At 49.8% G+C, this 70,855-nt stretch overlaps 2 protein-coding genes across 2 annotated transcripts; one reads left to right on the top strand and one right to left on the bottom strand.

The window, feature by feature from the left end:
• Positions 1 to 33,758: 33,758 nt before the first annotated feature.
• On the bottom strand, positions 33,759 to 34,691 carry LOC131096345 (olfactory receptor 14A16-like). Its single transcript, XM_058044684.1, has one exon. The coding sequence runs from the start codon at positions 34,689 to 34,691 to the stop codon at positions 33,759 to 33,761; it is 933 nt and encodes a 310-aa protein (XP_057900667.1).
• A 16,205-nt stretch (positions 34,692 to 50,896) lies between these two features.
• LOC131096344 (olfactory receptor 14A16-like) lies at positions 50,897 to 51,829 on the top strand. Its single transcript, XM_058044683.1, has one exon. The coding sequence runs from the start codon at positions 50,897 to 50,899 to the stop codon at positions 51,827 to 51,829; it is 933 nt and encodes a 310-aa protein (XP_057900666.1).
• Positions 51,830 to 70,855: the final 19,026 nt, after the last annotated feature.

Here is a 70,855-nt window from a genome sequence, read left to right as displayed (position 1 = left end):
GCGGGGCGGCACCTGAGGGGGCAGCAGCAAGAGCTCCAGCTGATCTGCAGTGGTGAGTGAGTGAGGGCAGCGGGCTGACCGCGGGGCCTGGCGGGGGCAGCTGCAAGCCCTGCCCCGGCTGCGGAGGGCTCTGCTCCCGTGAGATTTCAGAGCCACGTGTGCCATTCGTGGCCAGCACCTTCAGACTGATCCCCTTGCTCCCTGCTCCCTGCGGGCCATGGCAAGAGATGGCCGGGATGGCCCTGGCAGGGGGCTCTCCTCGTCTTTCTGCACATGTGGGATCTGACCTTGCCTCTGTTCCTCTCTCTTGCAGCCCTTGAAGAAATGGCATATGACAGCAGTCCTGCCATCAGAGATGCTGCAGTTGAATTTTGTTTAGTTCTCCGGGCTGTACAGAGAGCTCCCTACTCCCCATGGCGCAGGCTGCGAGATCGATTCCGTAGTGCATGGAGGAAATGGCCTCGTCTGTGCGGCACTGCCTTGCTGTTCTGCTGGAGCTCCCCGGAGAGGTGATCTGCAAAACTGTCTGCTGGGGCCATTTGAGCCAGCAGAAATTTTCTATTTCTTCTTCAAGATTTTTGTATTTTTATTTTTGTTGGTTTTGAGTATGTCAATATAGAATATCTTTCAATACACAGAGTCCCAGGATCTTTCTTTTCCTGCACCGGGTCTAGAAGGCATAGGGGAAGAGGGGGAAAATGGTGCTTGTGCACAGCCAGCGGCCCAGGCGTGCAGTGTCGCAGGGAAAATGGCCAGAAGCCCCTTGGCCTTTGGTGGTTCTGCTGAAGCCTTTGTGCTGCCCACAGAGCGGCTGGGCAGGGGCCAGAGCTGCAGGGATCCCTGCCAGAGCGGTGCCTGGAGATGGCCACAAGCCCTGTGCCAGGCGGGAAGGGCCATCATGTCCTCCTGCCCGGGAGCTGCTGGCTGCTTTGCTGAGAGCTCCCAGGCGCCTCTGGATGGAGCTCCTCTGGAGCTGCTGTGGGGCTGCGGCACTGCTGCCTGCAAGCTTGGCCAGGCTGGGGGAGACCCTGAGGGGCTGAGGCACTGCTAAGCCTTGAGCAATTGGCTGTCAGAGGCCATAGGCAGCCCCCTGGGATCAGGCGTGGAACCCTGGTCCTGGCCTTTAAGGGCTGTGAGGCCAGCTGTTGTGGGGCTGGGCGTGTGCCTTCCCTGTGCTCCAGACTGCAGCCTCCCACCCCTCAGCCTTAGGCATTGAGCTCCACTGCCTGATTGCCAAGTCTTGTTCCTGTTGCTGTGGGGGAGGCCGAGCTCTGTGGCTTTAGGCCCCATTGAGCCAGAAGAGCAGCAGCTTTGAGCCCACAGGGGCCACAGAAAGGCCCTCTTGGACCACGAGCGTTCCTGTCCTTGCCAGGCCAGGGACACATGAGAGTGCAGCGGGCACCTTCAGAGTGCCACGCTGGCTTTGCACTGGGCCACCTCCCTGTGCTGTGCACGGCTGACTCTTTGCTTTGCCGCTCTCGGCCTTGTGTCGTCGTACTCCTTTGGCTGCCTGCAGCCAGGGGTAGCCCTATCAGGAGGCTGAAAGGCCCCGTCTCCAACATCTCAACGGGGGAAATGGAGCTCTCCCAGCCCTCAGCCTATGCTGTAAGCAGAGCAGAGCCTTTTCCCCAGCCCCGATGGCTTTCTGCCTGCTTCTGGCCCCTGGCCACCATGACCCACTGCACTCTCTCTGAGTCACCTACAGCATGCCTGGTGCCTCTTGATTTGCTGACCCTGGGATGTGAGGCTCACTGAGGGAAAGGTGGCTGTCCCAGTGCTGAGGGCACACGTGGCTCACTGAGCAGACTTGAGGCTTCCCCAGCAGCTTGCAGGTGCCTTAGGTGTCATGTTACAGTGCTTGTGCTCCTGCCTCCTCCTGTCCCTCTTCTCACCCTCACCCAACCTGCACCCTCTGACCTACCTTCAATAAATCCTGTTGCATCAGACACGGTGTCAAGAGCCCTCCCTCGGCTGCCGGTCGAGCGCACATTACAACCTCCGGGCATGAGAGCAAGGTGGGCTGGGGGAGCTGCTCTCTCAGACCAAGAGGGAACGGCTCTCCACAGCACCTGCCCATGGACCTTCCCCGCACCAAATAAAATCATCTCCAAGTTTAGCTAGTGAGCTAGGAAGGTAGAACTCATTCATTGCCTGGAAATCTGGCACTAGTCTCTAAGTTCCATTAGGTTTCTTTATTGCTAACCTACCAGTATTAAATTTTGACTCCCATTCTTCCAATTGTCCTGATGTCAGAAATTTATTGGTTGTTGGCTCTGTTCCTTTCCTAGCTTCTAATCTTCAAGGGTATTGCTTTCTGACTACTGGCCTAACTCTTGTCTGTAGCTCAATTTTCATAGGGTCTGCTCGTTTGGATGTTCCTGGGCTATGAGTATCCCATACTCTTGGATACACCTGATTCAATACTTGCTCTAAATAGTTCGTCTTCTTTGTTGCTCTTGTGTCAATTGTCAGTCCTACTGCTAAAAGTGCTCATTTGTCTTCAGGTACCGTCCATTTAAGTTTTCTTTTTCTAAACAGAACTGTTGCTTCCAAATTTTCAAGCAAATCTGTGGAGAGCATTATTAATAATTGGTTAGCTGAGAAAGGCCACACTGATATAATGCCACTGGTCAAGCTGAAGGAGAAAAGTCAGCAGTCAGCAAGCTGAAAAGAAGAGTCAGCAGCGACCTTGCTGCAACATGAGGATAGGGAGTTGAGATTAGTCCTGAATATATCCTAAGAATATGTAGAAAGTATCAAAAGTAGAACCATAGGAATGTAGAAGTAGGCGTAGGTGCTGATATGTAAGCTGACCAATCCTGAGCTCAACTTTTGCAATATGTATGAAGCTCATTATTAACTGTATTTAACCCGCCGTACTGATCAATAAAATTGAGCCTGTGATGATCAAACTGATGTCCTGGTTCCCTTCCGTCGACAAAACCCTTTATCTCCACAAACGGTGGTGGTTAGAGCGGAATCTCCTTTTTTCAAAATCGTTCTTAAAATTGCAAGATCAGTAATTGTGCTACCCTGTCATGGGGTTGAATAATCCAATCCTGGTCACTATAGTTTGACAGAATTACTGTAATTTCTCCTTGATATTCTGCATCAATTCCTCCTGCCATGACAGGAACACTTTGCAAGGCCAAGCTCCAAGGGAGCAGTTACCAAAGCAAAGTGTCCTGGAGGAATCTGAATTCCTGTTTCAGTACTGATAGCTCTCATTTGCTTTGAATTTCTCCTCATTAATTCCAATGCATGAAGGCCCAGCCCTGCAGCCTCTGGGCTGGCCCTGCCAGGGGCCATCACAGCCAGAACAATTTCCCAGGCAGCCCAAGTCTCACTGCCCATGGCTGGATTTGCAAACTGGGGGCAGCCATGCACAGCCAGGGGGTTTCATTTCCCCAGTGGGCCATTGTGAAGGGCATGGAGCACATCTGGGAGATGGGTTCTCCATGGACAAAGGTTCTCATCTCCTCATTTTTCCAACTGTTCTTTTAACAACCCCTTCACCCTTTCAACCAATCCTGCAGCTTGTGCATAATCTGGTACATGAAAAACCCTGCAGGCTTAATCACTGTATTTTTCATAGGAACAGACAAAGCACTCTGCATCACAGTATCAGCGAACCCTGTAAAAATAGCCAATTTCATCTTTTCCTCCTTTTTCATTGTATACAATCTCACAAAGTTGGCCACTGACATTAAGGTCCTGGCCAATCCTGTTCTGTAGGGTATTTAGTGTTACATCCCTGAGCAGCCAAAGATACCAAATTAGTAGTGTCAGCACTACTTCACATTATGATAATTTTATATGTAGACAGTGATAGAGAAATATAGATATAGATTGATATGGACATATATAAAAGATAAATATATATATTAAGGTCTTATTATCCTATAAATATATATATAGTTATTTATTATATTAATATTTCACTTGCACAAATGCATCTGAGCTCAAGATTAGAACCTTCTTCTGTTGCTCCATGTGGGAGCATTCCAACAATAATTGTTTGTCGACGGAAGGGAACCAGGACATCAGTTTGATCATCACAGGCTCCATTTTATTGATCAGTACGGCGGGTTAAATACAGTTAATAATGAGCTTCATACATATTGCAAAAGTTGAGCTCAGGATTGGTCAGCTTGCATATCAGCACCTACGCCTACTTCTACATTCCTATGGTTCTACTTTTGATACTTTCTACATATTCTTAGGATGTATTCAGGACTAATCTCAACTCCCTATCCTCATGTTGCAGCAAGGTCGCTGCTGACTCTTCCTTTCAGCTTGCTGACTGCTGACTTTTCTCCTTCAGCTTAACCAGTGGCATTATATCAGTGTGGCCTTTCTCAGCTAACCAATTATTAATAATGCTCTCCACATTTCCCCCGTTTTCTTCTTGTGCAAGGAGATTAGTTTGCCATGTTTTTGCTATTGTCTGGCTGACTATGTTTTGGATACAGTTAAAGATACAAGGCAAAATAAGCAAAAACAGTAAAATTACACCCAGCAATCCTATAGCATAGATCACAAGGTTCCTCAGCCACGGTCCGAGTCCCAGGCCTTTAAGCCATTCGTCAATTCCTAAACCGTCTTCTTCCTTAAGTTTGTGAAGTCCCTGTTGTAATTCTTTTATCTTAGTGTGAATGGACACCGAATGATCAGACAGATTCATGCAACACATTCCCTCGAACTCTTCACATCCATGCCCTTGTGCTAAGAGCAAAAAATCTACAGCAGCTCTATTTTGCAAAACAGCATGGTTAACACTTTGCACATCTGCAGTTAACATATCTAGAATTTGTGATGTCTTGTTCAGCTCATTCTTTGCCCAGCATCCTAATTGTTTTGCTAAATTCATGGCTTTATTGGCAGATCCTCCTGGTAAGATAGTTGAAACCACCACCTGTTTGAATGTGCCCCAAAACTGTGGATCTGCTATCTTGCTGCAGTCTAAGTCATGTATGCTACGTTTTCTCCTGTTTGAATTTTGACTCAGCTGCATTAGCAAGGACACATTAGGATGAAACAGTGACAATTTTCCCAAAAAACAGGGTCCACCTTGTGGTTTAGCTGGTATACCATTCCATGCCCTGTCTCCACAAATCAAAAATATTCCTGTGGGTAATTTCATTGGTGCTGTGATATTTGTGCCATTACATTGACTGTAATGCTGCTGAGAGAATTTACTCACATTCAGGGATGAATCTAGGGTGGCCCATGTTTCTTTAGGTTGGTTTAAATTCTGAGCACCCGAAAGTTTGAAGCTAAACCATCCACCAGCGGTAGTGTTAGATATGCTGGCATTTCTACTTCCAAAAAGATCCAATTCTTCAGGAGGAGAATGCAAAGAGGTGTTAAGTGATTGGATTAATAAGCATTGACGATAGCCATCACTCTGACCTGCAGTATACCCTTGTTGCACCGGCAATGTGATGTTTGACATGTTAGACATACATAAGGTTTGATTGTTTATCAAACTGCAAAATTCTCCAGGAGACCACACCGGAAGTCCCACCAGGCATGTTCGAAATGGGTTAGTGACTCCTCCAAGACTAAGACAGAGTGATGATTGGTTAGTTTGATTAGCAAGTGTTACCCATAAATTTTCCCTTGGTTGACTAAAGTGTGTTACTCCTACTGCTTCACTTGCTACAGCATTGAGCAGTATTACAGAAACAAACCTCATTTTTCTTTCTGCTTACTTTGCTTCTCCTTTTCTTCCTTCTGCTTACGTTGTTTTTTCTTTCTTCGCTGTCTTTTCCCTGGTTTGCTAGATTGTCTATTGTAAGGCTGAGTCAATTCTTGAATATACTGATCTAATTCTAAATCAGCATCCTTGCTCACAAGTATAGCACGAGGTAAGTTTGAAGGCAAATCAGCTTTGCAGCGAGCTGCTATGATACGTGAGGCTCTAGTAATTTCAAATATTCTAAGGTTTTCCTGTAACTTCCACCTAAGATATGCTATAACTACTTGTTCTGCACTCTCAAAGAGCTGTAATCCTGTCCGTCCTGGCAGGCCAGTACTTTGTTCAAGAGCTCTAACCCAGATATGATTTCGAATCCACTTTCCAAAACAAGATGTACACCATAAATATCCCAATGACTTCTGTGAATACCAATAAACCTGATTACAATCTGCACAATGCAAAGCTACCCATGCATAGCATTTATCTTTATCCTTTTTGCAAACATAACAAGGAAGCGAATGTAAGTAAGGACCAGTATAAAATTCTGTATCTTCAACCCAATGCAACCAATTCAATGGTGGTGATCGCAAAGCCTCTTCAGCCTTTTTACTATATGAGGCTAACAGCTCAAGGTCCTTCTTTAACACAAGGTGTATCTTATTTCGTAATCGTAGTTCTTGTTCGTTATCCTCCTCAACAACTATATCCTCCCGACGGTCCCACAACGGTAAAATTGTTCTAATCATAGAAAATTAATTAGCAATCACTGATACCCCTATTCAAATGAGACCGTTCCCTTTTTTGCCTTCTTTTTCTTATCTGTCTTCAATCTTGCTGCTCCTAATTTCACTGGTCCTGCCACTTTCAAACTTAATTTTTTCAATTTATCAATGCAGCAATCTAATGCTCTATCAGGATCCCCTTGGAAGGGTCCTACAACTGAATGCTGTGTTAAAGGCACTAATTTCCTACACCTTATAGAAACTATACGTGATTTACTTTGAACTCTAATTCTATTTACAATACATTGTATTTCCCATCGATAATAAGCAAGAACCTTCTGTTCAGGAGACTCATAAAGATTTAAAGCTATATATGCGTTTTGCCCCGTTTGTCTCCTTAATTCATCTTGCCAGCTTTTTCCCCACGTATGCTCGTGTTCACAAGTATGACACCACAAATCCCGTAATAATGATTGTTCTATCCAAAAAGTTCTTTTACAACCCCCACAACGTAGAGCTATCCAGGCAGCACAATGTGGATTGTGACAGTCAAGGCAATGTAGTTTCACTGGATCTGTTAAATGAAAAGTTGATAATGAGTCAATGAAACCAATCAACTCCTGGACCGTCCGATAGTGACGTGTCAGTGCTCTGTCCACCGCTTCCGAGTACCCCTTCAATTGTAACAGTAGTGGTTGTAGGACTAGAAGCAGTTTCTTCCCCAGTTGCTCCCTGTCCTCCTCCGTAAGGCGATCCACCAGAGGCTGCATCAAAAACAGGTTTAGTCCACTTAGCAGGCACCCACAAAGGCCCTGTAGGTGAGGAAACACAAAGATACCCCCGACCCCAATATAATACTTTTGCAGGTTTTTCCCATAATCCTGTACTTGGGTTCTTATACTTAACCCAGACCTCTGTTTCCTTAGTATTTTCCTGACCTGACCTTGGATGATGTTTCATTGCAGGGGGGGTATCATCTTCCCCAAAAATGCATAAATGATTAATCACATATAAAACCTTAGCCAAACATGCTTGTGGATCTGTCAAATCTTGATGTTTTTCAATATACTGCTTAAGGGTACCGTTTGCTCTTTCCCGTAAAGCCTTCCTTAACTGTATCAGTAACTCATACAATCATTTATTATTCACTTCCTTAATTGCTGCTTCCTCTATTCGTTTGACTACTCCTTCAACATACATAGAGTCTGTGACCACATTTAAAGGCTCCTGTAAGTTGGACACCGCCCATACTACTGCTAACAATTCCAAAGTTTGTAAGCTATCTGCAGGGTCTGCTGTGAGGAGTTGATGCTTCCATTGTCCTTTTTCTTGCCAGGTAACAGCAGCACGCCTTGATTTCTTTCCTGCATCTGTAAAAACTGTAAAAGCTCCTTCTATGGAGTGTTCTTCTCTCAAAGGTCGAGTGATCCAGTTCCATTCTGTCATCCATTGCAAAACTCTAGGCACTAATTTACTAGTCTCTACTTTAGCAGGTGACATCAATAATGCTTCTTGTAAATTCTTTGAATGTATCAAGTACCAGTCCAAGGTTTCTTTTTCCATAGGTAATCTAATAGTAGCAGGTTCTCTACCATCCACTTCAAGAATTCTGAGACGCCCCTTTTTGATTAATGCAGCCAATTGTTCAATTTTTGAAGATATTGTTTTCTTATGCTGTAGTGGTGGTGATAACCATTCCAACACCCGTATCTCCCCCGTTTTCTTTTGCAACTGAGAGAGAGCACCAAGCAAGTGGCAAGGGCTATTCCAAATAGTAAGGTCAATGGGGTGGTCGAGTTGTCGACGAGACACATACCCTTGCTGTACACAGTTACTAATTTGCTGCAAGGCAAGATGATGCTCCTTTGTCAGGTGTACAGGAGTAGTAGGGTCCACACCTTTTAACAAAGGCCGTAGGGCTTCTAATAAGTGATTTGGTATTCCCACAATAGGCTTCAGCCACTGTAAGTCTCCCAGCAACTTCTGTGCGTCATGTAGAGTTTTAATGTCCAATTGTAATTCCAATTTTTGTGGTATCACTATTTGATCCGTCAAAGTCCATCCCAAATATTTCCAGGGCTTTGTAGTCTGAATTTTCTCTGCAGCAATAACAAGTGAATATGCAGCAAGAGTATTTATAATGGTGTTAATCTGTAAAGAGGAGAATGGCTGTTGCTGTGCAAACAAAATATCGTCCATGTAATGATATATTATAGTTGCTGGCCATTTACAACGTAGTGGCTGTAATGCTGCATCAACATAAAGCTGACATAAAGTGGGAGAGTTGCGCATGCCCTGCGGAAGAGATGTCCATTCAAATCTTTTATCTGGTTCCCCACGATTTATTGCTGGTAAAGTAAAAGCAAATCTCTTCATGTCATCAGGATGCAGGCCAATAGTGAAAAAACAATCCTTTAGGTCAATAATTAAAAGTGGCCAGTGTTCTGGAATCATAGCTGGATTTGGAAGACCAGGCTGTAAGGCCCCCATTGGTTCCATTTGGTCATTTACAGCCCTCAAATCATGTATCAAACGATATTTCCCTGATTTCTTTTTGATTACAAAAATAGGTGTATTCCAAGGGCTTGTGGACAGTCGTAGGTGCCCTTTTGTATATTGTTCCTGTACCAATTCATGGGCATGCATAAGACTCTCCCCTTTTAATGGCCATTGCTTAACCATCACCGGTGTATCCGTTTTCCAGGTGAGTGGAATGGGGAAAGTCCAAGCAATGGCAATTACCCCAAAGGGTGCTGATTAGTTAACACCACTCCCAATTGTGTTAAAATGTCCCTTCCAATTAAACAGGAAACTGTAGGAGGCAGTTGAACAATTGAAAACACAGCAGATATTTGTTGATTCTCAATGCACACAGACAAAGACGGCGACCTGCTTGCCAATGTAAATCCTCCCACTCCTGTGAGCATGTTTGATGAAGGAAATAGAGGCCAATGTTGTGGCCAGGCTTCTGGAGAAATGATGCTAGTATCTGCTCCTGTATCCAATAATCCATAAAGGGTTATGCTTTGATGCCCATAGGTAATTTCAACTTTTTGCTTTGGTCTATTTTGTAAATCCACAGTTAAAAGTGTAACACCAGTAGAGCCAAAACCTTTTTCATCCCGTGCTTGCCCAGTAAATGATTGTATTCCTGATGTCATTTGTGACAGTGGTACCAATTGTGCAATGCGTTGTCCTTTTGTAATTTTAATCGGAGGATAAAGGGTGTAAGCCATAATTTGTATTTCCCCTGTAAAGTCCGCATCGATAACACCAGGCAAAACAAATAATCCCAACATAGTTATAGAGGAACGTCCCAGCAATAATGCTCCACATGTTTGTCCATTTAGTATAAGAGGACCCTTTACTCCAGTGGGTATCCTCTCAGGCCAGTCCGTCATTAGTGTGATGTCTACTGCTGCTGATAAGTCCAAGCCGAGGCTCTGTGTTGTTGCGGGTTGCAGACAGGAGGTAGCAGCGATGTCACGGCAGCAGCTGGTGTCTCCGATGTCACGGCGGTAACTTGTGTCTGTCCCTCATTGCCGCATCGGTAACACTTGATGAATGGTCTCGAGCCTCTTTACGTGAATGCCAGTGAGCCGCTTGTCTATCCATACCTATTAATCAGCGCGCGCTGTTGCAGCTCTCCAGGCTCCGGCGGACACGTATTGGCTTAAGTCACAGTTGTGAACCTTAAGGGTGCTTCAAATTCCGGCACCGTCCCGGCTGCTGGGACCCAAACCCAACTTCCGGACCGTGGCGTAATCCCTTTTTCTTTTAATCCGAGAAAAAGGGCAGAGATTCGGTTATGCCCGCATTCTCCACCATTTGTCGACGGAAGGGAACCAGGACATCATTTTGATCATCACAGGCTCAATTTTATTGATCAGTACGGCGGGTTAAATACAGTTAATAATGAGCTTCATACATATTGCAAAAGTTGAGCTCAGGATTGGTCAGCTTGCATATCAGCACCTACGCCTACTTCTGCATTCCTATGGTTCTACTTTTCATACTTTCTACATATTCTTAGGATATATTCAGGACTAATCTCAACTCCCTATCCTCATGTTGCAGCAAGGTCACTGCTGACTTTTCCTTTCAGCTTGCTGACTGCTGACTTTTCTCCTTCAGCTTAACCAGTGGCATTGTATCAGTGTGGCCTTTCTCAGCTAACCAATTATTAATAATGCTCTCCACAGCCCTCCCTCCAAAATTCCCCCCTTCCTCCCTGTTCCCCCCTTCACACCCTGAGCATGATGTGCTCTCGTCTGGGGTATGCCCGGGGTCAGTTGGGGTCCCCTGTCCTGGCTGTGTCCCCTGCCCAGCTCCCCCGCAGCCCCAGCCCCTCCCCAGCGTGGCTGACGAGGGGCAGGACAGGCCTTGGCTGTGCTGCAGCTCAGCAAGAACAAAACCATCTCTGCGTGCCCAGCCCTGTGCTCAGCACCCGGCCCAGCAGTGTCTCAGTGCCAGGGGCTGTGCCCTCAGTCCCTGCCAGGGGTTTCCATGGCAACTGCCAGGCCAGGTGACCCAGGTGTCCCCCCAGTGCCAGTTGCCATGGAAACAGTGCCCAGCCCCGCCCCTTTCTGTCTGGCTGACCTGGCCTTTGGCCCTGGCAGTGCCGGTGGCTGCTGGTTCCTGGTGCCAGCGCGGCACAGGGCAGGTGGCCATGGCACAGCCCCCAGCAAGGGATCCCCTCTGGCTCTGGGCACTGACACCAGCCCTGAGCAAGGGCCCAGGGCAGCTTTCCATGGCCACCAACCATCACAATGGCTCCAGGCATTGGTTGCCATGGCACCAAACCAAGGAATGGGTCCCCGTGGACGTTGCCATGGCACCTGGTGGCACCAACGAGTGTCACTGCAATTGTACCTGGAACAGCCCTGGCACCGCTTTGTCCTGAGGGTTGCCGTGGCAGCTGAGGACAGCAACAGCTGGGGCTCTGCAAGGGCCCTGGGGCAGTCAGGAAGGAGCAGCAGAGCAGGGGCTGATCCATCCCCAGTGCGCTGCACAGCCCAGGGCAGAGTCCCAGAGCGTCCTCATGGAGCTGCCAACAACATCCCCCCTCTGCAGCCCTGGCCTCTCCCCCAGCTCACACAGGTGCCCCATCCTTGCAGGCACAGACACGGCAGCACTGGCTCAGCAGCCCCTGTTTGCGTTGCACACAGCAGGGGGAGCACCCCCATGCTGTTGGTGTGGGGACATGAACCTGAGGGAGCACAAATGCCATCAGCCCCTGGGGCCAGCAAGGGCTGGGGGACACCAGGGAAACCACTCAGCTTTGTCCTGGCATCTGCACTCAGCCAGAAAGTTTGTTCCCATCAGCTGGGAGTTTCCTGTCCCACTGCAGACGCTGTTGCTCAGAGCCAGGGCTGCCTGGCAGCCACCTCCAAACTGCCCTGAGCATTTCCTTGGCTTCACTTTCCTTTACTTTCTTTACTCTTTGCTTTCTTTACGCTTCCTGCTACACATTTCTTCTTATTTTCCACTCCTGTTCCCTGCCCTGCAAACAGCCCATCTCTGTTTGCCCTTTCCTCTCTGGCCCCACTCCCTATTGAAGTTCCTGACTTGGCACCATGGGAATGTCCCTTGGGCAGCAGGATCATCCTACAAGTGCTGCAGGAATTGTCTGCAGGCTCCTGCAGTGCCTGGTGCTGCTCCCTTGCCAGAGGCACCCCAAGCCAGGGGGGCACATCTGGGCTGCTCTGTCTGGCTCTGGGGCTCCCTGTTCTGGGCAGTGAGGAGGAGCTGCAGAGGCTCCTCTGGACTGACAGGATGGGCTTTGGGGCTGGCAGGAGAAGCTGAGGGACCTGGGCTGCTGGAGCTTCTGAAGAGGAGGCCCAGGGCTCATCCTGCAACTGCTCCAAGGGTGGTTTCAGAGAATCCCAGAATCAGCAAGGTTGGGAAAGACCTTGGAGATCATCAAGTCCAACCTGTGCCCTGACACCGCCTTGTCTCCCCTGAGCCTCCTCTTCTCCAGGATAAACAACTGCAGGTCCCTCAGCTGCTCTTCACAGGAGTTGGTAGCTTGTGTTCCAGACCCCTCCCCAGCCTTTTTGCCCTTCTCTGGACACGCTCCAGCCCCTCCATGTCCTTCCTAAATTGGGTGGCCTACGACTGGACACAGCACTCGAGGTGCTGCCCAAGCAGTGCTGAGCACAGGGGAACAATCACTGCCCTGCTCCTGCTGGCCACACCATTCCTGATCCAGGCCAGGAGCCTTTGGCCTTCTTGGCACCCTGGGCACACTGCTGCCTCATGTCCAGCCTGCTGTCCATCAGTCCCTGCAGGTCCCTTTCTGCCTGGCTGCTGTCCAGCCACTCTGTCCCCAGCCTGTAGCACTGCAGGGGTTGTTGTGGCCAAAGTGCAGGACCCAGCACTTGGACTTGTTAAACCTCACCTTGTTGGATTTGGTTCTTGGATCCAGCCTGTCCAGGGCCCTGTGCAGAGCCCTCCTACCCTCCAGCAGATCCACACTCACACCCACCTTGGTGTCATCTGCAAATTTGCTGATGCTGGACTCAGTCCCCTCATCCAGTTCATCAATGCAGACATTAAAATCCACGCTGGCTGGCTCTGACCCCTCGGCCATCCTGTGGGTGCCCTGTGACGGCACTCAGGGTGATCTGTTCCATAACCTTTCTGGGCACCCAGGTCAGGCTGACAGGCCTGGAGGTCCCCAGATCCTCCTTCCAGCCCTTCTTGGCGATAGGCTCACACTGGCACCTCCAGTCCTCTGGGCCCTCCCTGCTGAGCCAGCACTGATGGTAAATGATGGAGAGCAGCTTGGGGAGCTCATCCACAGCTCCCTCATCTCCCTGGGATGGATCCCATCTGCTCCCAGAGACACCTGTGAGCATCTAAGTGGCTCAGCAGGTCATCAACTGCTTCCTCCTGGATTACAGGGGCTGTTCTGCTCCCTGTGCCCATCTACCAGCTCATCAGAGCACTTGTCCTGATGACAGCCTGCCCTAATATCGAAAATTGAGAGAAACAAGATGTTAAGTAGCTCTGCCTTCTCCTTATCTTTAGTGTCTATATTCCCTACTGCATCCAATAAAGAGTAGAGGTTTTCCTTACCCCATGTTTTGCTATTAATTTAATTGTGGAAACATTGTCTATTTTTTTTTCACAGAAGTGGTCAGGTTAAACTCTATTTGAACTTTCACCTCTTGACTTTTTTTCTGCACGACTTCACAACATCCTTAAACATTTCCTAAGCTGCTTAACCTTCTGTCCAAAGTTGATGCACCTCTTGTTACCCTTGAGCTCCCACAAAATCTCCATGGCCAGCCAGGCCAGTCATTTTCCGCACTAGCTCATCTTTTGCCACATTGGGACAGGCTGCTCCTTCCCCTTAAGATTACTTCCTTGAAATGTGTCCATCCTTCCTGGATCCCTTTGTTTTTAAGGGATGTTTTCCTTCAAAAAATCAGGACCTAATTTGGTACTCCCAAAATCAGCATCCTAAACAGGCCAAAGTCTTCCCTTCCTAATTCCCCTGTAGAAATTTTGTTGCTGCCCCTCCTTCTTTCCCAAAACATTGAAAACTTAATTATTTCATGGTCACCGTGCCCCAGGCAACCTCTGAGCACCACATCTGCCACCAGCCCTTCTCTGTTTATGAACAGTAGCAGACAGAACTTTCCTTGGCAATGGGAGTGTTACCAAAAACTTAGTAAAATAGAAAACTCCTTAACACCAATGCAGCATTAAAAAGCAGCATTATTTATTCAGGGGGATGCACGGGGGACAGCTCCTCCCAAAGCCCTGCAGGCTGAGTAAAGGAAAGTTTCTGTTTACAGTCTGTATATTGCACACATATTCATTGATTTTCCCAGACTAAACATAAATATGATAATGGTTTCCTCAAATTCATTCACATATTTCCCCTCCCCTTCCCCATGTGTTCTTCTGTCCTGGGGGGTCTCTCTGATGGTCCCTGGTGGTCATGGACCCCAATGTTCCAGCGGGCCTGGCTGAGCTGGCAGGACACTGAGGCTGCTAAACTTCCAGTTCCCCTTCTCACACAATGGGCATTGTGTGGTTTCCACAGGCCTGGGGTTTTGGAGAACAAGCTCCAGGTGTCAGCTCACCTGGTGGAGACAATTTATCATCTGGTAACATGAGGTCACAGAGTGGGCTTTGACATCACAGAGCGGGTTATTTGAGGTGTTTGAGCAGCTATGACATCATATACTGCCTCTGTGACATCACAGAGCCATCTGTCACATCAGAGGGCAGAGGTCTGACATCACAGAGCAGACTGTGATATCACAGAATTGGCTGTGACCAGCTGTGACCAGCCATCAGAGATCAGCTGTGTGACATTGGAGAATGGGCTGTGACATCACAGAGCAGGCTGTGACATCAGAGACCAGCTGTGTGACATCCCAGCAGGGCTGTGTCAGGTCACTGGGTTGGTCATTCTGCCCCAGCTCCCCCTCACAGTTTCTCCCAACAAGTCCAATGCTGTTCATGCCCAGCAGGGTCCCTGTCCCCCGGGATCCCCCCGGCCCACCTGGAGCCACAGCCTCCACCAAAGGATGTTCCACAGGATCCACCCCAGAGCCTGACAGGGGACAAGGGGCCAGGGCTGTGTGACCAGGACATCAAGGACATGGATTATCCAGGTCCTGTGGCCTGGGTTGGGTTCCCAAGGCTAGGAAAGATGTCTGGCAGCTGGAGCAGGGTCTGGGAAGGGCCTCCAAGGTGGGGCTGGAGCCCTTGGGCTGTGAGCAGAGGCTGTGGGAGATGGGCTTGTCCAGCCCAGAGCAGGGAAGGCTGAGGGGCTCCTCATCCCAGCCTGGCAGTGCCAGCAAGGAGGGGATGGAGAACACAGAGCCAGGCTCTTCACCGGGGAGCCTGGTGGGAGACAAAAGCCAATGGGTGGAAGGGGAAAGAGGAGAGATCAGCCAGGGCATGAGGAGATGAAATGAGTCAGCTTTTTTCAGCATTTCCTCAACACCAAAAGCAGCCTGACCTCCCATCTCCATCCACCACTGACAGCTTGGCAAATCAGGAATTTTTGGAGCTGTTTTGCACCCACTCCAGGATGAGCATGCTGATACAAAAACTTAATTGTTCTTTTGTCAGAAATTAATTTTAGTCTGGAAATCACCTGTGAATGGTGGACTCATCAGATGCTGCTGGGACATTGCACATATCTCAGGGAGGATTGTGATTGGTTTGAAATGGTGTCCTGTTCAACTGGGGCCTGTTTGCCATGAAGAGAAATTTTCTGTGCCTCTGAGTGTCACCAGTTCCACAGCCCCCAAAAGACACAAACGTGATGAGTTGTGGTTCCCACTCCAGTGGTAGCACTTGGACCTCCCTCCATCGCCAGAGCAGAGCTCCCTTATCCCACAAAGTCCCTGGCAATGCATGGATGAAGGAAACAGGACAGGCTGTGGGGATCAGGGGCAGGCTAGGGCCAGGGATTTGGGGTGGTTGTAAGCCCAGGGTAGGACCCGGCCCTTGGCTGTGGTGAACCTCATCCAATTGTCCTGGGCCCATGGCTCCATCCTGTCCAGATCCCTCTGCAGAGCTTCCTGCCCTCCAGCACAGCCACACTGCCACCCAGCTTGGGCTCACCTGGGAATTGACTGAGGGTACTCTCGATGGCCTCATCCAGATCAGCAATAAAGAGATTGAACTGACCTAGCCCCAGTTCTGAGCCCTGGGGACACCCCTGGATGTGACTCCAATCCTCAGCTGCTCTGAGTGCCAGGGGTTGGATGAGGGACATGGTGGGGAGGAGATAGAGACAAAGTGTGATTGATTGTCAGCCATGAAGGGTCTGGATTTTCATATCTGTTCAGACTGCATGAAGAGGTGCTGGGGATCAATATCAATTGGACATTGCTGATATCAATCTATGAACAAAATAAGAAAACAGGAAAAAACAATTCTCTCTGCCTTGCTTTAAATACAGTATATTCACATTAAATAGACTTCTGAAATCTGTCTAATTAACCAAAGAACACATGAAAACTTAGATTATTCCCAAGGGCTTTTCTTGTTCAGGTGTGTTTGGAACAAATATTTATTAGCCTTTTACATTGAATTTCTGAACGGAAGACCTCAAGAAAAAAGAGGCCTCTGGAGAAATAAAATTCATCATCAACCTCCAAGTGGCTGAGAATCCATCCCCATCAGGGCAGAAATGAACAGAAATGGGAACAGCTTTTTGGCAGGCTCAACTTTGGCATGGGCCCTGGGCCTGCGGCAGGAGCAGCTCTTGAGGGCCCCAAGGCAGTGGCTCGTGTTCTGCCCTGGGCAGATGGGATGGCAGCAGGGGCTGCAGAGCCCTCAGCACCTCAGCCCGAGGGGAGCAGGGCAGCCAGGGAGCCTCCTTTGGCCTTGGCCAAGCACCTTCCCCCATGGCTGGGGCTGAGTCCTGTGGCAGCTGCAGCTGCTGCTGTGCCCTTGCCAGGGGCTGAGGCCGTGGGGCAGTGCCCAGAGCAGCCTGGCCTGAGCAGAGCTGTGGGGCCAGAGCCGGCAGGGCTGGGCTGGGGAGAGGCCCTTAGTGCTGCCCAGAGCTCAGGGCAGCTGGCAGAGCTTGCAGGGAGCTGGGCTGGGCTCAGAGAGCCTGGCCCAGAAACCATCAGTGTCCATCTCAGCCTGGCTGAGCGTGCAGGGGCAGGACTCAGGCCAGGCCTTGTGGGGCAGGACCAGCGCCTGTGCAAGGCATTGCAAACAGGCAAGTGGCCCAGAGAGGAGGCTGCTCTGTGTCCTTGGTGGCATGGACAGAGCAGGGAGGGGGCCCAGGACATTTGTCAGCGCCAGCCTCTGTGCCCATGCACTGGCAGCCCTGGCTGCTGAGCCCAGCTTTGGCCTGGGCTGAGTTTGGCTGTGGCCCAGCTCCATCCTCCTGCCGGGTTCAGGGCCTGTTCCCGGCCATGGCCAGCCCTGGCTGCCTCTCTGCTGGCCCAGAGGCCGGCAGAGCCCGGGGCAGGGCTGTCTGTGCAGCCCCACGGGTGCCAGGGGCTCTGCAGGAGCTGGCAGAGGCTGCCCAGCAGGGAGGCCATGGGGCACAGAGCCCCAAGGCTGCTGTGGGCACCACGGCACAGGGGCCGTTCCCAGCCGCAATGCTCCTGGCCTGGGCTGGGCCTGCACAGGGGCTGGGCCAACATGGCTGGGCCAGCAAAGGGCCACAAAGGGGCCACGCAGCCACTGCCGGGGCAGAGAGCAAGGCCAGGCACACACAAGCAATTGCTGAGCATGGCCTGTGCTGGCCAGGCCTGACTGTGCCAAAGGCAGAGCTCAGCTGCCCTTGGGGGCTGCAGCAACCGTCCAGAGCCCAAAGAGCCTCCATGGCTGTGCTGGAGACCAAGGCTGCAGGAGGGAAATGCAGGGCTGCTGCGGGATGGGGAGGGCATTGAATTCCAGCACACACCTCAGCTCTCTGATGATCCCGGCACCATGCTGGGCCCTGTTTCAGACTGGAGCAGAGCAGATGTTGATGGGTGAGGAGCCCTGTGGGGTTGTCAGGGACCTGCAGCTTGCAAGGTGCTCTGCTCTCCCTCAGGTGCTCTTGGAGAGATGCAATCCCAGCTGGGTACCTCAGGATACAAGTGGCCCTGCCTTTTCATGGGCACACAGCTGATGTCTGCCTGGAAAGGGGCACAGGTTTTAATACCTGTTAGTTTCATCATATACAGGTACAACTTTATCATCTGGGTCATTTGAGTACTGTTAAGAAATGGCAAAGTTTTCCCACCAGGAACAGGGTTTTCCTGGAGGTGTACAGATAGCAGGAGAAGAAGTACTGATCTTGCCTTCTACTGGTGTCACCAGTATTCATTCTATTATATAAATCTCTCTTTTCCATTTGGGGTTTCAAGCTCTCTTATTGAAATGGCCATGTCTAAGGACATCTCTTCACTAGACGAGCTGGATATGTATGCTTCCCTTTGCTCCCAGATTTCCTCATCCAGATGCTCTCTGGTCATTCAAGTGCCTCTCAACTGACTGGCTTCATGCTTTGAGCTGCAGGAAGTTGCCCAATCTGAAGTGCAAATAAATATATCAATAATCAACATCTTTATTGTGTTTATATCTATCACAGAACTGCCTTTTCTTATGTCTTTGTCTAAAACTATTCCTGTACAGAAATCCCTTGGGGATGGTGGACATGTCAGATGCTGCTGGGACATCATGGAGAACTCTGTTTGCTGCAATGTTAAACTGTATCCTGTTCAAATTGTGGTTTTTTGGCAAGAAACCCTTCTGTGACTCTGAATGTCACCAGTTCCTGAGCCCAAAGGACACAAACCTGATAAGTTGTGGTTCCCACTGCAGGGGCTCTGCACAGGAGAGCTCTTCATCCCCTTTCATTTTTTTCCTCCCTGTGGGCATGGAGGGAGCTCCTGACTTCAGTGTAGGACTTGTGTGTGCAAAGAGCAAATCTGGGCAGAATCGGGGCAGGGAGGGTATGGGGGGACCTTGAGATCTGTGCTGGGCACAGAAGGTGTTTTCCACTGTTCTGAGACTGTCTGCTGTGGAAAGTGGATTTAATATCCAGCAGAGGAATGACTTTTGCATTGGTTGGAGCTGTGCCTTCCCTTGGCTTTGTTGGCAGACAAGAAATGAACAGCCCTCTGTGTCTCGGGTAGCACCTTCTCCAAGGAAAGCAGGTGGGAGTTGGAGCCAAGGAGCTGAAAGCTGCAGGTGCAGCCTGGGCTGGATGGAGCTCAGATTTGCACAAGGCTGCTCTGAGTGCCAGGGCTTGGATGGGGAAATGGTTGGGTGGGGGTAGAGACAGAGTCTGATTGATTGTCAGCAATGAAGGGTCTTGATTTTCATATCCATTCAAACTGCATGAGGAGATACTTGGATTCAGTGTCAGCTGGAGATAGCACATCAATAAATTGACAGGGAAAAAACCCCTAAATTTGGCTTAAGTAATCTTTTCTCACTGTCTTTTAAAATAGAATCTATTCACCTTGAATAGACTCCTGGAATTCATCTAATTAACCACAAAAGATTTGAAAATTAAAATCAAATGATTCCCAGAGTCTTGGCTTGTTAAGGTGCTCTCAATGTTAATGAGCCCTGGGACACTGAATTCCTGCACTGAAGAGCTGAAGGCTGAACAAGCCTCTGGAGCAGGAAAATTCAGCAGCAGCCTCCAAGGTGCTGAGGATGTCAGCAGCCCCCACTGAGGCCATCCCTGCCCAGAGACCGTGGGGAATGGGCAGACAAGGAGAGCGTCCTTGGGGCTGGGGCAGCACAACTCAGAGGCAGCAGCGGCTCCAGCTGGGAAATGGAGTGTGGAATGTGGCTGGGAAAGCCCTGCCTGGGCTGGGCCAAGCAGGACACACAAGCCCTGACCCCTAAACGCCAAACAATTCTCTCAAGGAGACATTTGAAAAGAATTACAATTGCTTGGGTACTGTGAGTTGGACTCCCTAGACATATACGAACTGGAGATTCTCAGGAACTCAAAACAACAAAACAGGCTTTACTGGCAACTTTGGAAAGTCAGAGAAACTTTGGCAAAATGTTTTTTATGACACTGTAGTGCTTTTCATTTGTTAGTTATAGATCTTTCTAATCTTTAGATTTCTTAATGAATGTACTGATGAGTATGTTGGGTTTTAGTGCTGGTTAATTATTTATGTATTTATCGTATTGTGAGATAGGATTACAAGAAAGGTACAGTAGGCTTAAAATTTTAAAAGGGTATAAATAAAAATTTATTAAAAGTAAAATTAAATAGAAACTAATAAGAATTAAAATAAATTTTTTAGAATACTTCTTTTTTTATTTACATCTTTTTCATTTTACTGAAAATGTAAAGAAACTAAACTAGAAATTGCTAGCCAGTTCACTATTTCTAGAATTGACTTTTTTAGTTTACTGTGGGGAGAAGTTTTTCTTGTTAAGGTTAAGGAGATTTTTTTACAAGAGGAAAAATTATGTTGTTTTTTGTTCTTAGTTTTGTCATGGATAACAGTTGTCTGGGGATCTTTGTTATTTTAATGTTGTTTTTATTGCTGCAAGCTTTTTACAGCTTGTTGATGGGTCATGTCAAATTAAGGGGTATTGTTTTAAAGATGAGTTGTTTAAAGGTAATTTTTTTTATTATTTTCTTTTAAAATTATTTTTATCTCTGGCAATGGATATCTTCTCTTGGGGATACTGGATTACTTTTTTTTCCCCCTGTTTAAACTTTTTGTAAAATTACAGTTATTTTAACATTTATTTATTTAATATGCCGGTTTTTCTTAGATTAATTTGAAATATTTTGAATAATTTGAATTTTTTATAGTTTTATGTGTTATTAAGAAAAAGAGTTTTTTCTTTATACTTTATAAGAAGATTTTAGTTTTAAGATAAGTGTATTTTTTCTTCTTTTTTGGGGGAGGGATTTAACTTTTATGTTTTTATGGGAGTTTTTTTTTTTTTGGTTTTTTGGTTTTCTTTTTTTTTTTTTTAGTTGAGGGAGGGTTGAAGTATTGAAAGGATTTAAACCTGACCCGCTGATAACTTGTGGGGGAAGTTGTGGTTGAGTTGTATTAGGATTGCTTTTATGACTGCTTTGGGGCTTTTTATTGGGTTTAATATTAGTTATAGGGTTATTTTGTGTGGGTTGTAGATTCTGGGGGTTTTAGTTTTAATTGTCTTGGGGGAGGGGACTTGATGGTAAGATTTTAATTGCTGTGGCCAGCTTTGTTCTGGTTGGGGTTTTGTAGCCTCTTTTGTTTTCCTTTTTGGGAGTTGTTGGGGTTTGGTTTGGTTAGAATGGGGCCAATGGCGGGGGGAAGGGGCAGCCTGAGGAGGGGGAAGGGGCTCAGCCCACAGCAGGGTTGCTTGGTTTGGTTTGGTTTGGTTTGGTTTGGTTTGGTTTGGTTTGGTTTGGTTTGGTTTGGTTTGGTTTGGTTTGGTTTGGTTTGGTTTGGTTTGGTTTGGTTTGGCTTGGTTTGGTTTGGTTTGGTTGAGATGGGGGCTGGGGCCAGTGCCTGCTGCTTCTTTGTTGACTGGAAAAGAAAGAGGAGGTTCCTGGGTTTTTTCATCTTTAACATATGTGTTTAACAGAGGCGTGTTCAGTGTCTTTGTGGTTTAACAGATTGTCGGTTACACAAAATTTTTGTATTACTTTTTAAAATTCTTCTCATGTCAAACTACAACAGACATTCAATCAACAAAAAACACATCTCTAAGCATTGACTTGGCCCATTTGACTTCACAAACTCTAAGCCTTTTCAATTTCATGTTATTCAATATCTGCAGAAGCAAAGAAACATAAGAAGACATGGAAAGAGAGAAATACAAAAAAGATTTAGAGAAGCACACACAGAGCTACCAGCTCCTGGATTCCAGGAGTGTTCAGATGGAAATTCCAAGAGGAGGCAGGGTCAAGATGTGTGCTTGCCTTGTGGTCAGCCTCAAATACCCCTTGGTTTCCCTGGGCCCTTCCCCCAGGTAGGCCTTGGGCTCATTTGGTTCCTCAGGAGCTGGGCTGGGGCTGCAGAGGTGGCTGTGGAGCATTGCCTGTGCTGTGCCAGGGACTGGCAGCCACTGCTGGGCTGGGATAGAGGCTCTGGGGGGATTGGGGTTCCAGGGCAGGGGCTGGACCTGCCTTGTCATCCCCCACACATGAAAAGTTTTGATCCAACAATCTCCTCCAGTCTTTCACAACAGGAAATGTTGGAGATGGAACCCAAATTCTGGCCATGGGCACCTGGCTGAGAAGGACAGTTCCATAGGAAGGAAAGCACAGAGACCCAGTGTTTGGAAAGCAGCTGAAAGGCTCACTAGGCCAAGGCCAGCCAGAGTTGTCAGGAATGGCAGATTTTGTGGGGAAGCAGTCTTTGGATCTAGGGAGTTGTGGAGGTGGAGGACCAATCTCACCCATGGACACCTGGAGAAGCAGCACAATTCTTTCCCGTAGAAAGGAAAACACAGAGCCTTCCCCAGTGTTTTGGGGAAAGATGAGAGGTGACCCTTGCAAAACCACTGCCAGAAAAACTTGTCCTGGCAATATTCCAGGGAACAATCCCCGGATAAAAGGAAGTTTGGAGGTGAAATCTCAATGCAGGCCATGGGTGCCTGGAGAAGAAGGACAGTTCTTTTCCATCAGAAGGAAAGCACAGAGCCCCAGTATTTCAGCAGCAGATGAGAAGCGACCTTCAACAGGCCAAGCTCAGTTGGACCAGTCAGGCAGTCCATGGGAGGCAAAACCAGCCAAACCTGTTCTGTGTTCCCTTGGCTTTATGTTGCTCCATAGTGTCACAATGGCGCCTTGGTTCCCTAAGGCCCCACAGTGTCACAATGGTCCCAGTGATTCCATGAGTCCCTGCAGTGTCACAATGGTCTCTGTGGTTCCCTGTCAGGACCCAGGACATCCCTCTGGCTGTCCTGAGCAGCCAAGACCCCTGTCAGGGGTCTCAGAGACCCTGGCACAGAGCCCAAAATGCCCCTGTGGTTTTGATTATGACCGTGGAGCAAATGACCAACCTTGTATGAAGATCAGCAAGCCACAACAGTTTAAATAAAATATTAGTGAAGTTATCACAGGGTGGAAAAGTAGATTTTTGCATTTTTGGTATGGGGGTTCAGGAGGCAAGATGGAGGGAACTAAGTGTGTCCAGCCTTTCTCCTTCTTCTTGGCCTCCATCTTCTGCTGTGGTGTTGGCATTTACAGATTGGTTTAGAGTAGAAGCTCAATGTCAAACATAGGTGATAGGTTTTGGAAAGAAATTGTAAACATTGTATACATAGTTTTTGTATAAAGACATAACACTGCCCTGTGGGCAGGCAGAATGCCTTGGACTATCTTTGTGAGCTGACCTCGGCAGGGCACTAGAAAATTTTTAATAGATAAGATAAAATAAACAACCTTGAGACCAAGAAATGAAGAGCCCTGACTCCTTCTTCAAGCACCGGGCTGGGAAAAGAGACTATCAAACTTTTCTCGGGGTCACTCTGATAAGGTAATGATCCCGACAGTTCCCCAGGCCCCACAATGACACATGATTCCTCTGTTCCAAGCAGCCTGCAATGTTACAATGGACCTTTGGATCCTGGGGGTTTGTGGTGTCACAATGGTCTCCCTTTGGCTCCACAGTGTCACAATGGACAATTGATAACAGGAGGCCACTGTGTGTCATCCTGGAGCTTTGGTTCCATGAAGCCTGCAGTGTCACAATGAACTCTTAGTTCAATGGAGTTCTACAATGTCACCATGGCCCCTCGGTTCTATGCAGCCTGCAGTGTCACAATGGTCTCCTTTGGTTGCCCAGTGTCACAATGGACCACTGAGGTCATGAGGCCTTGCAATATCACCCTGGACCTTTGGTTCCATGCAGCCCTGAAGTGTCACAAAGGCCTCTTGGTTTCACAAGGCCCCACAGTATCACAATGGTCTTCTTGGTTCTGTGAGGATCCCCAGGGTCACAATGGTCTCACTGGTTCCATGAGGCTTCAGAGTGTCACAATGCTTTCCTTATTCCATAGAGCCTCACAGTGTCCAAAAGATTCTATGAATTCCCTCAGTGTCAAAATGGACCTTGGTTCCATGAGGCTCTGCAGTGCCCAAATGGTCTCTCCACTAGGTTCTATGAGGTCTTGCAATGTCACAAGGGACCTTTGGCTCCATGGGGTCTTGCAGTGTCACAATGGCCCCTAAGTTTGATGGGGCCATTGTGTCAGTGTCACAATGATCCCTACATCATGGAGCCACACAGTGTCAGTACTGTCCCTTTGGTTCCATGAGGCTCAGCAATGTCACAGTCCTCTCTATGATTCCATGAGGCCCCACAGTGTCACAGTGGCGCCTTGGTCTTACAGGGCCCGACAGTGTCACAATGGTTCCTTGGTTCCATGGGCCCTGTGCTGCTCAGCTCCTCTGCAGCTCATCACAAACACTGTCCGCTCCAGGCACTGCTGCTGCCCAACCAGCTCATGCTTTCTTTAGCAGCAGCCCTGGGAGGTGTTTTTGTTCCCTCAGTGGCACAACATCCCTGTTCTCACACTGCCAAAGAAAGCTCTTGGTGCCAAGTGTGCCCAGGATGAGCCATTGCTGGGACTGAAGCCCCTCTCTTGGGGCCCTGCAAACAGCGCTCCAAAAGGAGCCCTTGGAGCTCTCCTGGGCCAGCGACTCCCTCTGAGTGGGGCCTCTCCCAGCCGGGAACTCTCCCATTTGCTGCACTCGGGGATCCTGAACAACGACGGAGCCTGGGCCAATCCCCCCCACTCCTCCAGGCTAAACCCTTCATCTGCTGGGGAGATGCCAAAGGATCCACAGGGAGCATTTCCTGCCCTCAGGGGAATTTCTTACAGGTGCCTTGCACTGACTCTTGGTGTCTGTGTGCACACAGGAGTGCCTGTGCTGGGGAAATGTGGCAGAAATGCTGCTCTCGGAGGGGTTGGAGTGCCTTGGATAGCTGAGTCACTCAGATATCCAGATATCAGTAAGTAAGTATAAGTCACGAGGTCTAAACGAAGTTAAATGCTGCTAAGAGTTGCTCTTTTTCTAAGTTGTTACATTTATTTTATTAGCTAAGTTAAGGATTGTTAAGTGTAATTCCTCTGTTAAATTTCTAACTCATGGGTTTTAAGTTAGATTAAATAGTGTTAAGTGCTGTTCTTTCGCTAAATTGGGGAGTTGAAGGTACCAGTTAAAGTTAAGGTTTAAGTATAGTCCTGTTAGGTTTGACCTCTGTTAAGCTTTTGGCCCATATTCCTTTTATCTTTGCCCTCACTGTCCTTGTGTCACACCCATACCCAGGAAGAGTTCTTGCCTGATTTCTGGTTTGATTGCCTGGATTTGGTTTGGTTTTGTTGTTGCTTTGTTTCCTTGGTGTGCCTGAAGTGTCCAGGCAGGAGCAGAGTGACTCTTGCCAAGGAACTTTGTGCTGCTGTCCCTTAATATTAAATCTGGTTTTTGCTGATCCCTTGCCGGGGATTTTTTCAGCGCTCTCAAGGCCTTGTTTGTAACAGGGTGAAGGAGCCCTGGCCCAGGCTCTGGCCCTGGGGTACACGGGGACGCTGCCGGGGGGTCCCTGTCCCCCTGTCCCACCCCCAGGGCCCAGCCCCCCATCCCCGTGTCAGGCTCTGGGGTTGATCTCGTGGAACATCCTCTGGGGGAGGCTGCGGGGCCGGGGGAACCCGTGGGGACAGGGGACCCCGCTGTGCACGAGCAGGGTTGGACTGCTCTGGGGGGAACTGTGAGGGGGGCCGGGACAGAGTGACCACCCCAGGGACCTCACACAGCCCCTGTGAGGTCACACAGCCCCTGTGATATCACAGAGCATCCTGTGATGTCACACAGCCTCCTGTGATTTCACACAGCCTTCCTGTGATGTCACACAGCCCCTATGATGTTATAGAGCCAACTCTGAGATGCCACCCTCTGATGTGATGCAGCTGCTCTGTGATGTCACAGAAGTCTCTGTGATGTCACCTAGTCACCTTATGATTTCACAATCTGTACTGTGATTTCACCGCCTGCTCTATGATGTTACTCAGTCACCCAGGGAAGTCACAACCCACTCTCTGATGCCCCAGTTCAACACTCTATGATGGCAGAATTTGCTCTATGGCCTCATACCGTACTCTATGACATCACAGGCAGCTCTGTGCTGTCACAATTCCCTCAGTGATGTCACAAACCCTGTCTGTGATGTGATAGTGCCACTCAGTAATGTCACAGCACACACTCTGACCTCACAGCCTCCTCTGTGCTGTCACACAGTTCCCTCTATGATGTCATAGCTGCTCAATGACCTCACACAACAACCTCTGTGATGTCATAGCCCAATCTGTGACCTCACACAGCCCACTCTGGCCAGTCACATAGCCCCTTGCTGACATCACAGCTGCTCTGTACCTCTATGACACAGCCACAGAGGTGCTGCTGTGACACAGCCCCCTCTGGGACATGCCACAGCCCCTGCCGGTGCTGAGCCCCTGTGAGCTCTGTCTGTGCCCTGCTGGTGTCCCTGAGGGGCCCTGGCAGTGCCCCAGCCCTGCTGGGCTGTGCACAGGAGCTGCTCCTGGCCAGAGCTGTCTCTCTGCAGCGCTGCCCTTGCCAGGAGCTGCCTCTGGGCCAGGAGCCCGGCCCAGCTCAGCAGCACAGACACAGCACAGGGACTTTAATGACTCTCTGGGGCTTTGGTGCTCTTTGTATCAGACTCAGTCCCACATAGTGTGCCAAAAAATTCTCAGGGACTCAAAAGGGAGTGAAACTGAAGTTTCTCATACTTCAAATAGATCCATCTGAGGGACAGGCATGGTAAAGTGTCCCCAGGTTCCAAGTACAGCAGAACACTGGTGGCAGAGATGACAGATGGGGACAAGAAAGGGAAAGGTGTCTCTGGTGCTGAGCAAAACTGCGCCTCTGTCCCAGCCCAGCAGTGTCTGCCAGTCCCTGGCACAGCACAGGCAATGCTCCACAGCCACCTCTGCAGCCCCAGCCCAGCTCCTGAGGAACCAAATGAGCCCAAGGCCCACCTGGGGGAAGGGCCCAGGAAGACCAAGGGGTGTTGAAGGCTGATCACAAGGCAAGCACACATCTTGACCCTACCTCCTCTTGGAATTTCCATCTGAACACTGCTGGAATCCAGGAGTTGGTAGCTCTGTGTGTGCTCCTCTGTATTTTCTTTTATTACTTTCTCTCTTTCTGTGTTTTCTTTTCCTTCTTCTAATTCCCTCCTCTTGCCAATTTGGAGTAACTTAAAATTGAACACGCTTACAGTGTCTGAAGGTGAAGGGGCCAAGTTAATGCTTTGAGAAGTGTTTTGTGTTGATTGAATGCCATATAAAAACTTTTGCCAAAGTTTCTCTGATTTTCTAAGTTTCCAGTAAAAGCTGTTTTGTTGTTTTGAGCTCCTAAGAATATTTTGTTGGTATTTCTCCAGTGAGTCCAACTCAGAGTACGCAAAGAATTGTAATTAATTTTAAATTGCTCCTTGAGAGAGTTGTTTAGTGGATGGGGGTCAGGGCTTGTGTGTCCTGCTTGGCCCAGCCCAGGCAGGGCTTTCCCAGCCACATTCCACACTCCATTTCCCAGCTGGAGCCGCTGCTGCCTCTGAGTTGTGCTGCCCCAGCCCCAGGGACACTCTCCTTGTCTGCCCATTCCCCCACGGTCTCTGGGCAGGGATGGCCTCAGTGGGGGCTGCTGACATCCTCAGCACCTTGGAGGCTGCTGCTGAATTTTCCTGCTCCAGAGGCTTGTTCAGCCTTCAGCTCTTGAGTGCAGGAATTCAGTGTCCCAGGGCTCATTAACATTGAGAACACCTGAACAAGCCAAGCCTCTGGGAATAATTTGATTTCAGTTTCCAAATCTTGTGTGGTTTAAAAGAGAGATTTCAGAAGTGTGTTCAACTGTATATGTTCTATTTAAAAATACTGTGAGAAAACATTTTTTAGGACCTGTTTAGTTTTTTTATTTTTTTCCCTGTTAATAGAAATCTCCACTTGACAGTGAAACCAAGTACCTCCTCATGCAGCTTAAAGATATAAAAATCAACACTATTCATAGCTGACAATCAATCAGACTCTGTCCCTACCCCCACCCACACATTTCCCCCATCCCAGCCCTGTCACTCAGAGCAGCCTTGTGCAAATCTGAGCTCCCTCCAGCCCAGGCTGCACCTGCAGCTTTCAGCTCCTTGGCTCCAGCTCCCACCTGCTTTCCTTGGAGAAGGAGCTGCTCAAGACACAGAGGGATGTTCATTTATTGTCAGCCAACAAAGCCAAGGGAAGGCACAGCTTCATCAAATGCAAAAGTCAGTCTTGTCCCTGGACCTACCCCGCACCTGATCCCCACAGCCTCTCCTGTTTCCTTCATTCCTCCTTTGCCAGGGACTTTCTGGTACAACGGAGCTCTGCTCTGGCTATGGAGGAAGGTAGAAGTGCCACCACTGGAGTGGGAAGCATAGCTCATCAGGTTTCTGTCCTTTGGGGGTCAGGAACTGATGAGACTCAGAGGCACAGAAAGTTTCTCTTCTTGGTCAACAGACCACAGTTGAACAGGACACAATTTAAGAACAATCACGCTCTTCCCTGAGGTATGTGCAATGTGAGTCCAACATCCACAAGTGATTTCCATACTAAAATTAATTTCTGACAAACATGGTTCTGTGGTGGATATAAACACAATTAAATTCTTGTATCAGGATGCTTGTCCTGGAGTGGGGAAAAACAGCTCCAACAATTCCTGATTTGCAAAGCTGTCAGTGGTGGATGGAGATGGGAGGTCAGGCTGCTTTTGGTGTTGAGGAAATGCTGAAACCAGCCTGACTCATTTCATCTCCTCCTGTCCTGGCTGATCTGCCCTCCTTCCCCTTCCACCCATTGGCTTTTGTCTCCCCCCAGCCCCCTGGTGAAGAGCCTGGCTCTGTGTTCTCCATCCCCTCCTCGCTGGCACTGCCAGGCTGGGATGAGGAGCCCCTCAGCCTTCCCTGCTCTGGGCTGGACAAGCCCAGCTCCCTCAGCCTCTGCTCACAGCCCAAGGGCTCCAGGCCCACCTTGGAGGCCCTTCCCAGACCCTGCTCCAGCTGCCAGACATCTTTCCTGCCATGGCCAACCCAGCCCAGGCCACAGTGACCTGGATAACCCACGTCCTTGCTGTCCTGGTCACACAGCCTTGGCCCCTTGTCCCCTGTCAGGCTTTGGGGTGGATCCTGTGGAACATCCTTTGGTGGAGGCTGTGGCTCCAGGTGGGCCGGGGGGATCCCAGGGGACAGGGACCCTGCTGGGCATGAACAGCATTGGACTTGTTGGGAGAAATTGTGAGGGGGATCTGGGGCGGAGTGACCAACCCAGTGACCTGACAGAGCCCTGCTGGGATGTCACACAGCCCCTCTGGGATGTCACAGCCTGCTCTGTGATGTCACAGCCCATTCTCTAATGTCACATCGCTGGTCACTGATGTCACAGCCAACTCTGTGATGTCATAATCTGCTCTGTGATGTCGGACCCCTGCCCTGTGATTTCACAGCTGGGTCTGTGATGTCACAGAGGAAGTCTATGATGTCATAGCTTCTCTATGACCTCACCTACCCTACTCTGTGATGTCATTGCCCACTCTGTGACCTCATGTAACCGGATGATAAATTGTCTCCGCCAGGTGAACTCACACCTGGAGCTTTTTCTCCACAACCCCAGGCCTATGGAAACCACACAGTGCCCATTGTGTGAGAAGGGGAACAGCAAGTTCACCAGCCTCAGTGTCCTGCCAGCTCAGCCAGGCCCACAGGAACATTGGGGTCCACAACCACCAGGGACCACCAGAGAGATCCCCAGGGTCTGGAAGAACACATGGATAAAGGGGAGGGGAAATATGTTAATGATTTTGGGGAAATTATTATCATATGTATGTTTAGTCTAGGACAATCAATGAATATGTGTGCAAAATACGGAATAGAAACAGAAACTTTCCTGTGCTCAGCATGCATGGCTTTGGAAGGAGCTATCCCCCGTGCATCCAGCTGAATAAAGAATGCTGCTTCTTAATGCTGCATTGGTGTTAAGGAGTTTTATGTTTTACTGAATTTTTGGTGACACTCCTACTGCCAAGGAAAGCTCTGTGTGCTGCTGTTCACAGAGAAGGGCTGGTGGCAGATGTGGGGTTTGGAGGCTGCCTGGGGCACAGTGACCATGAAATAATCAAGTGTTCAATGTTCTGTGAAAGAAAGAGGGGCAGCAACAAAACTTCTGCACTGGAATTAGGAAGGGCAGACTTTGATCTATTTAGGATGCTGATGTGTGGAGTACTAAATCTGGTACTGATTTTTTTTAGGGGACACAGGCCTTAAAAACCAAGGGATCCAGGAAGGATGGACACATTTCAAGAAAGTAATCTTAAGGGGGAAGGAGCAGCCTGTCCCAGTGCAGCAAAAGATGAGCTAGTGAGGTAAATGACTGGCCTGGCAGGGCATGGAGTTTATGTAGGAACTCAGGGAAAAAGGGCCAGCAACTCAGGAAGTGTTTAAGGAGGTTGTTAGATTACGCAGGAAGAAAAGTTGAGAGGTGAAACCGCATTTAGACCTTAACCTGGCGGTTTCTGTAAGAAGAATAAAAAATATTTTTATAAAAAGTTTATAGCAAAAGGAGGGAGAAGGAGAACCACAGTCCTTTACTGATTGAAGTTGAGAACAGAGTAAGTGAAGATAAGTAAAAGACTAGGCTATTTAATTTCTTGTGTCAATTTTCAATATTAGGACAGGTTGTCCTCATGACAAATGTTCTCCTGAGCTGGTAGATGGGCACAGGGAGCAGAACAGCCCCCGTAATCCAGGAGGAAGCAGTTGGTGACCTGCTGAGCCAATCAGATGCTCACAGGTGTGTGGGATCAGATGGGATCCATCCCAGGGGGATGAGAGAGCTGGTGGATGAGCTCCCCAAGCTGCTCTCCATCATTTACCATCAGTCCTGGCTCAGCAGGGAGGTCCCAGAGAACTGGAGGTGCCAATGTGAGCCCATCCCCAAGAAGGGCTGGAAGAAGGAGCTGGGGAACTCCAGGCCTGTCAGCCTGACCTGGGTGCCCGGCAAGGATATGGAACAGATCACCCTGGGTGCCATCACAGGGCACCCACAGGATGGCCGAGGGATCAGAGCCAGCCAGCGTGGATTTAGGGGTGGCAGGTCCTGCCTGACCAACCTGATCTCCTTTAATGACCAGGTGACCCACCTATGGATGCAGGAAAGGCTGTGGATGTTGTGTGCCTGGACTTCAAAGCCTTTAAAACCATGAGCCACAGAATTCCCTGGAAAAACTGCAGCCCATGGCTTGGACATGTTCACCCTTCCCAGGGTCAAGAGCTGGCTGGAGGCTGGGCCCAGAGAGTGGTGGGGATGGTGCTGCACCCACTGGGTGTCCAGGCACTGGTGCTGTCCCCCAGGGGTCTGTGCTGGGCCCAGTCCTGTTTAATATCTTCACTGATGATCTGGCTGAGGGGATCGAGTCCACCATTCACAAATTGCAGATGGCACCAAGCTGGGTGTGAGTGTGGATCTGCTGGAGGGCAGGTAAAGAAGACACAGCCTTAAGCTGCACCAGGCGAGGTTCAGGCTGGACAACAGGAAGAAGTTCTTCACAGAAAGGGTGAGTGGGTATTGGAATGGGCTGGCCAGGGGGGAGGTGGCAGAGTCACTGTCCCTCTCCAGTGGCACTTAGTGGCATGATCTGGGTGACAAGGCAGTATTAGGGTATTGGTTGGGCTTGATGATCCCAAAGGTCTTTTCCAGCCTATTTGATTCTGTCATTCTGTGATAATTGGGATGCTCTGGGGCCATTGTGACACTGCAGGGCCTCATGGAACAAAGAGGACCATGGTGACACCGTGCAGGCCACCAGAACCAGGGGTCCACTGTGGTGCTCTGGGGCCAAATGGAGCCAGGGAGTGCATCGTGACAATCTGGGTCCTCGTGGAACCACAGAGACCATTGTGACACTTCAGGGCCTTGTGTAACCAAGGGGTTTCACCATTTTGACACTGCAAAATCAAGGAGACCATTGGGACACTCCACGGCCTTTCTGACACTGCGGGGGCCCGTGGAACCAAGGGGCTCCTGTGAAGCTGCAGCACCAACGAGCACATTGTGACAGTGTGTAGCCCCATGGAACCAAGGACACCATTGTCATATTTGGGGCCCCATGGAACCAAGGACACCATTTGCTCTGCATGGTCACATGGATCCAAGGAGACCAGAGTGACACTGCATGGCCTGGTGTGACCAAGAGGCCTTTGTGACACTGAGGGGCCCCATGGAGCCAAGGACATCTTTGCAGATGTCACCAAACTGGGTGTGAGTGTTGATCTGCTGGAGGGTAGGAGGGCTCTGCACAGTGCCTGGGATAGACTGGATCCAGAGCCCAAATCCAAAAAGGTGAGGTTTAGGAAGACCAAGTAGTGCTGGGTTCTGCACTTTGGCCACAACAATCCCTGCAGTGCTGCAGGCTGGGGACAGAGTGACTGGAGAGCAGCCAGGCAAAAAGGGACCTGCAGGGACTGATGGACAGCAGGCTGGGCATGAGGCAGCAGTGTGCCCAGGTGGGCAAGAAGGCCAATGGCTCCTGGCCTGGATCAGGAATGGTGTGGCCAGCAGGAGCAGGGCAGTGATTCTTCCCCTGTGCTGGGCACTGGTTGGGCAGCACCTCAAGTGCTGTGTCCAGTTGTGGCCCCCTGGGGTGGGCAATTAGAAGAAATGTGAAGCAGGGGGTATAAAGAAAGCAAATGCGAAGCAGAGGAAATGCTGAGGGCAGTTTGGGGGTGGCTGCCAGGCAGCCCTGGCTCTGAGCAACAGCGGCTGCAGTGGGACAGGAAAATCCCAGCTGATGGGAACAAACTTTCTGGCTGACTGCAGAGGCCAGGACAAAGCTGAGTGGTTTTCCTGGTGTCCCCCAGCCCTTGCTGGCCCCAGGGGCTGATGGCATTTGTGCTCCCTCAGGTTCATGTCCCCACACCAACAGCATGGGCGTGCTCCCCCTGCTGTGTGCAATGCAAACAGGGGCTCCTGAGCCAGTGCTGCCGTGTCTGTGCCTGCAAGGATGGGGCACCTGTGTGAGCTGGGGGAGAGGCCAGGGCTGCAGAGGGGGGATGTTGTTGGCAGCTCCATGAGGACGCTCTGGGACGCTGCCCTGGGCTGTGCAGTGCACTGGGGATGGATCAGCCCCTGCTCTGCTGCTCCTTCCCATCCCTTCCATCCCAGGGCCCCTGCAGAGCTCCAGCCATGCTGTTTGCCCCCAACCTGCCCACGGCCAGGTGCTCACGGGGCTTTTCTGTGCTGAGCATTGGCCTGGCCATGTTCTTGAGAGAGCCTGGGTAAGGAGCCTGGAGCCCCCAGGCCCTGGCCTGAGGCGTCAGCACTGCCCCAGCAGTGCCCATGGCCTGTCCCTGCTGCAGCCCCGGCACTGCCACCCCCAGGGCTGTGCCTGGCCCCGAGAGCACTCAGGCCCCGCAGCAACACCAGGGCCCCCAGGGCAGCGGGGCAGGGCCATGGCAGCAGCACTGGCAACACCAAGTGCTGCTGCTGCTGCTGGGCACAGCTACTGGGCCAGCACTGATGTGCCCCAGCTCTGCACACAGACATTGCTGCTGCAGCTCCAGAGAAGGCAACTAAACGGCATCTCTGCAGAAAACTCTGCTGGGACATCCTTTAGTTCCCTAAAAACCCACCAAGGGAATAGCTCCTCATTGGCACAGTCTGTGACCACAGGGAAGGTGGAGAGAAATTAAATGGGAAATAGCAGAAAAAGTGACATTTCTCTGTGTAAATATGAAAAAAATAAAAACAACAGTAAAGAACCTCCAAAATGAAAACAAAAAGGAGTATCAAAGATGGCTTTTATTACAAGTGAGTTGCAAAAATTGGCCAGAAGGTTAATGTTTGAGATACAATCCCATCATCAGTCTCCACACTGCAGCCTTGAGCTCCTGGTTCCTCAGGCTGTAGATGAGGGGGTTCAGGGCTGGAGGCACCACCGAGTACAGAACTGACAGGGCCAGATCCAGGGATGGAGAGGACATAGAGACGGGCTTCAGGTATGTAAAAAATGAAGTGCTGATGAACAGGGTGACCACAGCCAGGTGAGGGAGGCAGGTGGAAAAGGCTTTGTGCCGTCCCTGCTCAGTAGGGATCCTCAGCACAGCCCTGAAGATCTGCACATAGGAGAAAACAATGAACACAAAACAGCCAAATACTAAACACACACTAACAGCAATTAGCCCAAGTTCCCTAAAGTTGGACTGTGAGCAGGAGAGCTTGAGGATCTGTGGGATTTCACAGAAGAACTGGCCCAGGGCATTGCCATGGCACAGGGGCAGGAAAAATGTATTGGCCGTGTGCAGCAGAGCATGGAGAAAGGCACTGGCCCAGGCAGCTGCTGCCATGTGGGCACAAGCTCTGCTGCCCAGGAGGGTCCCGTAGTGCAGGGGTTTGCAGATGGAAACGTAGCGGTCGTAGCACATGATGGTCAACAGATAAAACTCTGCTCCAATGAAGAACACAAAGAAAAAGAGCTGTGTGGCACATCCAATGTAGGAGATGTCCCTGGTGTCCCAGAGGGAATTGTGCATGGCTTTGGGGACAGTGGTGCAGATGCAGCCCAGGTCACTGAGGGCCACGTTGAGCAGGAAGAAGAACATGGGCGTGTGCAGGTGGTGGCCGCAGGCTACAGCGTTGATGATGAGGCCGTTGCCCAGGAGGGCAGCCAGGGAGATGCCCAGCAAGAGGCAGAAGTGCAGGAGCTGCAGCTGCCGCGTGTCTGCCAATGCCAACAGGAGGAAGTGGCTGATGGAGCTGCTGTTGGACATTTGCTGTGGCTGCACATGGGGACCTGTTCATGGAGAAAGGACAGTGATAGGTCAGGAGAGGCTGCTTTGAGCCAAACCTGGGCCATTCCCTGCAGACTGTCTTGCTGGGACTCACCCACCCTTGTTCCTTCTCTGGGCAAACCTTCACCTGGGTCCCTGCCTGAGCTCCAGTTGTGCAGGCTGAGTTTGCCAGGAGCAGCCAGGCCTGTGCATGGGGGCCCTCAAGGAGCCATCCCTGCCTCACTGCTCTGGGTTTGTGGCCATGGGGCAGAAGGACAAGGCTGGATATTCAGGATTTGTCAGAGGAACCACTCCTAATGCAGAAAGGCTTGGTAGTGTCTGCACTCCCATTTCTAAAGGAAATAGAGGGCAGGAGTTGGTTTTAGGAATTGTTTGCCTCCCCACACATCATTCCTGGCTCTCTGAGGTCAGAAATCCCCAGCATTTCAGCTGCACTCAGAGTTTCACACTTAGAGATGTGAGGGAAAGTATTCCCTGCGGCTAAAGGAAGGTGAGGGGCTGGATGGGCTTGTTCCCAGCTGCTCTGGCTTTGCACCTTAGGCTGCAATCAGAGCACAATCACACTCCTGGGTCTCCCGGGATAAACCAGACCCTGCCCAGAGCAGAGGGATCCCTGAATATCTCACTCTCTCTCAAGGTCTCTGGGCAAAGTCTCAGAACCCCCTTGTGCCAAGGACGCTCACGGCTCCCTTGGCAAACCCAACAGCATTTCCTCAGCTCCGGCAGCTCTGCCCTTCCCCATGGGACATTCAGGGAACTCCCAGAGGCTCTGGCACAGATTTGCACCCAGGAGGGCAGCTCAGAGCTTGGAAGGGCACAGCAAGGAGATCCCTGGCTGTGCCCATGATGGGATCTCAGGGAGGGGGCTCAGCTCATTCCCCTTTCCCATGGACTGCTTTGCCCACAGCCCCACAGGTGCCAGGGAAGCTTGGACACCCCATTCCCAGGGACACACCCCTGCCTGGCAGGAATGCCAAGGGCAGTGCCTGACTCACCTGGTGCAAATGCCAGAGCCTCCATGAGAGCAGCAGATAACAGTGACAATATCAGGGCAGGGCAGAACCAAGAGAAGATGTTGTGGTGCTGTGCCTGAGAGGGCAGGGCAGAGACAGCCGAGCACTCAGGACAGTGTTCCCGTGCCCAGCTGTGCCTGGCACTAATCACACACCAACCGTGCCCTCATCCTGCCCCCAGCTCTGCTCTCTTCAGCCCCCTCTCCTTCCCTGAGCGTCTCCCTGGGCCTGGACATTCCCTCCTGAGAGGAGCCTTGTCCCTGCCAGCGCTCACAGAGCCCATCCCAGCCTGTGTGCCCTGGCCGGGGCCCTACAGAAACCTGCCTGCGTGCAGGGCCCTGGCTGGGGCAGGCTCTGTGTGCAGCTGGGCAAGGGCAGCTCAGGAGAGCCCTGCTGGGCCCTGCAGAGGTGATGCTGCTGCTTCCAGGGCTGAGGAGTGGCTGAGGGCCTTTGAGAGGCTCCCAGCAGAGAGACTGACCAGCTTAAGTCACAGTTCTGGAGTCTGTGTAAATGTTCAAACATTCCTTTGATGATCCTGTGTGTCCCTTTCAACTCAGAATGTCCTGGGATTCTGGGATTACAATTCCTGTTCTGCTTCTCTCATCCCCCTGTTGTCTATAATGCAAAGAGGAAAAAAATACCCTTGCAGCAGTGTTAGAAGAGTAAAGTAAAGTAAAAGCCAGACACTTATTGGAAACTTCCAGGTGTCCCAGTGGGAAAGGGCACACCCACCTCCTGATTTCAACAATTTATTAAGGTTGATAATTAGGATATTTAACAGGAGCATCCTAAAGGAGATTCAGTTTCCCTAGTTACACACCCCTGGGTCAACCCATTGGAGTAGGTCCAAAGGCTTCTTTGCCTTCACTTTTTATAATGACTGCTCATATTCTGCTCATTCTCAAAACCCAAAATGCTCCTATATGTCCAGTACCTAGAAGACTATATAGTATTTCAGAACTATATAAAAGAACAGGACTATACAGCATTTTAGGAATATATTTAGACAGGTTATTAAGAGAAAGGTAAGGAAACATACTAGATTTAATTCAGGATTAAAGCTATATAAGAATATAATAGTGGTTTAATACAGTTAAGAGTTTAATAGAGTTAAGTAAGGATTATAGTATTGTAACTATAAAATAGTAATTTGGAGAGCTATGAATATATAAAAATGTAAAAAGTACAAAAAACTTTTTGTCACCACCCCAACATTCCCATCTTTCTCCAAGTAGGAAATTGAAAACACTCTCAGGAAAGCTCCTGATCTTCCCAGCAATCCCTGGCTTACCTTCTTTGGGAAGTGTCCTCCGGAGCTGTGCCCAGGCAGGTCTGGAGCTGGGAGCAGCCCTGCCCCACCCAGCCCCTCTCAGCAGCAGCCCCTGCCCAGCTCAGGGTGGCTCCTTCCCCCCACAGCTTCTCCCCAGCGCTGGGAGCAGCTGCCAGGGCTGGCTGAGAGCTGTCCCTGGCAGCAGCAGAGTCCCTGCCCCAGCACAGCGCCCTGGGCTGCAGGACCCTGCACTGCAGGACAGCCCTGGGCACCCCTGGCTGCAGCCCCGGCTGCTCAGCCCTGCAGCAGAGCCTGGCAACAGGAGCTGCCTTGGGCTGTGCCTGGGCTGGGGCAGCAGGGAAAGCCAGCCCTGCCCTGGGGCCACAGCCCTGCCCTGGAGCAGCTCTGAGAGTCCTCCTGAAAGGTCCTCAAAGCTGTGGGATGTGCCAGCTCCAGGAGATCCCTGCAGGAACGGCAGCTTCTCTTCCCACAGCCAGGGAATGGCTGTTTCAAACCTCCGATGATTTCTGCTCTGGTGAGCCCCGAGTGAGCTCTGCTCTGCGCTCCCAGCCCAGGCTGAGTTTAACCCCTGTGTGCTCTGTGCTGTGCCCAGGGTGGCTGCAGGCAGTGCTCCAGCCCTGCTGGGCTGTGCACAGGAGCTGCTCCTGGCCAGAGCTGTCTCTCTGCAGCGCTGCCCGTGCCAGGAGCTGCCTCTGGGCCAGGAGCCTCTCTGCAGGTTTTTGAAAGGACTTTGGGTTTGGCTTTTGCCTTGGAGTCTCTGAGAGGTTTGTGCAATCATGGCCTCCAATTGCTGCTGTAATTAGTCCCTGAAGAGGCTTTGTCAGTAACAACACTCAGTGGGGCTCATTTATGCTTCAGGGTACTTCAGTTTTTTCAAAGTACTTGATGTTTCCCTTTTGATACAGACTCTGTGAGAGGTTTGTGCCATCATGGCCCCAATTATCTGCTTTAACGAGTCCCTTGAGAGCTTTGTACTGAAACTTAGAAGGGCTCATTAATGCTTTGAGATACTCAAAGTTTTTAAGGTACTTTATGGATTTAAGAATACTTTTAGGTACTTTTAAGGATTTTCCTTTCCTCACTGAGTCTCTGAGAGGTTTTTGTGCCATCCTGGCCTCCAATTCTCTCCTCCAAGGAGTCCATGAGGAGCCTGTGTTGGGTATCTTTCCCCTTTCTGTTTTACAACAAAGATGGAACTGAAAGAATTTTGTAAGACTTTCTAAAAGCATTCAAAAAATCATGGGAAAATTAACAATACAACAACAACCACTAAGAGAATTAATAGTCCTGTTTTAGCTAGACATCATCCAACCCTTTAGTCCGTTGGACTGGAAGAGTTTATTGAACCAGTCTTTTTTTTCCACTTGAAGCTTCTTGAATCCTTCAAGTACCTGAATGCTCTTGTGGATTGACTAGCTGTGGATGGAGAGGTTCATGCAACACATGCCCTCAGAGTCTACACAGCCATGCCCCTTTGCCCAGAGTAAAAACTCTATCACTGTTCTGCAAGGTGGCATGTTTGATGGTCTCTATGTCTGAGAGCAGGCCGCACAATGTGAGGGAGGTAGCATTGGTTTGCTTACTTAACAGGCACCTAAGATGGTCTGATTGTCCTAAAGCTTTAGCTGGAGCCACCCAAGCTAGTTCAAATTGGGGGTGCTGCCATCTGATATCTCGATTAAAGCTTGCAAAGCCATCTCTTTGATATCATCCAATACTTCTGTGAGGATACCTGCTGCTTGATCATCTGGTAGGCTGTGTTGTCCTTCTCCAGCTAGATGGTTGATTGTCAATTCCGCCCTTGCCTCATTATTAGCATACTCATTGCTATTAGCATAATAAACACTTTTATCCCTCTTCCCACAGGGTGTATTCTGTAAATGACAACAACATAATATATTTTAAATCATAGGTGCCAGAATTTTTAAGCACCCTCGGGGTTCACATCGATGACCTGAGCCATACTTGCTGCCAGAAGCCTGGAAAGCGTCAAGAGCGCTCACGAAAGAGGTATGAAAAGGCAAGCAGCATATAAATTATCCACCGTGTATCTAGAATGGCGAGGGATAAAGGGGATAGATTTGTTATTAGCCTACGGATACACTGAAGAAACTTTCCTTAACCCACATGAACTCTCGGAATGGAGAAAATCTGGGGATATACTGTGGGAAGCAGTGTTAGAAGATGATAAGTCAGCAAAGAAACCGAGCAAGCCATGGTGGGTGATATACAATACACTTCAGCATGTCTCTGAGTGCACAGCAGCAGCTGCGGCTCGGGACGCCTGCGAGGCTGTGCTGCTCCGAACTCGGCATGGGCGCTCCGCCATGGGGAGCAGCCGCGGTGAGCGGCCACCTGAAATGCTGCGCTGTAGTGGTGGCAGCGGCAGCAGCCACGGGGGGGTTCGCCCCCTCCGACACAAGCGCCACGGGACTCGAGCGCTTCTTCCAGCAGGAGCGCTCTCCCTCCGCCCCGCAGCCGGCAAAAGCTTCAGTGTGAGACCTAACAGCTTAATAAATGTGACTCTTGTCAACAAAAGAAAGATTTCTACTGCATTTAAGAAGCCAGTGATAATAAACAAAGGACACCGAGGACCATTACGGTCAAGACGTTTTTCACCTAAGTCAAAAGGACTTTTTGTTTTTCCTAGCAGACACTGTGAAAGAGACTTTAAATATCAGAAGCCCAACTAACTCAGTCAGTAGAACATTAAACTCTGAAATTATATTTTGAAAAAATTGAAAAATGGTAAAAATGTGTTAAAGTGGTTGTAGAAGTAAGATGTAATGAGTGTGGTTTTTGTATTTTTTAAGCTTTGTTTAGATGTGATAAAAGTAAAAGCAAGCACTGAATTTAAAAGAATTTTTCCACAGGTATACCTTGAACAAACTTCTTATGTTTAAGTGCATTAAAGTATAAAAATGCTGCAGCAAATATGTGAAGAAACTTGTTTAATTTAGTATTTTAGAATCAGGCCTGTAGGTAAGTTATAGTAAATGCTATATTTTATTTCTATAGTAAGTATTATCCGTTGCTAAGTAGTTTAAGTTAAATTATCTATTAAGTGCCATTAAATGTTAAATACTGTTAAGGTTTAGTTTTGTTAAATTTATCTCCTGTTGAATTTAAGTGTTATTAAGTTTAAGTAAAGCTAGATTCTGTTTAAATTATAGTAGGTTTAAGTTATGTAGAATTTTAAGTCAGTTAAGTTTTGTTGAAATTTTGTTAGATTTAAGTTATTTTACATGTAAGTTCTGTCGATTTAAAAATCTGTTAAGTTTAAGTAAAGATAAGTTTAAGTAATGTTAAGTTCTATTAAGTTTAAATATTTTAAGTTTAAGTATTTTAAGTCTAGGTACTATTAAGTTTAAGTGATGTTAGATAGATTTATCCTTTTACGATAGGCGTTTATTTTTATGACTTGTGTGTAAAGTGTTGTTGTGAACATCAGAGAAACTCTAGTTAAAAAAGGACAATCAGAAGCATTTGTGAGTAGAGCCATTCCTGTTTGAAGTATATCTGCTATTTGAGAAGAGAAAGCAAACTGAGCAGACAATTGACACGGGTGAAACCTGCGCACATGTTACTCCTTTAGCTTATTTTTGTAAGTTGTATTAGCACACCTAAGTTTTGTTAGAGCCTTGTAGCACATAGAATTTTTTTTTGTATCTGTCGTATAGCATATCCTATAAATAGTGATAGCCTTTTTGGTTTGTCTTGCTAGCTTAGATCCCTTGTAGGAGAGAAACCTTGCTAGCTGAGAATATTGTTTAGTTGTTAGAATTGCCGATTTTTGTGTTGCAAAGAGTGTGACACAGTTAGCCCATAGAACTTAATTTCTTCTAAAAAAATAAAAACAGGGGAGATGTTGGGAATTTAGCTGCTAGAGAATGGAAAAGTACAAGACCGTGGCTAATTCCAAGTCCTGTACCTGTGAGATAGCGTGTCCTTGGGCCTAGCTGTAGTAGGATAACAAATAGTGAAAGAGACATGAGAAAAGAGAGATGTAACCCCTAAGGAATGAGGAAGAGTTCATGGTATAGTTTAACCCATAGATTGCTTGGCTTACAGAATATTCATAAGCTTATTATTTGCTGTATAAGTGTTTGATACTTTCTTCAATAAACTGGACCTGTGATGAACCATCTGGTGTCCTGGTCCCCTTCCTACGACAGATTTGGGACTGAGTCCAGGACCATTAGGCACTGAGAGAAGGATGAAGAAGCTGCTCAAGAAGTCAGAAGCAAAACTCCAAGTGCCTTGGAGCATGGCTGGGCCCCAGGGAGGGCAGGGAGTGCCAAAGGCTCCCCAGGGACTGGTGAGAGCAGATCCTTGAGGCCAGGACTGCAGGGAGCCAAAGGCTCTGAGCAGGGAACTGCAATGCTGAGCAAGACCTGGGCTGGCTGGGGAAAGCAGAAAGGCCAAGCCCTGAGCCCAGCCTGGGACAGTAGGGCCTGTCCCTCACGGGTGGCTTGGGGCTGTTTGTGGGCCAGGGGGATGTGAGGGACAGCAAGGACAAATGTCATAAACCTGTGTGACACTGCAGATCCCCATGGAACCAAGGGGCCAGTGGGACACTGTGAGGACTCATGGAAGCAAGAGGCCACAGTGAGCCTGCAGGGCTGGAACACCCCAGAACACTGAAATGCTGGGGGCAACCAAAGGTTCCTTGACTTGAGTTTGGTGCACAGGAGAAACACCAACCAGATATTCTCAGCATGGGCAGATGCAAAGAACATTCTTGGTAGGAAGGGACCCACGAGGACATTCAAGTCCAGCTCTTAAGTAAATGGCCCACACAGGGATTGAACCCACAGCCTCGGTGATACCAGCACTATGCTCTAATCAACTGAGCTAAGAGGTCAAAATGACACCAAATTTTACTGGCAAAATATGGACAGTCAAGGAAATTCGGCAAAGGGTTTAACCTAAAAATCTTTAACCCTTAAGATGCTTAGTTACCCAAAAATGTTCCAGGTAAGTAGGATTAGAAGGAGAAGAAATAGAGAACATCAGAAAGACAGAAGATCTATAGAAAGAAACTCACATAGGTACCAACTGCTTGGGCTCCAGCGTCACCAATGGAAGAACCCCTGGAGAAGGCAGGATCCAGACCATGGGCTGGTCTTGTGCTCTGGCTTTTAACACCCTGGACCTTCATGGGCCCGCCCCTAGGGTGGGACTGCCAGTTGCTTGTCCAATCAGAGTCAGGCTAGGCACCAGCTGTTACTGTGTGATTGATTGACAGCTCAGCCAATCAGAGTGGGGTTGGCACAGCATCTGCTGTGTGATTGACAGCTCTGCCAGGCCAGGACAAGGGGCGGGGCTCTGTCCCACCATGAACGAAAGCCTGACCCGGCCCTGGCCACACACGGGTATTCCAAACATCCCAAGGTATCTCGGGACATCGATCTCATCCAGCCTATGACAGCGACCCGAGTGACAATATGGAACCTCATGGAGCCATGAGTCACTTGTGACAATGCGGGTCCAAGGGCACTACGGAACCTTATGGAATCAAGGAGATCATTGTGCAACTCAGGGGCCCTATGGGCGCAAGGGTCAGTAATCAAACACTGGGGTCCATAGAAACAAGGAGCTATTGTGACACAGCGGGGCCGCATGGAGCCAAGGGAACCCTGTGACTCTGTTGGGGCTCATGAAACCAAGAAGCCATTGTGACACTGCAAGACTTCATGGAATCAAGGAGACCGTTGTGACAGTGTGGGGAACCATTTTAAAAAAAGGGAACATGGAACAGGTTTGCCTGGTTTGGCCTCCTGGGGACTGTGTGACAGGTCCCACTGAATTTGACATGCCAAGGGCCACTTCCCATTTGACCATGAAGCACTGGGGTGTCGCAGACATTTCTTCACAGAAATCCTTTCTTTCAGATTTCTGTGTCTTCTGGAGGCCAGAGGCCTCAGAAGACAAGGTAAACAATTATTATCAGATGCTGTGGAATGTAAAAGGAGTTTCCTGATTGGCTCATTTTCTATGTTTATAATTAAGGGCCAATCAAAAAGTGCAAGCCAGGGGACTGAGTCCTTGGCCACAGCTTTGTTGTGGGTTCTTTCTATCGATTCTTAGCCTAGCCTAGCTGCTCTGCAAACCTCACTCCTTATTCTATTAGTATAGTAATAATGTATTATATATAATATCTTAATAAATCAGCCTTCTGATTCAAGAAACAAGATTCACCGTCTCTCTCTCATCAGCTGCGACCCACTCAGGCGCGGTAATACTGGGGCTCTGTGCTTTCCTTCCTGTGGAAAAGAACTCTCTTTCTTGTCTAGGCTCACATGGCCAAAATTAGGATTCTACCTCTAAAAGTCCCTATATTCAAGGGTTACTCTCCAAAAACATCTACCAATACAGTCAAGTCTTGCCAGCCTTGGCCTCTGGTGACTGCCTATCATCTGACCCTGCACCACTGGGGCTCACTTGTTTCCTTCCTTTGGAGACCATTGTGACATTGCAGCGTGTTGTGGAGCCAAAGGGCATTGTTACCATGTAGGAAACTGTGGAACCAAGGGGATCATTGTGACACTGTGAGTGCCATGGATCCAAGGGGCCACTGTGAGACTGTGGGGTCTTGAGGAGCCACGGAGACCATTGTGACACTCGGGAGCCTTGTGAAATGCAGGGCATCATAGTGACACTGCAGAGTACCATGGGTGCAATGAACCATTGTGACACTGTGGGGCCTCATGGAACCAAGGACATCATTGTGGCCAAGGGGCCAGTGTGAAGCAGCGCGGCTTTGTGTAACCAAAGGGCTGTTGTGATCCTGCAGGCACCTTGGATCTGTGGAGAGCATTGCAAGACCCCATGGAATCATGGAGACCATTTTGACACTGTGGGGCCCCATGGAACCAAAGGGCCATTGTTATCCTGCAGGGGCTCATGGAAGGAAGGGGCCATTGTGACACTATAGGAACTTGTGGAACCAAGAGGATCATTGTTGCACTACTGAGCCCCAATGGAACCAAGGGGCCATGGTGATAAAGAGGGGCTTCATGGCACCCAAAGACCATTAGGACACTGTGGGGCCTTGTGGAACCATAGGTACCATTAAGATCCTTAAGGACTTGTGTAACCAAGGGACCATTATGACACCTGAGGGCATCATGGAAGCAAGGAGCCATTGTGACACTGCAGGGCCCTCTGGAAGCAAGGGAACATGAAATAGGTATGACTGCCTTGGTCTCCCAGGGGGTCACCTGACAGGTCTGGCTGACCTTGGAATGTGGAAGGCCACTCCCATCTGCCCCTGAAACATTGGGGCCCTGGGCTTTCCTTTTTATGGAAAAGAACTGTCCATTTTTTCCAGGCGTCCATGGTCAAAATTTGGATTCCACCTCCAAATTTCTCTGTATGGAAGGATTGCTGCCAGACAAAAGCTGCCAGGACAGACAGGTCTGGCTGGTCTTTAACTCCTTAGTGCCAGCATTCACCTATTTTCCGAATACTGGAAAGGGCTCTTAGCTTTTCTTTGTATGGAAAAAATCATCCTTCTCCAGGCACAAATGTTCTAAATTAGGATTCCACATTCATAGTTTTGAATATCCAAGGGTTGCTCCAAGCAAACCTGCCAGGACAGACAGGTCAGGCTTGCCTTGGCCTCTGGTGGTTGCCGTTCATCAGCTGCTGAAACCTGGGGGCTCCATGGCTTTCTTCTTTTGGAGACCAATGTGACATTTGGGAGCCTTGTGAAATGAAGGAGCCATTGGAACACTGCAAAGCACCATGGATCCAAGGGACCATTGTGACACTGTGGACCTCGTGGAACCAAGGACATCATTGTGACTCTGTTGGGCTGCATGGTCCCAAGGGGCCAGTGCAAATCAGCAATGTGGGAGTTAGCCTGGCTGTAATTCAGAGTCAGACAGATTTTACCCCGGAAGAACTGGGCGTGCGTTTCAAGTCCTAGGAATCATTCGATTTACTTAGGTTGAGCTTGAGAAATCCCCCATAAGCCTTTAGTGTTATTATGCTAAGTTGTCAAAGTTCTACTCCCCTGTTGGTTTATTGGTTACTTATTTCTTCTATATGATTATTGTTCTAGTTTTCTAGCCCCAAGTATCTATGTTGTTGCTTCCCCTTTGTCTCAGGTTTTAGGATCCTGCCCCTTGTACTGTGCTGGACTTCTCCATGTTTATTATTTTTCACCCTGTTATTAAAGTTCCTTTTAAACAACTCCATTGATCCTGCTCCTTTTCATTTTCACCACACTCACCCTGAACTCAGGGAGCCAGGGATGTTTGTCACAGCCACCCTCATTGGGACATTTGGCGCCCAAACAGGAACCCATGACATTCAGGGATCCCTGTGTCAGTCATGTCAGCTGGGGTTAGCTGATGGATAGGCCAGTGCTCCCTGGGATTTTGGATTGTGCCGGGCCTGGCGTATTCATCGTTGCTTCAAGGGACCTTGCCCAGGATCGGAAGGGACAACGATGGTTTCACCTGCATAGGATTGCAGGTGGGTTTGGGGAAATGCAAGATATTTATTGCCCATTTTGCCATTGTGTTTTTACAGTATGCATCCATGTCCCATAATTAATTTGAGGTGTTGCGGTGGCTCTTCTCCATAAGGCAAAGAAAGAAAAATGGCCAGCCAGATGTCCACAGTAGAAAGGAGCATATATGGATGCTTTAATTCTCACTGGTCATGATGAAATATTTTCAAAGAACGAATAAAAATCAATCACAAGGTGGATCATTAAAAAATTTCCAGACACCTCTGGTGTCGAAATCCATACCACTGAATTTTGAGACTAAGTGGAAGTTAAATTGTACAACCTTTTGATCAAAAGGGACTCCATAGCATCCCACATACTCCCCATCATCCACACCACCCTTGAGACCCTTCACCAGCCAGCAGTGTGTTGAAAACTCAATCCATTGGTCACTCCTAACTCGGGACCTCGCCCCAAACCTGCCGTTATCAGACCTTCCACGATGGTCCAAGATGGCCATGGCCATGCTCTCTTGGAGTATCATGCCCTGGAGAGTTAAGATGGAAGGAGCCTGAACATGGCTCGAGAGCCCGATCATCCTCCCTCCATCTTGGCTCCTCCATTTCCTGCTCCCACAACCTTCTCTTCCGCCTGAACGAACCTCCAGACTCCACCCCCACAACTGTGGGTCACACCCCCACTGTCAATCATTCTACCTCCACCCTGGGACATGCCTCCAGAATGCCAGCCTAGTTGTTTGCCATCCTAAATCAAGGCCCTTCCTCCCCAACACCTGACAAAATGGCAGTGCCCTTTGCCTCACCCTCCGGCAACAATATGACCCCATGGTCAAAGATACTAAGGCCAACTGTCACACTATTTCTAATCCAAATATTTCTCCTCCAAGTTATTCTTCCTCTCTAGAAAATAGTTTGGATTCCCCAGAGCCACCTCACCCCTTTAACCCTAGAAGATCCCTGGGAAATGATCTGGAAATAAGCAGGTAAGGAAGGAGACTGGCAAACAGTCTCAAAACCCCTCATTGCCCCCCGTATGTTATGAAAGAAGGGGGCAGAATCCCAGGTATCAGCCATTGGTTTGAGGGGAAATCAAGGATCTGTGTAGGGCAGTTAAAGACTATAGGAGGGACTTCCCTTGTTTTAATGGCCTAATGAGGCCCATGTTTACAGTACATGTCTTAACTCCCTATGATTTAAAATATATTGTGACCATGTTGTTGTCACCTACAGAATACACCCTGTGAAAAGGGGGATGGAAGTGTTTACTAAATCGATTAATAGGCGACTATGCTAATAATGAGGCAAGAGCGGAATCAACCATCTAGCTGGAGAAGGACAACACAGCCTACCAGATGACCAAACAGCAGGTGTCCTGAGAGAAGTATTGTATGATATCAAAGACATGGCTTTGCAAGCTTTAATCCAGGTATTGGATGGTAGCATCCTCAGTTTGGACTACCTTGGGTGGCTGCAGCTAAAGCTTTAGGACAATCAGACCATCTTGGGTGCCTGTTAAGTAAGCAAACCAATGCTACCTCCCTCACACTGAGTGGCCTGCTCTCAGACATAGAGACCATCAAACATGCCACCTTACAGAACAGCAATAGAGTTTTTATTCTGGGCACATGGGCATGGCTGTGTAGACTCTGAGGGCATGTGTTGCATGAACCTCTCCATCCACAGTGAGTCAATCCACAAGAACATTCAGGTACTTGAAGGATTCAAGAAGCTTCAAGTGGAAAAAAAAGACTGGTTCAATAAACTCTTCCAGTCCAAGGGACAAAAGGGTTGGATGATGTCTAGCTAAAACAGGATTATTAATTCTCTTAGTGGTTGTTGTTCTATTGTTAATTGTCTCATGTTTGTTTGGATGATTTCAGAAAGTCTTACAAAATTCTTTCAGTTCCATCTTTGTTGTAAAACAGAAAGGGGAAAGATACCCAACACAGGATCCTCATGGACTCCTTGGAGGAGAGAATTGGAGGCCAGGATGGCACAAAAACCTCTCAGAGACTCAGTTTGGGAAGGAAAATCCTTAAAATTACCTAAAAGTATTCTTAAATCCATAAAGTACCTTAAAAACCTTGAGTATCTCAAAGCATTAATGAGCCCCACTGAGTGTCAGTACAAAGCTCTCAAGGGACTCGTTAAATTAGATAATTGGGGCCATGATTGCACAAACCTCTCACAGAGTCTGTATCAAAAGGGAAACACCAAGTACCTTCAAATAACTGAAGTACCTTGAAGCATAAATGAGACCACTGAGTGTTGTTACTGACAAAGTCTCTCCAGGGACTAATTACAGCAGATAATTGGAGGCCATGATTGCACAAACCTCTCAGACACTCCAAGGCAAAAGCCAAACCCAAAGTCCTTTCAAAAACCTGCAGAGAGGCTCCTGGCACAGAGGCAGCTCCTGGCAAGGGCAGCGCTGCAGAGAGACAGCTCTGCCCAGGAGCAGCTCCTGTGCACAGCCCAGCAGGGCTGGGGCACTGCCTGCAGCCACCCCGGGCACAGCACAGGGGCACAGAGGGGTTAAACTCAGCCTGGGCTGGGAGCACAGAGCAGAGCTCACTCAGGGCTCACTAGAGCAGAAATCAGCCCAGGTTTGAAACAGTCATTCCCTGGCTGTGGGAAGAGATGCTGCCGTTCCTGCAGGGATCTCCTGGAGCTGGCACATCCCACAGCTTTGAGGACCTTTCAGGAGGACTCTCAGAGCTGCTCCAGGGCAGGGCTGTGGCCCCAGGGCAGGGCTGGCTTTCCCTGCTGCCCCAGCCCAGGCACAGCCCAAGGCAGCTCCTGTTGCCAGGCTCTGCTGCAGGGCTGAGCAGCCGGGGCTGCAGCCAGGGGTGCCCAGGGCTGTCCTGCAGAGCAGGGTCTGCAGCCCAGGGCACTGTGCTGGGGCAGGGACTCTGCTGCCTGCCAGGGACAGCTCTCAGCTGGCCCAGGAAGCTGCTCCCAGTGCTGGGGAGAAGCTGTGGGGGGAAGGAGCCACCCTGAGCAGGGCAGGGGTTGCTGCTGAGAGCGGCTGGGTGGGGCAGGGCTGCTCCCAGCTCCAGACCTGCCTGGGCACAGCTCTGGAGGACACTTCCCAAAGAAGGTAAGCCAGGGATTGCTGTAAAGGTCAGGAGCTTTCCTGAGAGTGTTTTCAATTTCCTGCTTGGAGAAAGATGGGAATGTTGGGGTGGTGACAAAAAGTTTTTTGTACTTTTTACATTTTTATATATTCGTAGCTCTCTAAATTACTATTATATAGTTACAATACTATAATCCTTACTTAACTCTACTAAACTCTTAACTGTATTAAACCACTATTATATTGCTATATAGCTTTAAACCTGAATTAAATCTAGTATGTTTCCTTACCTTTCTCTTAATAACCTGTCTAAATATATTCCTAAAATGCTGTATAGTCCTGTTCTTTTATATAGTTCTGAAATACTATATAGTCTTCTAGGAACTGGACATATAGGAGCATTTTGGGTTTTGAGAATGAGCAGAATATGAGCAGTCATTATAAAAAGTGAAGGCAAAGAAGCCTTTGGACTTATTCCAATGGGATGACCCAGGTAACTAGGGAAACTAAATCTCCTTTTGGATGCTCCTGTTAAATATCCTAATTATCAACCCTAATAAATTGTGGAAATCAGGAGGTGGGTGTGCCCTTTCCCACTGGGACACCTGGAAGCTTCCAATAAGTGTCTGGCTTTTACTTTACTTTACTGTTCTAACATTGCTGCAAGGGTTTTTTTTTTTTCTCTTTGGATTATAGACAACAGGGGGATGAGAGAAGCAGAACAGGATTTGTAATCCCAGAATCACAGAACATTCTGAGTTGAAAGGGACACACAGGATCATCAAAGGAATGTTTGAACATTTACACAGACTCCAGAACTGTGACTTAAGCTGGTCAGTCTCTCTGCTGGGAGCCTCCCAAAGGCCCTCAGCCACTCCTCAGCCCTGGGCTGCGGCAGCATCACCGCAGGGCCCAGCAAGGCTCTCCTGAGCTGCCCTTGCCCAGCTGCACACAGAGCCTGCCCCAGCCAGGGCCCTGCACACAGGCAGGTTTCTGTAGGGCCCCGGCCAGGGCACACAGGCTGGGATGGGCTCTGTGAGCGCTGGCAGGGACAAGGCTCCTCTCAGGAGGGAATGACCAGGCCCAGATGCTCAGGGAAGGAGAGGGGGCTGAAGAGAGCAGAGCTGGGGGCAGGATGAGGGCACTGTTGGTGTGTGGGAGGTGCCAGGCACAGCTGGGCACGGGAACATTGTCCTGAGTGCCCGGCTGTCTCTGCCCTGCCCTCTCAGGCAGAGCACCACAACATCTTCTCTTGGTTCTGCCCTGCCCTTATATTGTCAATGTTATCTGCTGGTGTCAGGGAGGCTCTGGCATTTGCAGCAGCTGAGTCAGGCACTGCCCTTGGCATTCCTGCCAGGCAGGGCTGTCCATGGGAATGGGGTGTCCAAGCTTCCCTGGCACCTGTGGGGCTGTGGGCAAAGCAGTCCATGGGAAAGGGGAATGAGCTGAGCCTGCTCCCTGAGATCCCATCATGGGCACAGCTGGGGATCTCCTTGCTGTGCCCTTCCAAGCTCTGAACTGCCCTCCTGGGTGCAAATCTGTGCCAGAGCCTCTGGGAGCTCCCTGAATGTCCCACGGGGAAGGGCAGAGCTGCCAGAGCTGAGGAAATGCTGCTGGGTTTGCCAAGGGAGCCGTGAGTGTCCTTGGCACAAGGGGGTGCTGAGACCTTTCCCAGAGACCTTTAGAGAGGGTGAGACATTCAGGGATCCCTCTGCTCTGGGCAGGGTCTGGTTTATCCCAGGGAGGCGCAGGAGTGTGATTGTGCTCTGATTGCAGCCAAAGGTGCAAAGCCAGAGCAGCTGGGAACAAGCCCATCCAGCCCCTCACCCACAGCCACAGGGAATCCTTTGGCTCTCCCATCTCTCAGTAGCAAACTCTGAGTGCAGCAGAAATGCTGGGGATTTCTGACGTCAGAGAGCCAGGAATGTGTGTGTAGGAAAACAATTCTGATAATAAATTCCTGCCATCCTTTAAAAGTGGGAATGCAGATGCTACCATGCCTTTCTGCATTAGGAGTGATTCCATTGACAAATCCTGAATATCCAGCCTTGTCCCTCTGCCACATGGCCACAAACCAAGGGCAGTAGGGCAGGGATAGCTCCTTGAGGGCCCTCACACTCAGGCCTGGCTGCTCATGGCACACTCAGCCAGCACAACTGGAGCTCAGGGACCTGTGTGAAGGTTTTACCAGAGCAGCAACAAGGGTGGGTGAGTCCCAGTGGGACAGTCTGCAGGGAATGGCCCAGGTTTGGCTCCAAGCAGCATCTCCTGACTTGTCACAGTCCTTTCTCCATGAACAGGTCCCCATGTGCAGCCCCAGCAAATGTCCAACAGCAGCTCCATCAGCCAATTCCTCCTGCTAGCATTGGCAGACACGCGGCAGCTGCAGCTCCTGCACTTCTGCCTCTTGCTGGGCATCTCCCTGGCTGCCCTCCTGGGCAGCGGCCTCATCATCAGCACCGTAGCCTGCGGCCACCACCTGCACACGCCCATGTTCTTCTTCCTGCTCAACCTGGCCCTCAGCGACCTGGGCTCCATCTGCACCACTGTCCCCAAAGCCATGCACAATTCCCTCTGGGACACCAGGAACATCTCCTACACAGGATGTGTTGCACAGGTTTTTCTGATTTTCTTCTTTCTTGGATCAGAGTATTTTCTCCTGACCATCATGTGCTACGACCGCTACGTGTCCATCTGCAAACCCCTGCACTACGGGACCCTCCTGGGCAGCAGAGCTTGTGCCCACATGGCAGCAGCTGCCTGGGCCAGTGGTTTTCTCTATTCACTGCTGCACACGGCCAATACATTTTCCCTGCCCCTGTGCCATGGCAATGCCCTGAGCCAGTTCTTCTGTGAAATCCCACAGATCCTCAAGCTCTCCTGCTCAAATTCCAGCCTCAGGGAACTGGGGCTCATCACAGTTAGTGGCTGCTTGCTGTTTGTTTGTTTTTTGTTCATTGTTTTCTCCTATGTGCAGATCTTCAGGGCTGTGCTGAGGATCCCCTCTGAGCAGGGACGGCACAAAGCCTTTTCCACCTGCCTCCCTCACCTGGCTGTGGTCTCCCTGTTCCTCAGCACTGGCACAATTGCTCACCTGAAGTCCCCCTCCATGTCCTCCCCATCTCTGGATGTGGCCCTGTCAGTTCTGTACTCGGTGGTGCCTCCGGCCCTGAACCCCCTCATCTACAGCCTGAGGAACCAGGAGCTCAAGGCTGCAGTGTGGAGACTGATGACTGGATGGTATCAGGAACATTAAACTGCTGACCAATTTCTGCATATCACTTGTAATAAAAGTCATCTTTGGTATTTCTTGTTGGTTTCATCTTGGAGGTTCTTTTGCTTGGCTTTACTTAATATTGTGTCACAAGAAATGTCATTGTTTGTGCCATTTCTCATTTAATTTCTCGCCATCTTCTCTATGACTGCAGACTGTGTCAAGGAGGGGCTATGCTCTAGATGGCTTTAGAGATGTAAATGCTCTCCCAGCAAAGTTTTCTGCAGAGATGCCTTTTTGTTGCCTTCTCTGCAGCTGCAGCAGCAATGTCTGTGTGCAGAGCTGGGGGCAGATCAGGGCTGGCACAGCAGCTGTGCCCAGCAGCAGCAGCAGAACTTGTTGTTGCCAGTGCTGCTGCCGTGGCCCTGCCCTGCTGCCCCAGTGACCCTGGTGTTGCTGCAGGGCCTGAGTGCTCTCGGGGCCGGGCACAGCCCTGGGGGTGGCAGTGCCGGGGCTGCAGCAGGGACAGGCCATGGGCACTGCTGGGGCAGCGCTGACGCCTCAGCCCAGGGCCTGGGGGCTCCAGGCTCCTTGCCCAGGCTCTCTCAAGAACACACCCAGGCCAATGCTCAGCACAGAAAATCCCCGTGAGCAGCCCCAGGCTGGCCATGGGCAGGCTGGGGGCAAACAGCATGGCTGGGGCTCTGCAAGGGCCCTGGGGCAGATGGGAAGGAGCAGCAGAGCAGGGGCTGATCCATCCCCAGTGCGCTGCACAGCCCAGGGCAGCGTCCCAGAGCGTCCTCATGCAGCTGCCAACAACATCCCCCCTCTGCAGCCCTGGCCTCTCCCCCAGCTCACACAGGTGCCCATTCCTTGCAGGCACAGACACGGCAGCACTGGCTCAGCAGCCCCTGTTTGCATTGCACACAGCAGGTGGAAGCACCCCCATGGTGTTGGTGTGGGGACATGAACCTGAGGGAACACAAATGCCATCAGCCCCTGGGGCCAGCAAGGGCTGGGGGACACCAGGGAAACCACTCAGCTTTGTCCTGGCCTCTGCAGTCAGCCAGAAAGTTTGTTCCCATCAGCTGGGATTTTCCTGTCCCACTGCAGATGCTGTTGCTCAGAGCCAGGGCTGCCTGACCAACTGCCCTCAGCATTTCCTTGGCTTCACCTTTGCTTTCTTTATTCTTCCTGCGACAAATTTCTTCCTATTGCCCACACCAGTGGGCCCAGAACTGGACATAGCCCTTGAGGTGCTGCCCAACCAGTGCCCAGCACAGGGGAAGAATCCCTGCCCTGCTCCTGCTGGCCACACCATTCCTGATCCAGGCCAGGAGCCTTTGGCCTTCTTGTCCAACTGGGCACACTGCTGGCTCATGTCCAGCCTGCTGTCCATCAGTGCCCCCAGGTCCCTTTCTGCCTGGCTGCTCTACAGCCACTCTGTCTCCAGCCTGTAGTGCTGCAGGGGTTGTTGTGGCCAAAGGGCAGGATCCGGCACTTGGACTTGTTAAACCTCACCTTGTTGGATTTGGGCCCTGAATGCAGCCTGTCCAGGGCCCTTTGCAAAGCCCTCCTACCTTCCAGCAGATCCACACTCACACCCAGCTCGGTGTCATCTGCAAATTTGGTCATGATGGATTCAATCCCCTCATGCAGATCATCAGTGTAGATATTGAGGTCCACGCTGGCTGGCTCTGACCCCTGGGCCATCCTGTGGGTGCCCTGGGATGGCACTCAGGGTGATCTGTTCCATAACCTTTCCTGGCACCCAGGTCAGGCTGACAGGCCTGGAGTTCCCCAGCTCCTCCTTCCAGCCCTTCTTGGGGATGGGCTCACACTGGCACCTCCACTCCTCTGGAACCTCCCCACTGAGCCAGGACTGATGGTAAATGATGGAGAGCAGCTTGGGGAGATCATCCACAGCTCCCTCATCCCCCTAGGATTGATCCCATCTGATCCCTTACACCTGTGAGCATCTGAGTGGCTCAGCAGGTCACCAACTGCTTCCTTCTGGATTCCAGGGAGCTGTTCTGGTCCCTGTGCCCATCTACCAGCTCAGGAGAACTCTTGTTCTGAGGGCAACCTGTTCTATTATTGAAAGTTGAGACAGACACTGTGTTAAGTAACTTAGCCATTTCCTTATCTTTGGTTACTATATTTCCTTTTCCTTACTTTGGTTTCTATATTCTCCACTGCATCCAAAAAAGAGTAGAGGTTCTCCTTCTCCCTACTTGTTTTTTTTAATTAAAACAATTTATTATTATTTTTTTTACAGAGGTGGCCAGGTTAAGCTCTAATTGAGCTTTCCCCTCTCAACTTTTCTTTCTGCATAATGTAAGGACATCCTTAAAAACTTCCTGAGTTGCTGGTCCTTTTTACCCTGAGTTCCCACAAAAGTTCCATGGGCAGCCAGGCCATACTGCCGGCCAGGGACTATTTACAATTCACAAATAGGATGGGACTGCTAGCAACTTTCCTTAAGCTGTTTTATTTTTCAGCATCAGTCTCATTCATGGTTATGGCAATGGGAAGATGCCATCAGTTCACAGCCCAGGAAGCAGAGAGAGAACTTAATGTTACAACTTATTTTAAAAGTGTTTTGACCAATCACACAAAGCAAAAGCATATTGACAGTAGTTCTATACAATCACTTTAAGCACATGTACCTTTGGTTAAAAAAATGCTTGCTTATTTCAAATACAATACCTGCATGTAAGCCATAAAACACAATGCATAGAGCTCCATTATTAAGCTTCAAACTTCCTAATATCTTGCTAGATAAACTTCTCTGTAGCTTAGGGAGTTATTCTAGACAAGCGTTAATACACAGACCATTGTTCTATTTGTCTTTAGTTTTCTACTTTTTAAATAATTTTCCTGCTGACCTATCTCACGGCAACTGCTTAGCTCAAATCACAATTCCACTGTCTCAGTGGCCTGCCTTTTGCAATTTTCAAAAAACCCTCTGATTTTATGGATTCCCACATGGTCAGTAATTTTCCTTACCAGCTCATCTTTTGCCACACTGGAACAGGCTGCTCTTTCCCCCTTAAGATTACTTTCTTGAAATGTGTCCATCCTTTTTGTACCCCTTTTTTTTTAAGGGCTGTTTCCCTTCAATAAATCAGGACCTGATTTGGTACTCCCCAAATCTGCATCCTAAACAGACCAAAGTCTGCCCTTCCTAATTCCAGTGTAGAAGTTTTGTTGCTGCCCCTCCTTCTTTCCCAGAACATTGAAAACTTGATTATTTCCTGGTCACTCTGCCCCAGGCCGCCTCCGAGCCCCACATCTGCCACCAGCCCTTCTCTGTTTGTAAACAGCAGCAGACAGAGCTTTCCTTGGCAGTGGGAGTGTTACCATAAATTTGGTAAAACAGAAAACTCCTCAACACCAATGTAGCATTAAGAAGCATCATTCTTTATTCAGCTGGATGCAGGGGGGATAGCTCCTCCCAAAGCTGTGCATGCTGAGAACAGGAAAGTTTTTGTTAATTTTCTGTATTTTTCACACATATTCATTGATTTTCCCAGACTAAACATAAATATGATAATGGTTTCTCCAAAATCATTAACATATTTCTCCTCCCCTTTACCCATGCATTCTTCTGTCCTGGAGGTCTCCCTGGTGCTCATGGACCCCAATGTTCCAGTGGGCCTGGCTGTGATGTTGGTCACAAGGGTTGCATGAGAAGAGAGAGGCGAGAATGTTGATCCATGATCAGAAGGCTTGATTTATTATTTTATGATATATATACTACATTATAACTGTACTAAAAGAAATAGAAGAGAAAGGTTCTCAGAAGGCTAGCTATGTTAAGAATAGAAAAAAAAAAGAATGAATAACAAAGACCTGTGTCTCAGAGAGAGAGCGAGACCGAGCTCTACCATGACTGGTCAGTAAATCCAAACACCCACAGGAGATCAATCACGGATCCACCTGTTGCATTCCACAGCAGCAGATAACCATTGTTTACATTTGTTGCTGAAACATCTCAGATTCAGCTGGAAAAATCCTAATGAAAAGATTTTAATGAAAAGATGTCTGCGACACCTGGCTGAGCTGGCAGGACACTGAGGCTGGTGAACTTCCAGTTCCCCTTATCACACAATGGGCATTGTGTGGTTTCCATAGATCTGAGGTTTTGGAGAAAAAGCTCCAAGTGTCAGCTCACCTGGTGTACACAATTGATCATCTCATAACATGAGGTCACAGAGTGGGTTATGTGAGGTCATTGAGAACTATGACATCATAGAACTTCATATGTGACATCACATGGAAGAGGTCTGACATCACAGAGCCGGCTGTGACATCACAGAGTTGGCTGCGACATCAGAGACCAACTGTGTGACATCAGAAAATGGGCTGTGACATCACAGAGCAGGCTGTGACATCACAGAGGGGCTGTGTCACATCCCAGCAGGGCTTTGTCAGGTCACTGGGTTGGTCACTCTGCCCCAGCTCCCCCTCACAGTTTCTCCCAACAAGTCCAATGCTGTTGATTCCCATCAGGGTCCCTGTCCCCCAGGATCCCCCCGGCCCACCTGGAGCCACAGCCTCCACCAAAGGATGTTCCACAGGATCCACCCCAGAGCCTGACATGGGGACAAGGGGCCAGGGCTGTGTGACCGGGACATCAAGGACAGGGATTATCCAGGTCACTGTGGCCTGGGTTGGGTTCCCCAGGGCAGGAAAGATGTCTGGCAGCTGGAGCAGGGTCTGGGAAGGGCCTCCAAGTTGGGGCTGGAGCCCTTGGGCTGTGAGCAAAGGCTGAGGGAGCTGGGCTTGTCCAGCCCGGAGCAGGGAAGGCTGAGGGGCTCCTCATCCCAGCCTGGCAGTGCCAGTGAGGAGGGGATGGAGAACAGAGCCAGGCTCTTCACCAGGGGGCTGGTGGGAGACAATGGGCAGAAGGGTTGGATGAGGGAAATGTTGGGGAGGGGATAGGGACAAAGTGTGATTGATTGTCAGCGATGAGGAGTTTTGATTTTCATATCTGTTCAAAATGCATTAGAAGCTGTTGAGGGCCAATATAAATTGGACATTGCTGATATCAACCTAAACTGGAAAAGACAACTGAACAGGACAAAACAGTTCTCTCTGCATTGTTTTCAATATAGTATATTCATTTTGAATACACTTCTGCAATGTGACTAATTAACCGCAGAAGAATTAAAAACTTCAATGACTCCCAGAGACGTGTCTTATTTTGATATTCTGAACAAATATTTATGATCTTTTCTAACTGAATTCCTGAACCAAAAAGCTGAAGAAAGAAGAGGCCCCTGGAGCAGTAAAAGTCATCATCGGTCTCCAAGTGGCTGAGGATCCATCCCCATCAGAGCAGCAATGAACAGAAATGGGCCCAGCTTTGTGGCTGCCCCAGCTCTGAGATGGGCCCTGGGCCTGGAGCAGGAGCAGCTCTTGAGGGCCCCAAGGCCACGGCTCTTGTGCTGCCCTGGGCAGATGGGATGGCAGCAGGGGCTGCAGAGCTCTCAGCACCTCAGCCCGAGGGGAGCAGAACAGCCAGGGAGCCTCCTTTGGCCTTGGCCAAGCACCTTCCCCCATGGTGGGGCTGAGTCCTGTGGCAGCTGCAGCTGCTGCTGTGCCCTTGCCAGGGGCTGAGGACATGGGGCAGTGCCCAGAGCAGCCTGGCCTGAGCAGAGCTGTGGGGCCAGAGCTGGCTGGGCTGGGCTGTAGAGAGGCCCTTGGTGCTGCCCAGAGCTCAGGGCAGCTGGCAGAGCTTGCAGGGAGCTGGGCTGGGCTCAGAGAGCCTGGCCCAGAAACCATCAGTGTCCATCTCACCCTGGCTGAGTGTGCAGGGGCAGGACTCAGGCCAGGCCTTGTGGGGCAGGGCCAGCACCTGTGCAAGGCATTGCAAACAGGCAAGTGGCCCAGAGAGGAGGCTGCTCTGTGCCCTTGGTGGCATGGACAGAGCAGGGAGGGGGCCCAGGACATTTGTCAGCGCCAGCCTCTGTGCCCATGCATTGGCAGCCCTGGCTGCTGAGCCCAGCTTTGGCCTGGGCTGAGTTTGGCTGTGGCCCAGCTCCATCCTCCTGCAGGGCTCAGGGCCTGTTCCCAGCCATGGCCAGCCCTGGCTGCCTCTCTGCTGGCCCAGAGAGTGGCAGAGCCCAGGGCAGGGCTGTCTGTGCAGCCCCACAGGTGCCACAGGCTCTGCAGGAGCTGGCAGAGGCTGCCCAGCAGGGAGGCCATGGGGCACACCTCAGGGCACAAGTGGCACTGCCTGTTCATGGGCACACAACTGATGTCTGCCTGGAAAGGGGCACAGGTTTTAACACCATTGGTTTCATAATATACAAGCGTATTTTTATTATCTAGGTCATTTAAATACATTTAAGAAATGGCAAATTTTTCCCGCCAGGAACAGGAATTTCCTGGATCTACTGGATCCTTTTAATGATGGCAGGAGAAGAAATACTGATCTTCACCTCTGCCTTTGCCTTCAATATTCAGTCTAATATTTCATGACACTCCTTCCTTCAGATGTTTCCAGGTCTCCTGGATAAATGGCCATGTCGAAGGACATCTCTTCACTTGACCAGCTGGATCTATTTCCCTTTCATTTCTCCCAGATTTCCTCCTCCAGATGCTTTCTGGTCATTTGAGTGCCTACCAACTGACTGGCTTCAGGCTTTGAACTTCAGGAAGTTGCCCAATCTTTCTAAAATTCCAATTAATATCACATTAGTCAACATCCTAATTACATTTATATCTATCCTAGAACTACTTTTTTATGTCTTTGTCTAAAACTCCTCCTGCACGGAAATCCCTGAGGGATGGGGGACATGTCATATGCTGCTGGGACATCCCAAGGAGCTGAGGGAAGAGCTGTGATGGTTATTAAACTGTTCAAATATTTAATTTGTGTTTGTGTGCAAGAAACCTTTCTGTGCCTCTGAGTGTAACCAGTCCCTGAGCCCAAAGGACACAACCTGATGAGTTGTGGTTCCCACTGCAGGGGCACTTGGACCTTGGCTGTGAACAGGAGAGCTCTTCATCCCCTTTCTCTCTGTTCCTCCCTCTGGGCATGGAGGGAGCTCCTGACTTCAGCCTGTGACTCGTGTGTGCAAAGAGCAAATCTGGGCAGAATTGGGGCAGGAAGGGTTTGGGGGGACCTTGGGATTTGTGCTGGGCACAGAAGGTGTTTTTCATTGCTCTGAGACTGTCTGCTGTGGAAAGTGAATTCAATATCCAGCAGAGGAATGACTTTTGCATTTGATGGAGCTTTGTCTTCCCTTGGCTTTGTTGGCTGACAATAAATGAACATCCCTCTGTGTCTCGGGCAGCTCTGTCTCCAAGGAAAGCAGGTGGGAGTTGGAGCCAAGGAGCTGAAAGCTGCAGGTGCAGCCTGGGCTGGAGGGAGCTCAGATTTGCACAAGGCTGCTCTGAGTGCCAGGCCTTGGATGGGGAAATGGTGGGGTGGGGGGAGGGACAGAGTCTGATTGTTTGTCAGCCATAAAGGGTCTTGATTTTCATATCTATTCCAACTGCTTGAGGAGCTACTTGGATTCTGTGTCAGCTGGAGATTGCACATATCAATTTATTAACAGGGAAACAAAAATAAACAGGACCGAAAATAATCTTTTCTCACTGTCTTCTTAAATATCATGTTCACTTTGAATCACTACTGAGATCTACCTAACCACAAACAATTTGAAAATTAAAATCAAATTATTCCCAGAGTCTTGGCTTGTTAAGGTGCTCTCAATGTTAATGAGCCCTGGGACACTGAATTCCTGCACTGAAGAGCTGAAGGCTGAACAAGCCTCTGGAGCAGGAAAATTCAGCAGCAGCCTCCAAGGTGCTGAGGATGTCAGCAGCCCCCACTGAGGCCATCTCTGCCCAGAGACCGTGGGGGAATGGGCAGACAAGGAGAGCATCCCTGGGGCTGGGGCAGCACAACTCAGAGGCACCAGTGGCTCCAGCTGGGAAATGGAGTGTGGAATGTGGCTGGGAAAGCCTTGCCTGGGCTGTGCCAAGCAGGACACACAAGCCCTGACTCCCATCCCCCAAACAACTCTGTCAAGGAGACATTTAAAAGAAGTTACAATTTGTTGTGTGCTCTGAGTTGAATGTACTGGAGAAATACCAACAGGAGATTCTCAGAAGCTCAAAACAACAAACCAGGAACTTGACTGGCATTTTTAGAAAATCAAAGAAACTTTGGCAACATGTTTAATACGACATTCAATCAACAAAACCACTTCGCAAAGTAATAACTTGGCCCATTCAACTTCACAGATTCTAAGTCTACTCAATTTTAAGTTAATATTTGCAAGAGGACAAAAATAGAAAAAGTATTTTTCTGTCTCTCTCAGACATGGAGAAAGAAAAATAAGATTTGGAGAAGCGCACACACGCAGCTACCAACTCCTGGATTCCAGCAGTGTTCAGATGGAAATTCCAAGAGGAGATAGGGTCAGGATGTGTGCTTGCCTTGTGGTCAGCCTTCAATACCCCTTTGGTCTTCCTGGATCCTTCCCCCAGCTGGCACTTGGACTCATTTGGTCCCTCAGGAGCTGGACTGGGGGCTCCAGAGGTGGCTGTGGAGCATTGCCTGTGCTGTGCCAGAGACTGGCAGACACTCCTGGGCTGGGATAGAGGCTCTGGGATGATTGGGGTTCCAGGGCAGGGCAGGGCTGGACCTGCCCCTTCTCCCCCACACACGAAATGTTTTGAGCCAAAAATCTCCTCCAGTCTGTCACAATAGGGAAGGATGGAGGTGAATTCCCAATTCTGGCCATGGGCACCTGGATAAGAAGGACAGTTCTTTTCCATAGGAGGGAAAGCAAGGAGCCTCAGTGTTTCAGGAGCAGATGAGAAGAGACCCTCAACATGCCCAGGTAAGCTGGCCCAGTCAGGCAGTCCATGGGAGGCCAAACCAGCCAGACCTGTTCTGTGTTCCCTTGGTTTTATGGGGACCCACAGTGTCACAATGGACCCTTGGTTCAATGGGGTCCCAGAGTGTCTCAATAGCTCCAATATTCCAGAAGGCCCCAAAGTGTCACAGGGGTCTTAAATCATTCCATAAGCCCTTGCAGTGTCACAATGGTCTCCATGGTTCCCCACGCCTCACAATGTCATGGGACTCCTCTGTTCCATGAGCCCTGCAATGTCACAATGGACTTTTGGACCCTGGGGGTTTGCAGTGTCACAATGGTCTCCTTTGGCTCCACAGTGTCACAATGGACCACTGATGACAGGAGGCCTCTCTGTGTCACCCTGGAGCTTTGGTTCCATGCAGCCCTGCAGTGCCACAAAGGCCTCTTGGTTTCATGATGCCCCAGAGTATCTCAATGGTCCTCCTGGTTCTATAAGGAACCCCATGGTCACAATTGTCTCACTGGTTCCATGAGGCCTCATAGTGTTATGATACTTTGCTTATTCCCTGGGGCCTCATAGTGTCACAATGGTCTCCATGATCCCATGAGTCCCCTCCGTGTCACAATGGCCACTTCGTTCCATGAGGCTGTGAAAGTGTCTTATTGGTGTCTTCATCGTTCCATGGGACCTTGCAATGTCACAATGGACCTTTGGCCCATGAGGTCTTATAGTGCCACAATGGCCCCTTGGTTCCACATCAGACCAAAGTGTCACAATGTTCTCCATAGTTCCACGAGGCCTCTCAGTGTCACAATGATCCCTACACTCCATGGAGCGTCAGTACATTCCCCTTGGTTCCATGAGGCCCAGAAATGTCACAGGGCTCTCCATGATTCCATGAGGCCCCACAGTGTCACACTGTTCCCTCAGTCTCACAGGGCCCTACAGTGTGACAATGGTCCCTTGGTGTCACAGGGCCCCACAGTGTCATAACGGTCCCTTGATCTCACAAGACCCACAGTGTCACAATGGTCCCTTGGTCTCACAGGGCCCCACAGTGTCACAATGGTCCCTTAGTTCCATGGGCCCTGTGCTGCTGCATTCCCCCCTCCCCTTCTCAGGCCGCCGTGCCAGCTGAGAAATGCTCCTTGGGCCTCAGCCTTGGCCAACAGCCCCTGGGCTCAGCTCCTCTGCAGCTCATCACAAACACTGTCTGCTCCAGCCACTGCTGCTGCCCAAACAGCTCCTGGTTCCTTTAGGAGCAGCCCTGGGAACTGCTTTTGTTCCCTCAGTGGCACAACATCCCTGTTCTCACACTGCCAAAGAAAGCTGCTGATGCCAAGGGCGGCCAGGATGAACCATTGCTGGGACTGAAGCCCCTCTCTTGGGGCCCTGCACGCAGCGCTCCAAAAGGAGCCCTTGGAGCTCTCCTGGGCCAGCGACTCCCTCTGAGTGGGGCCTCTCCCAGCCGGGAACTCTCCCGTTTGCTGCACTCGGGGATCGCCAACAACGACAGAGCCTGGGCCTATCCCCCCACTCCTCCAGGCTCAACCCCTCACCCACTGGGGAGATGCCAAAGGATCCACAGGGAGCATTCCCTGTCCTCAGGGGAATTTTTCACAGGTGCCTTGCACTGACTCTTGGTGTCTGTGTGCACACAGGAGTGCCTGTGCTGGGGAAATGTGGCAGAAATGCTGCTCTCTGAGGGGTTGGATTGCCTTGGATAGCTGAGTCAGTCAGCTATCAGATATCAGTAAGTAAGATTAAGTCATGGGGTATAAGCTGTGAAATGCTTCTGAGAGTTGTTCTTTTCGAAGTTGTTAAGTTTATTTAAGTTATGTGATAAGGACTGTAAAGTGTTATTCCTCTAGTAAATTGCTAAGTCATAGGTTTTAAGTTAGGTTAAATAGTCCAAAGTGCTGTTCTTTTGCTAAATTGTGAAGTTAAGGGTATCAGTAAAAGTTAAGGTATAAGTAAAGTCCTGTTAAGTTTGACCTCTGTTAAGCTTTTGGCCCATATTCCTTTTATCTTTGCCCTCAATGTCCTTGTGTCACACACATACCCAGGAAGAGTTCTTGCCTGATTTCTGGTGTGATTGCCTGGATTTGGTTTGGTTTTGTTGTTGCTTTGTTTCCTTGGTGTGCCTGAAGGGTCCAGTGAGGAGCAGAGTGACTCTTGCCAAGGAACTTTGTGCTGCTGGCCCTTAATATTAAATGTGGTTTTTGCTGATCCCTTGCTGGGGATTTTTTCAGTGCTCTCAAGGCCTTGTTTGTAACAGGGTGAAGGAGCCCTGGCCCAGGCTCTGGCCCTGGGGACACGGGGACGCTGCCGGGGGTGTCGCTGTCCCCCTGTGCCACCCCCAGGGCCCCGGCCCCCCGTCCCCGTGTCAGGCTCTGGGGTCGATCTCGTGGAGCATCCTCTGGGGGAGGCTGCGGGGCCGGGGGCGGGGAGACCTGGGGGGACAGGGGACCCTTCTGTGCACGAGCAGGGTTGGACTGCTCTGGGGGGAGCTGTGAGGGGTGCCGGGGATGAGTGACCTCCCCAGTGATCTCACACAGTCCCCTGTGATATCACACTGCCCCTGTAATGTCACTCAGATCCTGTGATGTCACAGAGCCCCCAGTGATGACACATAGCTTTTTTGCAGTGTCACACAGCCACCTGTGATATCACACAGCCAACTGTGATGTCACAGCCCACTCTAGCACGTCACACAGCACCCTTGTGATATTACACAGCCGTCTCTGGGATGTCAGCCTGGAATGTCATGCAGTTGCACTGTGATGTCACAAAAGGCTCTGTGATGTCTGAAAGCCACAATGTGATGTCAGAATCTGTTCTGTGATGTCACCACCTGCTCTATGATGTTACACAGCCACCCAGTGATGCCACAACCCATTCTCTCATGTCACAGAGCCACCCTCTATGATGGCAGGATCTCCTCTATGGCCTCACACCCTACTCTATGATGTCACAGAAGCTGTATGATGTCACAACTCTCTCAGTGATGTCACAAAACCCTCTCTGTGACATCACACTGTGATAAGTAGAAAAGTTGCCCATTTTATTAAAAGGTTGCAGAGTTCACAGGTTGGGCCATTTCCTGCCAGGGAGGGGTTCTAACTGTTTGTTGTTTTAATCATCTGTTGTTAAGAGTTTTTCGTTAACTACCTGTTGTTGATGGTTGAGAATTCCCCTTTTTGTCGAGTGGCTTGCTGCTTCCAGGAGGATGGCACTCAGGATGCTGAAGAGGAGGGGACAACCAAGTTGGCATGCAAATGACATCAGGGTTGGCATGCAAATGAGGAAGCCCCTCATGAAACCTAGCCAAAAACCCCTAAAAACAACAAACCAACATGGAATTGAGGGATCAAAGTGATGTCTAGACGTGAAGAACAGAATCCAGTGTCCACTAAGACCCTTTTTACCCCTCATCCTAACCTAAAAACATGTTGGTTGGAAAGAGGACCTCAGATGTAAAACCAAAATACTGGGAATCTCCTGGTGCTGTGGTGAGGAAGGAACCCCCAGCTTTGCCTGCAGACCAGTGGACAAATTGGACCCTTTCTCCTCCTCTGTGCCACTCCTGGGAGCAGTGGCAGTGTGAGACCCATGGGATCACCCTACCTGAGCTGAATTTTAATGAAGACATTAAAAAGGAGAAAGAACTCCTGCCTGATTTATTTAGTTTATATTAAAAAACCACATTTTTAGAAACCAAAAACATTATTGGTCATTGGTTCTAAGTAACATAATTGTCTTCATTGATTCCTTAATCTCCATTGGCTATTTATTTATTCCTCTTTATGGTAACTAGTAATATCTGAGTCTTTTTGTCATCTTTTTTATAATCGTTTTCTCAGAAAGGGTCAAGGGAGGCACTTTGGGGTCCCTGGTGACATTTCTGGGGCACATTTGGGGCAGCTTTGGGTCTGGGGAGGGAATTCAGAGAGAACTTGAGGGTCTGGAGGACACTTGGGGGAGCCAGGTGGGCACTTGGAGGGGAATTCAGGGATTCCGGGGGACAGTTCAGGGTCCGGGACAGCACTTGGGGGTCCAGGGGGGCCCTTGGAGGTCAGGGAGGGGAATTTGGGGCCTTTGGGGTCCGGGCTGGCCCTTGGGGGGCCCTGACGGGCTTCTCTGGGGCGCAGGGGGTGATGGGAGTTGTAGGCGCAGATCTAATACTGTTTAACGAGGCCGTGGAGCATCACGAGAGTTCGAGGCGCAGCTGCAATAGCTCTCGGTGGGAAGTGCAGGGCATGACCCGAGATGAAGTCCTGGCTAGAACGGCACAGGACGTGCGCCGCGGAGAACGATGGGAGCTGTAGTCCCGGAAGTGGCTCCAACGCTTTGTTTTGGAGTCCGGGAATGCTCCTGGGGGACTCTTCTGCGTCCGAGCCGTGACTTGAGGTCCTCAGGGGAACGTAAACGTTCAGGAGAACTTCGGGGAGCTCGGGAAGCTCTAACTGGGCTCTTTAGGGTGCAGGGCACAGCAGGAGTTTTAGGTGCCTGACTGTGTTCTGAGGCGCTCTGGGGCCGCAGGGGAGGAGATGAATTCCCAGAAGTGGCTGTACCGGGCATCCGTGGGGTCGGGAGCACTCAGAGGTCCAGGGACGCTTTTAGGGGGTTCCGAATGGGCACTGAGGGGGCACTGAGGGATCCTGGAGGGTCTGGGGGACACTTAAGGGAAAAAGGAGGGGTGGATCCCGGGGTTCTGTGGAGCGCAGGGCATGACGGGCGTTGTAGTCCCAGCTCCAATGGGGCTGAATCGGGCCGCGGGGCATGACAGGAGCTGTAGGTGAAAATATGTCACCCATCCTAGGCACTTCTCAGGAGGCCCCGATTCCGGCGCTGATTGGTTTTGGGCAGTGATGGGCAGAAGCCTTGGCAAATGGGATGCAGCAGAGGCGGGAACAGCCCATTGAACTTCTCCAGTCCCTCCCAATACCGCCCAGTTCATCCCCAGTACAGACCAGTACATCCCCAGTAAAAGGCAGTTCATCCCAAGTAGAACCCAGTTCAACCCAGTGCCCCTCTAACCCCTCCCAGTACAGCCCAGTCCCTCCCAATTCACCTGAGTTTATTCCCAGTCCCTCCCAGTTCATCCCAGTGTCATCCACAGGATGCCCCAGTGTCCCCAGTCTTCTCCGCAATGGCCCCAGTGTCCCCAGTATGTCCCAGTATCCTCCAGTGTTACTCCCAGTATGTCCCAGTGTTGTGGTGTGCTGTATTGTCCCATTTTGGCCTTCCAGGTCACTTTCCCAGGTGTGCCTATGTCTCTCTCCCTTCCCCCTTACCCCCATGCTGAGTGAGTCCTGTCACTGAGACCTAACATTCCAGCAAGGCGTCGTGTGGTTGGTCAAGTTTAAAGGATGCCCCTATGCCCAGAGGTCATTGGCCTGTCTGGGTGTCATCTTCCCCTGAGACCCTGCCCCTCTCACCTGGTTGGTGGCTCACCTGTACCTCCCCTCCCCCTGTCCCTGAGCTTAAAAAGGGTGATCAGACCATGCGGCCGGGTTCTGTTGGAGCAGTTGCTCACGTTCAGACCTCTGTAACCATGGAATAAACCTCTGGACATTAAACCCTCTAGCAGAATTCTCTCTTTTTTCTCTTCATCATGGCCTGAAGCCATTCTTCCTGAGGTAAACGGAGTTCCTAACAAGCCTGGACTTGTTCAGTGCCCAGCTGCAACCACCAGCAAGCCAAGGTATCTCTGGGGTGATACACTGCATTTGCTGCCTTTGGCCCAGCAGCAAGGTTCAGACTGGCCCAGGCACAATCTAACTGGTAATATTGGGAGCCTTTTTTCCAATATTTGGCGTCCCTGAGGCGGGCTAAGTGACTCTTCAGCCCGAGACGGACCCGCAGCACCTCGGAGAAGCTTCTAGCAGCCGTGCATCCAGCTGAAAGGGGCTTTGGTTGCATTGCCCTCAGCTAGAGACTTTGGGAATATTCACAGAAGAAGTTTCGTGGACTGTTCGGCACCTCTGGAAAGCCCAGCTCCTTTCTGGTGAGCAGATTTTCCAGAGGGAGGACAGGGTAGCCTCTCTCGCCCACAGAGAGGTCCTGTTCCGGTGAGGAGACCTGCCTGTACCCAGCCAGCTACAGCTTCCATTTCGGGTGAGTATCTCTGCTCTCGGTAGGGCAGGAGCTCAAAAACAGACTCTGCCGTGAGTTCTGTTCCTTTTTGCGTTTGCATTTCTAGCTGCGCAGCCCCACAGATGGGAATTCATTGTGTTCTCGCTTTTAGCTTTCTGCCACGTGTGTTACTCTCTTTTGAAATTCGCACCGGAGTGGGAGCTCTCTGCCCTTCCCCCCGGCTTTGCAGCGCAGCGTGCTCGGCTCTCTCCACATGGTCGGGGGATGCCTCTCTCTCTCTCTCTCTGTGCGGGGGAGGGGGGTCTCTCGGCTCTCTTGCCGCGGGGGACTCTCTTTCTCAGCTCTCTGTGCGGGGGAGGGGGGGTTCTCTGCACACGTGGCACGGGGGGCCCCGGTTTCGGCTTGCCACGTGGCGTGGGCTGCTCTCCCAGCTCCGTGGGGGGGCTGCATTCCACGGTGGGGGAGGCTTTGTTTCTTCCTCGGCTCGGCTCTGCTGCTGCTGCCCGGGAATTTTAAAAGCAGTATATACAGCTGCATTGTGAAGCTTTTGTCGGCTCGTTATCGCTTTCCATCTGTGGTTTTTTTAGAAACCGGTAGCTGATTTTAGCTTTGTTTTTGGTCAGGCAGGATCTAGTACTTTGCTTTTTACATCTAACATGGGTTTGAAACTCAGCATTGTACAAAAAGGAGTGTTTTATAATATTGTTAGCATTTTAGACAGTGGTAATGTGAAGTTCTCAAAGGGAAAATTGAAGCAGTTTATAAGATGGCTTTTCCTCCACTTCCCACAAATCTCCCCTGAAGAAATCCACAATATTCAATTCTGGGATAAAGTTGGAAATGAATTGATAACCTTAGGACAATCTAGCAATGCACCCTCAGCTAAATTTGTGTTTTGGAGTTTACAAATTCGAAGAGCATTGCTCAAACAAATGGAAATGGAGAAAAAGCCAAATGTAAAGCCATGTACCTCTGCTCTCCCTGTTTCTCCCTCTCCTAGCTCTAAAACCCCTAAACCTCTTTCCCCAAAAGTTGGTATTTTAAAGAGAGCACACTCATTGGGAAGTCGACGCCCAAACTCTGTTGAAATGCCTGAGTTGCCCCGTCCACAAGGCCCTGGCCAGGCTGCATGGAACCTTTCCCAATCCCCTATGTCCCCTCCTCTGAAACCCACAGCATGTGTCAGCTTTCCAGAGAGCAGTGATGCCCAAAATGGCCCCCAGTCCCTAAGGGGTCCACAAGATGGTGGATGCCACATGGCATCTTCTCAAACCTGGTCTTCTTCTTCCCAAAATCCTCTTAAGCATCCTGAAACTCCAGCCCCATCCCCCTCTCCTCCTGTTCCTCCTGATACCTTTCCCCCTCCCCCTCCCTTTCCTGCAATACCCTCAGCTCCACCCCTCTACTCCTCCCAGGGGGCGTCTGCTGACGTGATGTCACCAGGCATCCCCGCCCCCTGCCTGCCCCTTGACCCCGCCCCTTGTTCCCACGGTTTCCCCGCCCCTTGCCGGCCCCCTGTCCCCACCCCCTGTACCCGTTGGGTCCCCGCCCCCTGCCAACCACCTGTCCCTGCCCCGTGTACCCGTTTTGTCCCCGCCCCCTCCCCGAGTTTCCACGGTGGGGACACACCCACTGCTGTTCCCCAAACCTGTAGCTGTGATCCCAATGCTTCCAATTCAAGGGATACAGAGCAGGGAACAGCACATTCAATGCATAGTCCCATGTTGTCACTGGCTCCTGTCACCTTTCAGCCTGCAGCTCAGGGAGGAGCAGCTCCAACTGCTAATTGGAGTTCTTTTGGACGACAATTGATTAAAGAGATCTGTAAGTCTCATAAAGAATATGGTCCACACAGTCCATATTTCCGTGGCCTTTTAAATTCTGAATTGAGTAGGACTGTAGTGATTCCACATGATTTAAAACAGCTTTTTTCCTGTCTCATGACCTCCACGGAATTCATATTATGGGAAATAGCATGGACACAAATGCTAAAAGATGCTCTCCCAGGCTTGCATTCTGATCCAAACACAGCCAAAGACAACAGTGGTAACCCTATCACCATTGAGCACCTCTGTGGTGAGGGCCAATGGTCTTCACCCCCAATCCAAGCTACTGCAATTCCTGCAGAAACACTCGAGAAAGTAAAAGAAGCATCTGAAAAAGCATTCTTTTCCCTACAACCTGAGGGGCCTTTTGAGCCCTATAGTAAAATTAAACAGCTACCATCAGAGCCTTTTTTGAAATTTGTAGAAAGGTTAACTAGAGCTATTGAAATACAAGTTAAAAAAGAGAATGCTAGGGAAGCAATTTTAGAGGAAATGGCATTTACAAATGCAAATGAACAGTGTCAAGCGGCAATCCTGAGCCTTCCTATAGAGCCTTCTCCAACCTTAAAGGATATGCTCCTAATGTGTAACAGGAAAGTGCCTCTGATGAGTGTGGCTGAAGACACCAGACCAAGGCTGCTGCCAAGACCACCTCAGCGTGTCACCGTTGCCAGCCCTGCGCCTTTCCCCTCAGCACAGCAGTGCCCTGGGCAGCAGCGGAGACCAGCAATGGTTGAGCCCACAAAGCCATGCCTACTTTGTAATAACCTAGGGCACTGGAGTAACCAGTGCCCCCTGAAAAGGGAATTTGATGAATTTCGAAATGGCAGGGGAGGAGAACTACAAGCCCTCCCGGGGGGTCAACAACAACAAAAAAACTGAAAAGGGAGCACCGGCCTGCCAGGCGTGCAGACACAAAAAGAGCAGGCCAAGGGAAGAAGGGTAGCAAAACAAATCAAACGCGCAATAATATTAATGTTTGTGTAAGTGAAGCAGGTGCTTCAAAGACTGTGTATGATTTAAGTGATCATGTGTTAACCACGTCTTCTGTCAATGAGCCTTACAGGTTGCAGCTGACTGAGTCACTCCATCTGGAGGACACTGATTGGCATTTTGTGTCTGCAAATCCTGAACAGAAAGGTACTTGGAACCGGATTCGTTGTAAGTACATCGTCATTGGGGACACCAAACACACACCACAAGAGATCAGAATTGCTCCGGGAATGACAACATCAGATCCTGAGCAATTTGTTCTCGGCCTGCACTGTTTCCACCCACCCCTGTTTCTTCCCAAGGGACAAATTGTTGCACAAGCTATCCCTGTGCCATCTTTACCTGAAAGTACTGAAAAACAAGGGCCCACAGTCGCCTGAGTACAAGTTATTGGGAAAGACAAACCCAAATTATGGTGTAATGTCAGTGGGGGTGGGGAGTCAAAACGCATTGAGATGCTTGTAGACACAGGTGCAGACTGCACAGTGATTCCAGTACAAGACTGGCCAGCACATTGGCCTTTGCAAAATGTTGCCAGTCACCTTCAAGGTGTAGGAGGTCTTCAATTGGCAAGACAATCCAAAAGCATTATTCAATTTGAGGCACCAAACGGACAATTTGCAAATATCCGTCCATTTGTGTTGGATTTTTCGGAACCTTTGTTAGGGAGAGATTTGATGGCCCAGTGGGGTGTCACAATTGATATTCCAGACTCTCCACAGCATATTTGTACAGCAGTCATTGAACAACAGTGCCCCACCCAAAAACTGAAGTGGAAAACAGACAAACCAGTTCAGGTAAAACAATGGCCGCTCAGTAAACAAAAAATGAAGGTGCTTGAGGAACTAGTGGAAGAGCAACTAAATAAGGGCCACATTGTGGAGACCATGTCCCCATGGAACTCTCCAGTGTTTGTCATCCAAAAAGCTGACAAAAAGTGATGGCGACTCCTCTGCGACCTCCAACAAATTAATAATGTAATTGAAGATATGGGTTCTCCCCAACCTGGTATGCCATCCCCAACAATGCTTCCCCAAGATTGGAAATTAGCTGTTATTGATACTAAGGATTGTTTTTTTCAAATCCCCTTGCACCCTGACGATGCACCGTATTTTGCATTCTCTGTCCCTTCCATTAATAAGGAATCACCTATGAAAATGTACCATTGGACCGTTCTTCCTCAGACATTAAAGGTATCTCCAGCTATCTGCCAGTGGTATGTCTCTTCCCTGCTTTCCCCAGTACGTGCAGCCGCAGAGAAGGCCATCATCTATCATTATATGGATGATATCCTTGTGTGTGCTCC

The sequence above is a fragment of the Melospiza georgiana genome, unplaced genomic scaffold, assembly GCF_028018845.1.
Source record: "Melospiza georgiana isolate bMelGeo1 unplaced genomic scaffold, bMelGeo1.pri scaffold_29, whole genome shotgun sequence".
Classification (NCBI taxonomy): domain Eukaryota; kingdom Metazoa; phylum Chordata; class Aves; order Passeriformes; family Passerellidae; genus Melospiza; species Melospiza georgiana.
The sequence above is the reverse complement of the archived record's forward strand: the minus strand, read 5'-3'. Positions and strand labels throughout refer to the sequence as shown.

Bases quoted from the DNA above. Each gene is read 5' to 3' on its own strand.
- LOC131096344 (XM_058044683.1), top strand. From the start codon at position 50,897: ATGTCCAACAGCAGCTCCATCAGCCAATTCCTCCTGCTAGCATTGGCA.
- LOC131096345 (XM_058044684.1), bottom strand. From the start codon at position 34,691: ATGTCCAACAGCAGCTCCATCAGCCACTTCCTCCTGTTGGCATTGGCA.